The 71,491-nt window shown below is 44.6% G+C and overlaps 5 protein-coding genes across 6 annotated transcripts in view; 3 read left to right on the top strand and 2 right to left on the bottom strand.

Annotated features, from left to right (window-relative positions):
* The window catches only part of LOC103189740 (neurogenic locus notch homolog protein 3-like), a 35,159-nt gene extending 28,163 nt beyond the window's left edge, over positions 1–6,996 (bottom strand). Inside the window, exons 1-2 of the mRNA XM_042344777.1 lie at positions 6,926–6,996; positions 803–884 (exon numbers count right to left, since the gene is read on the bottom strand). Of these exons, the coding sequence (XP_042200711.1) occupies positions 803–884; positions 6,926–6,983 (140 nt within the window). The 5' untranslated portion in view covers positions 6,984–6,996. The remainder of the gene's footprint in view (positions 1–802; positions 885–6,925) is intronic.
* An 18,344-nt stretch (positions 6,997–25,340) lies between these two features.
* LOC103189731 lies at positions 25,341–30,461 on the top strand. The gene is made up of 5 exons (XM_007910234.1): positions 25,341–25,439; positions 26,198–26,539; positions 27,018–27,147; positions 28,566–28,639; positions 30,039–30,461. Exons 2-5 carry the CDS (start codon positions 26,209–26,211, stop codon positions 30,287–30,289), a joined length of 786 nt encoding a protein of 261 aa, XP_007908425.1. The 5' UTR covers positions 25,341–25,439; positions 26,198–26,208; the 3' UTR covers positions 30,290–30,461.
* Positions 30,462–33,856: 3,395 nt separating this feature from the next.
* Positions 33,857–36,175, top strand: LOC103189732. The gene is made up of 2 exons (XM_007910235.2): positions 33,857–34,359; positions 35,807–36,175. The coding sequence occupies exons 1-2, from the start codon at positions 33,873–33,875 to the stop codon at positions 36,022–36,024; spliced, it is 705 nt and encodes a 234-aa protein (XP_007908426.2). The 5' UTR covers positions 33,857–33,872; the 3' UTR covers positions 36,025–36,175.
* Positions 36,176–41,963: 5,788 nt separating this feature from the next.
* On the bottom strand, positions 41,964–43,271 carry LOC103172281. Its single transcript, XM_007885073.2, has 2 exons — positions 42,754–43,271; positions 41,964–42,181 (listed from the first exon to the last, which is right to left on the bottom strand). Exons 1-2 carry the CDS (start codon positions 43,193–43,195, stop codon positions 41,964–41,966), a joined length of 660 nt encoding a protein of 219 aa, XP_007883264.1. The 5' UTR covers positions 43,196–43,271.
* Positions 43,272–46,135: 2,864 nt separating this feature from the next.
* Positions 46,136–52,778, top strand: LOC103172280 (verrucotoxin subunit beta-like). 2 transcript variants are annotated; one of them, XM_007885072.2, is made up of 3 exons: positions 46,136–46,321; positions 49,125–49,249; positions 50,113–52,778. In XM_007885072.2, the coding sequence occupies exons 1-3, from the start codon at positions 46,209–46,211 to the stop codon at positions 52,776–52,778; spliced, it is 2,904 nt and encodes a 967-aa protein (XP_007883263.2). In that variant the 5' UTR covers positions 46,136–46,208. The 2 variants fall into 2 exon arrangements, with proteins under 2 accessions (XP_007883263.2, XP_042200736.1); XM_042344802.1 differs by having other exon boundaries at positions 46,254–46,295.
* The last annotated feature ends 18,713 nt before the right edge of the window (positions 52,779–71,491 follow it).

The following is a 71,491-nucleotide window of genomic DNA, read 5'->3' as shown; positions in this document are numbered from 1 at the left end:
TTTGTGAGACGCTGCTGTGCGCAATCGCTGCTGTGTTTCGCCCACAAAATATACAGTCAATTCACTTTACAGTATAATCTGTGAAGCGCTTTGCGACTTCTCAACGGCGTGATAAAGGCTACGTCAAACACAAGGATTATTATTGTTATTATTATTATTGAACCAGAGGGTTGTGAGTCCAAGTTCCTGGCTCAGCGACTCTGAGCTCACAGTCTGGGCTGATGCTCCGATGCAGCGCTGGGGGGAGACAGCGTTGCATTGCTGGAGACACCGTTCTTCGGATGATCCTTTAAACCTTGCTCCCCGCCTGTGTGCCCCTGTTCAGCTGCAAGTTAAAGGTCTCCTGCGGTGCTTCTTGAAAATTCTCGAAAGAGAAGCTTCCTACTCTCTCCCCTGGTATCCTGGCCAACATTCCCTCAGATAAAATTGGTCACTCAGTCAACCGACGTCGCTGTTTGTGGGACATCGCAGCGCAAATTGGCTGTCGCAAACCCACAGTCGCATCACTTTTGCAGTGAATCTCGTGAAGCACTTTGAAACACAAAAGCTGTTGTATCGAATGTGAGTATTATTGTTTAATATCTTTTCTTTAACCATTGCTGTGGCTGACCTGGGAGTGGATGTACAGTGTAGAGGGAGCTTTACTGTGTCTCTAATCCTGACGTGTTAGTGTGGACGCTCAATGTAGAGGGAGCTTTACTGTGTCTCTAATCCTGACTTGGGAGTGTGGATGGACAATGTATGTGACCTGTCTGACAGGACGTGTGATGGGGGGGTGAGAGAGGGACAAACTGTTACTTACACACACAATCCAGTACCATTGGTCTGTGACGTGCAGTTTCCACCGTTAACACACGGATCCACATCATTTAAACACTGAAGCCCTGGGGTAGATGGGGAAGAGCAACAGTGCTATGTTAACGGGAGGTTTTAACACACACAAATATCACAGACATGGCTTATTAATCTACACTCTGAACCCTATCTCTGTGACCTCCTCAAAAACCTTACTGACCCAGCCTCTCCCTCTGCTCAGCAGGCTCTGGTCTGCTTCATATCCCAACTTCCATTCTCAGCCTATCTGCCCCTCATCTCTGGATCCATCCCTCCCAACTCTCCTTCCTGCCTCCCTCCCAACTCTCCTTCCTCCCTTCCTGCATCCTATAGCTCAGTGGTTAGAGCACCTATCTCAAAGGTGAGAGACCTGGGTTTAACTCCCAACAGGGTGAAACATTGGGGAACTTTCCTTACTCCACACGCCTCTGCTTACCCAGCAGTAAATAGGAACCCGGCTGTTAGTCGATTGGTGGATCGTTTTTCCGGGGGTAATAATCCCTTAAAAAAAATAATAATAATCTGGTCACTCAATCTACGACGGTTTGTGAGACGCTGCTGTGCACAATTCGCTGCCGTGTTTCGTTCACAAAATATACAGTCAATTCACTTTACAGTTTATTCCATCAAGCACTTTGAGACGTCCAGAAGACATGATGGGGGGGGGAGGGAGGGAGGGAGGGAGGGAGTCTGACTCTCACTCAAAAAGTTGTTGGTTCAAGATTCGTCTCGGGAACTTTGAGTTCACAGTCCAGGCCTACGCAGTTCAGAGCACAATCCAGGCCTTCCTCCCGCAAAGTAAACAGTCACTACACTTTACAATATATCCCGTGAAGCACTTTCATGATAAGGCGCTATATTAAATACAAGGATTATTAGTAATAGTATTATACACAGCCCTGTTATTAGTATTAATATACAGGGCCCTCTATTAATACTGTATTATTAATATAGGGCCATGTATATGATAACTCAAACTCTTGATAACTCAAACCTTAACTTGTCACTACCACTTAAGTCATCGTCCTGTCAATATCCAGCCTTCATGTATTTATTTATACCTACTCCAAACTCGCTGCTCCTGATAACTCGTCACTGAGTCCTTTCCCCTTGCAGTGACTAGTTATCAGGAGTTTGGGTTGACAGCCCTGTTACTGAGCTGGTCTGAGCCGGGGTGGGGCGGAAGGGGTGTGTGTCTGTGGCATATGGGCTCACAGAGCAACTTGAGCTGGATCTTACCACAGCCTGGCCCGAGCCAGACTGCTCCCAGTCAGACATACCTCCTCCGCATTCCACAAGCTTCCCTCCCCCCTCTCACCTTCGGCCTCTCTTGCCCCCTATCTCCTTCCCGTTTTTTTCTCAATCTCTCTATCCCAATCTCTGTCTCTGTCTCTCTCGCTCGGACCCTCAATCCCCCCTTGCTCTCTCTCAATCCCTTTATTCGGCTCTCTCTCTCAGTGCCTCTGTCTCATTCTGTCTCTCATACTCTTTCTCTTTCAATCTCAGTTCCCCCTCTCTCAGTCCTATCTCGGTCTCTCCCTCAGCCCCCACAGCCCCTCTCTCTCTCTCTCTCTCTCTCTCCCACTGTCTCTCTCCCACCCTCTCTTTCTCTGTTGCCGGATCTCCGATTCTCTCTCATTCTCTCTCTGTCCCCATCCCCCCGTCTCTCTCTTACTTTGTTTCGCCCACGAAATATGCAGTCAATTCACTTTACAGGTATATTCTGTGAAGCGCTTTGAGACGTGATAAGGCGCAATATCAAATGCAAGGATTATTATCATTATTATTTCTCTCTCCCAAGAGAGTGCGGCACATCACCCCTTAACTAAACCCTCCTTAACTGTAACTTAAAGTTAACTGCCGTTCCCCCCCACCCACTCCCTTCCCCACTTGATCCCGACCCCCAGCTCGGGCGCAAAACCCCTTCACTGTCCAGCGCCTCGGGACGTCCTCCCGATGACGCGAGAGGCGCTGTGCGAGTGTAAGACTGTTGTCGCTGCTGCTGTTGAGCAGCTGTTACGCAGTGAATTGCCTCCACGCGCACAGCGAGCATCAGCTCAATCTCCTGGTCACTCCAGAACAAAAGGGCAGGAAACCCGCCGCATCCTGTCCCCTTTCCCAAAACAAAAACTCCCAGCCTCTGAAAGAATAGGTTATTATTGTAGGTCTGTGAGACTGTGGAAGCTCTTGACTTGGAGGCAGAGCACTAGCTGTGGGCCAGCAATCCAGGCTGTGTCACCTGCGGCTGTGGAAGCTCTTGACTTGGAGGCAGAGCACTCGTGCTCTGCCTCCAAGTCAAGAGCTTCCACAGTCAGTTCGCTCTCCACGTTGGGGATTCTGAGCTCACAGACCAGCGCAGCGCTGGGGGGGGCAGGAGAGAGAGAGAGAGAGAGAGAGAGAGAGAGGGGGGGTGGGGAGCACCACATCGTCGGAGGAGCGAGTTGTTCCGCCGAGCTCGTCGACCGTACCGGTCGGGGGGGGGGGCCGCGGTGGGGGGGTGGAGGGAGACATTCAAGAACCCGGGGCATTTTTCGAAAATGAGAAGCTTCTCTCTCTCTCTCTCTCTCTCTACGTCCTGGCCGACATTCCCCCAGAATACGCCCACCAAATTCACAGTCACCGCACTTCCTACTGTGAAGCGCTTCGAGATGTCTCGACAACGTGCTAAGGCGCCATATTGAACGCAAGGATGATTGGGATTATGTGTAAAATAAGTCGTTCATTTCAAGGCTGTTAGTGGGACGTCTCTGTTTGCCCACAAAACACACCGTCACTGCTGTTTACAGCATATCGTGCTCTTCCCAGTGATGAAGCACTGTAGCAAATACTAGGATTATTAATAATAATTATTAATTAATAATAAAAAAAATATTAATTAATAATAACAATTTTTATTAACTAATAATTAATAATTTTGACACAGCTCCTTATCGTGGCTTCCAGACATCTCAAAGCGCTTCACAGGATACATTGTAAGGCGAATTGTCTGTATATTTTGAGGGTGAAACACAGCAGCCAATTGCGCACAGCAGCGTCCCACACACCGTCGTGGATTCAGTGGCCAAATTATTATTATTAATTTTTTTTAAAGGGATTATTATTAATGGTGCCAGGGTTTAGAAAGACTCGATCACGGAGGGAAGCAGTTTACTCCCCAAATAAGCTTCTACCCTCACAACTCACATGGGGCTCGCAACAGCAACAGCAACAACTTGCATTTACGCAGACCTGCCTTTCATTACAAATCTCTGGACAAACAAAGCTTTGCACCCAAGTTGGGGGTTGGGATCAGGAAGGGTGGAGGCCAGGGAGGGTGAGGGTGGGAGGGAGGCCGTGAGCTCGGTCCATGTGGAAGGAATTGAGACGTGCCTCGAAGGAGACAAGGGAGGAGCTGAGGCGAAGGGACCACGGGATGGAGTTCCATGGGGTGGGGGCAGAGAGGCTGAAGGCTTTCTAAACCCACCGATGGTGGGACAGGCCAGGAGGGGGACGTGTAAGCACAGGCAGGAGCCCGCCGAGCAGGGAGATTGGACAAGTTGCTTAAGGATACGATAAGGGATTATTTTAACAATCGTTGCCTTGTTGTAAGGGAGGACGTCTCAAAGCGCTTTGCAGGACAGACACACTGAGTCTTTTTGTGTGTTTTGTGGGCGATTTGTGCAAAGGAACGTCCCTGTAAACGACTGGTTTCATCCGGGAGGACTGTCGGGGGAGAGAGAGAGAGAGAGAAAGAGAAAAGCTCCCTTCTCTTTTTTGTGAGCAGGGCCGTGGGAGATCTTTAATGGCTGCTGGTTTAGACGGCGTCTCCTCCGACCACACAGCCCCCACCTCCCCTTCCCCTCCCTCCCCCCCCCCCAGCACTGACCTTGAGCATCAGCTTCGAACTTGTGAGGTCAGAGACTTTGAACCTTGCGACTGGGAGGTGAGACGTCAGTGAGCCAGGCTGACACCTGCCATCCCAGCGCTCAGCTCCTCTCCCTCTCCCTCACGCGCTCTCCTTCTCTCTCACACACTCTCTCTCTGTCTTCCTCGGTCTCTACCTCTCCCTCACTGACTCTCCTCCTCTCTGTCTCACTCTCCTCCTCTCTGTCACTCTCCTCGCTCTCAGACATCTCGAAGACGCAATAAAGCGCTATATCAAATGCAAGGATTATTATTATTATTATTATTATCATCTTTCCATCACACTCTCACTCTGTACTGCTCTCACACTGTCTCTCAAACGCTCACTCACACTCTCTTACTCCATTTCTCTCTGACACACACTCTCTCTCATATTCCCTCACACACTCTCTCTCCTCCTCTCTCCCACACGTAACTCTCACACACACTGTCATGTTCTCTCGCACACTCACTCCATTTCCCTCTGACACACACACTCTCTCACACACACTATCTCTCTATCACACTCTTCCACACACTTGCACACTCTTTCACACACACTCTCTCACACACACCCTCTCATTCTCAAACACACTCACTGATTCTCTCACACTCCCTCATTCTCACTCACACATACACACTCTCACACTCACACATACACACTCACACACGCACACTCTTGCACTCTCACATGCCACTCTATCTCGCTCTCTCACACTCAGTCTCATACACACTCTCATGCACACACTCTCTCTAATACACACACACATTCATATTCTCCACACACTCACTCCATCGCTCTCTAACACACACCCTCTCACACAGTGTCTCACACACACTCTCTCTAACACACATTCTCTCACACACAGTCTCTCATATGCTCTCTCTCACACACTCTCACTCCAACCTCTCTGACACACACTCTCTCACGCACATTATCTCTCCATCACGCACACTCACTCACTCTCACACACACTCTCATTCTCACACATACTCACTGATTCTCTCACACACTCACTCATTCTCACACACACACTCACACATACATACTCTCTCACATACACTCTATCTGTGTCTCACATTCTGTGTCTCTCACTGTCTGTGTCTCACACGCACTCTCACACTGTCATAATCTCATACACTCTCTTGCTCTCTGACACACTCTCTCACATATTATCTTTCACATACTTTCTCACACACTTTCTCAAACACACACTCTCACACACACAGTCTCTCATATTCTCTCTCAAAAACTCTCACTCCAACTCTCTGACCTATACTCTCTCTCACGCTCTCTCACACACTATCTCTCTATCACACACACTGTCACACACACTGTCTCAAACCCATTCACAGACACTCTCTCACACACTCTCTCATACATACATACACTCACATTTTCACACAAATTCACCGATTCACACACTCTCACTCACATTCCATCTCTCACATTCGTCTCTCATACACACTCTCTCACACACACACTCTCTGTCACACTCCGTCACTCTCTCACACACTCTCACACCACATACACACTCTCTCACACACTCTCACACACGCACTTACACTCTCTCACACACACCTCTCACACGCACTCTCTGTCACACGCCGTCACTCTCACACACTCTCACGCACACACTCTCATACACACACTGTCACACACACACTTTCATACACTCTTTTCTCACACGCACACACTCACATACTCCCTCACACTCTCTCTCACACACACTCACACATACTCTCTCACACACACACACACTGTCTCACACACACACTCATACATTCTCACACTCACACTGACACACTCTCACACACACTCCCTCACACTCACTCTCACACACTCACACACTCATACACACTCTCTCACACACACACTGTCTCACACACACACTCACGCTCTCACTCACGCACACGCTCTCACATACTGTCTCACACACACACACTCACACACTCCCTCACACTCACTCTCTCACACAGTCTCACACACACACTCACTCTCTCACACTCACACTGTCTCACACACACTCCCTCACACTCACTCTCTCACACACACAGTCTCACACACACACTCACACACTCTCTCACACTCACATTGTCTCACACACACACACTCTCTCACACTCACACTGTCTCACACACACTCACTCTCTCACACTCACACACACACACACACACACAACCTCTAACAAACTCTCTCAGTCCCCACCTTGAGTGCCGGGTCCCAGTAACAGCAGAGTGACCAGGAGGTGTTGGATTGCTCTCATCCCCTCACACCCCCTCACACACACTCCCTCTTACACACCCTCACACTCACTCACACTCACTCACACACTCCAGTCCCAGCCCAGGCACAGGCACAGTCACACACAGCAGTCACTGCTCCTCACTGTCGGCGTCTTATTGAGGGACTGGATGTGAGTGTGAGAGAGTCAGTGTGTGAGTGAGTGTGTGTCGGGGAGGATGTGATGATGGTGTGTGGGGAGGAGAGAGAGAGTGCCATTGTGAGAACGAGACAGTGTGTGGTGTGTGTGTGAGAGAGAGAGAGTGTGTGAGAGACACTACAGAATGGGAGAGAGTGTGTGCGTGAGAGTGTGAGAGAGTGTGTGTGTGTGTGTGTTTGAGTGTGTTGTGTGTTTGAGAGTGTGTGTGTGTTTGAGAGTGAGTGTGGGTTTGAGAGTGAGTGTGTGTTTGAGAGTGAGTGTGTGAGAGTGAGTGGGTTTGAGAGTGTGTGAGAGACAGTGTTTGAGAGTGTGTGAGAGACAGTGTTTGAGAGTGAGTGTGGGTTTGAGAGTGAGTGTGTGTTTGAGAGTGAGTGTGTGTTTGAGAGTGAGTGTGGGTTTGAGAGTGAGTGTGGGTTTGAGAGTGAGTGTGGGTTTGAGAGTGAGTGTGGGTTTGAGTGCGTGTGAGAGACAGTGTTTGAGAGTGTGTGTGGGTTTGAGAGTGTGTGTGTTTGAGAGTGAGTGTGGGTTTGAGAGTGAGTGTGTGTTTGAGAGTGAGTGTGTGTGGGTTTGAGAGTGTGTGAGAGACGGTGTTTGAGAGTGTGTGAGAGACTGTTTGAGAGTGTGTGTGTGTTTGAGAGTGAGTGTGGGTTTGAGAGTGTGTGAGAGACAGTGTTTGTTTGAGAGTGAGTGTGGGTTTGAGAGTGAGTGTGGGTTTGAGAGTGTGTGAGAGACAGTGTTTGTTTGAGAGTGTGTGTGGGTTTGAGAGTGTGTGTGGGTTTGAGAGTGAGTGTGGGTTTGAGAGTGAGTGTGGGTTTGAGAGTGAGTGTGGGTTTGAGAGTGTGTGAGAGACAGTGTTTGTTTGAGAGTGTGTGTGGGTTTGAGAGTGAGTGTGGGTTTGAGAGTGAGTGTGGGTTTGAGAGTGTGTGAGAGACAGTGTTTGTTTGAGAGTGTGTGTGGGTTTGAGAGTGAGTGTGGGTTTGAGAGTGTGTGTGGGTTTGAGAGTGAGTGTGTGTTTGAGAGTGAGTGTGTGTTTGAGAGTGAGTGTGTTTGAGAGTGTGTGTGTGTTTGAGTGTGAAAGAGGGAGAGTGACAGAATGAGAGAATCAGCAGTCTGAGGACTGAGGGGATGTGATGATGGGTTAGAGGGGCAGAGAGTGACCGGTGTGAGAAAGGGACACAGTGTGTAAGAGATTGTGTGAGAGAGTGAGTGTGTGAGAGTGTGTGTGGAAGAAAGAAAGATACAGTGTGAGAGTGTACGAGAAATGTGTGGAGAACTTATGTGATGGACGCACAGTGGTACAGAGAGAGTGAGAGTGTGTGAGAGAGAGAACATGAAAGAGCGTAGAGATGGAGTCTGTGAGAGATTTCCTGACTAATGGCTGACATGGGCACTAGAGACTGTGTAACAACACACTGCCCACTCCCAGTATTAGGCACACCCCAGCTCAGGTTGGCTCTGAAGTTGGGCCTGGGGTTGAGGATGGGTTTGGCATTGGAGTTGAGGCTGAGGTTGGGGCTGGTGCTGGGGTTGGGATTAGGGTTAGGGTTCGGGTGGAGTTTTGGGTTGAGGCTAGGTTTGGGGGTTGGGTTGGGATCGGATTGGGGCTGGGTTGGGGTTGGGTCTGGAGCTGGGTTGGGGTTGGGTTGGTATTGGATTAGGGCTGGGGCTGGGGTTGGGGTTGGGCTGGGGTTGAGTTTGGGGCTGAGGTTGGGCCATGGGCTGAGTTTGGGGCTGAGGCTTGTGTTGGGGTTGGGGCTGGGGTTGGGCCAGGGGCTGGGGCTAGTGTTGGGGCTGGGGTTCAGATTGGTGTTGGGGTTGGTTTTGGGGCTGGGACTGTGTTTGGGGCTGGGGTTGGGTCAGGGATGAGGATGGGGCTGGGGTTGTGGTTGGGGCAGGGGTTGAGATTTGGGGCAGGGGTTGGGGTTGGGCTGGGGTTGAGTTTGGGGTTGTAGTTGTGGTTGGGGCAGGGGTTGAGTTTGGGGCTGGGGTTGGGGTTGGGCTGGGGTTGAGTTTGGGGTTGTAGTTGGGGTTGGGGTTAGGGTTGAGTCTATGCAGATCTGACTGAGTTATTGCCACTATACCCTGGGGGCAGCCCAGCCTCACCTTGTGCTGAGCTCCAGGGTTGAGGGAAGAGAACCTGTGAAAGGCAGGACCACCTGGCACTGCAGTGTCCCAACCCAGCCCTCTCCCCTGCCCCCACCCTCTCCCCTGCCCCCACCCTCTCCCCTGCCCCCTCCCTCTCCCCTGCCCCCACCCTCTCCCCTGCCCCCTCCCTCTCCCCTGCCCCCTCCCTCTCCCCTGCCCCCACCCTCTCCTGGCAAAGAAGGTCACATTCTCTTCACCACTTCTTTACTGCCTGACTTCAAACATCTCATTACCTGAGTACCCGGAATCCTGTGGTGTAGTGGTTAGAGCTCTCGCCTTGCAAGCGAGAGGACCGGGTTCGATTCCTGGCCGGGCGAAACCTAAAGCAAATTTCCTTACTGGACACACGTGCCTCTGTTTACAGAGCAGTAAGTAGGAACCCAGTGAATAGTTGATAGGTAGATCGCTTTCCGGGGCTAATAATTCCTTAAATTTTTTTAAAATAGTGATAATAATTTGGTTACTCAATACACGACTGTTTGTGGGACGCTGCTGTGCGCAAATGGCTGCCGCGTTCCTCCCACAAAATGCACAGTCAATTCACTTTACAATATATTCTGCGAAGCGGTTTGAGATGTCTCAAAGATGCGATAATATATATTAATCCTTGCACTTGATATAGTGCTTTTCATGTCTTCTAGACGTCTCAAAGTGCTTCACAGTGTATACTGTAAAGTGAATTGACTGTATGTTTGTGGGCGAAACACACCAGCCATTTGCGCACAGCAGTGTCCCAGGTGCTATATGAAACGCAAGGATGATTCATTATTTATTAAATTAAAGGCAAGCAGACTCATGAAAGTGCTTCTCAGGATTTCACTACAAAGTGTAGTGACCATATATTGTGTACTTTGTAGGTAAATGTGGGAGTCCACCCGCCCACAGCCATGTCCCAGAATCAAGCGTGAATTATCATCTGGGACAATGTTGACTTGGTTACTGGGGGAGAGAAATTCCATTCACTCCTATGACCTGACGAGGGGCTCGAACCCATAAACGGTGATTCAGAAGCGAGAGCACTGCCGACTGAGCCAGGCTGAGACCCAGGGAAAATCATCCTTGCAAACACCATCCATTGTTATTGTCGTCGTTCAGATTTACGGGAAAACAGCACAATATCCGGAAGTAAACATTCCCAGCATCGGGCAGCGATGGGAAGTGTAAACAATGGAGGAGCAGCAACAGGAAAATCAAATAGGAACAAAGAAAATCAGGAGTAGGAGGCAATTCAGCCCAACCAGCCGGTTCCACCAGTTTAATAGACTTTAGCAGATCATTTAATCCCAACGCTGGTATCAGACAATATACAGATGTGAGGGGTCACATTATATAGAGTTGTCATTGTTACTATCCGAACTTATAGAGGTGTCACTGATAATATCCTGTGGACTGTGAGTCCAGTAGCTCAGTGGTCAGAGCAGTCACCTCGCAAGTGAGAGACCTGGGTTCGATTGCCCGGCAGGGCGAAATGTTGGGCAAATTTCCTTACTCCTTACATCATCTCTGATTACCCAGTAGTGAGTAGGAACCCGGTTGTTAGTCGATTGGCAGATTGCTTTTCCAGGGGTAATAATTCCTTCAAAAAAAATGATAGTGGTTACTCAATCCATGGCTGTTTGTGGCACACCGTTGTGTGCAATTGGCTGCTGTCAATTAGCTTTACAGTATACTCTGTGAACCACTTTGACATGTCTCAAGCAAAAAGGCGCTATATCAAGTGCAAGGATTATTATTATTATATCAGACTAGATAGAGGTGTCACTGTTAATATCCTGTGGACTGTCCAGTCCTGTAGCTCAGTGGTTAGAGCAGTTGCCTCCAAGCTAGAGACCTCAATTTGATTCCCAGCAGATCAAAAAGTTGAGCAGGTTTCCTTACTCCACACGCCTCTGCTTACCCGGTTTAGGGATGCTCACTGTTTATATCAGACCTATATAGAGGTGTAACTTATTCGACACTCAACTGTCCATATAGAGGTTAATATCAGATTCTATACGTAGCCTGAAAAGGTAGTGGAAGCAGATTCAATAACAACTTCCATAAAGCGAATTGGATATATACATCAAAAGGAAAAAAATGCAAGTCTATGGGAAAAAATTTGGATAAGTTTCCTTATTCCACACACACACGCCTCTGTTTTCCTAGCAGTATGTAAGAACCTGGTTGTTAGTCGGTTGGCGGATCGCTTTTCCAGGGGTAATAATCCCTTCAAGTTAAAAAAAAGTAATAATGATTTGGTCACCTTTTTGTGACTCTTTGTGGGGGTAGAAAGGCTGGAGGCCCACCGCCGATGGTGGGGTGGGCTGGGCCGGGAACATGAATCAGGCAGGAGCCGAAGGAGCAGACACCTCTATATGGAGGGCTTTGAAGGTAAGATTTAGTTTTTTTTGAGGATGTAACTAGCAAGTTAGATAGGGGGGAACCAGTATACGTAGTATATTTAGATTTTCAGAAGGTGTTCGACAAGGTGCCACATAAAAGGCTGCTACACAAGATTAGAGCACATGGAATTAAAGCCAATAAATTAGCATTGATCGAAGAGTGGCTAACAGGAAGAAAACAGAGAGTAGGAATAAACGGGACCTTCTCAGATTGGCAAGATGTGCTAGTAGAGTGCCACTTGGTAAGACCGCACCAAGAATATGGTGCGCAGTTTTGGTCTCCTTATTTAAGAAAGGACGTACTCGCCTTAGGGCGGGTGCAGCATTGATTCACTAGGTTAGTTCCTGGGATGAGACGGTTGACCTATGAGGATAGGTTGAGTAAACTAGGCCTATATTCTCCAGAATATAGAAGAATTAGGGGTGATCTTATAGAAACATATAAGATTCTCACTGGGCTTGACAGATTAGACAGTGTGAGACTTTCCCCTGGTAGTAGAATCTAAACTAGGGGTCATAGTCTTAAGATTAAGGCACAGCCCTTTCGAACAGAGTTGAGGAAACACCTCTTCACTCAGTGAGTAGTGAATTTATGGAATTATCTACCCCAGAAGGCTGAACATATTCAAGACTGAGATTGATAGGTTTCTGAAGGATAGAGGGATTAAGGGATATGGGGATAAGGCTGACAGATGGAGTTAGATTAGAAGATTTGCCATGATCTTATTGAATGATGGGGCAGACTCAAAGGGGCGAATGGCTTACTCCTGCTCCTAACTCCTGAGGACCACGAGGTTGAACTGTATCCTCTGAGTGATGAGAAGCCAGAGAAGCTGTGCGAGGATAGGTTCACAGAGCCTGGTGTGGGAAAGAACATGAGCTGCAGAGGTCTGGATGATCTGCAGCTTATGGAGGGAGAAGTTGGGGAGGCCGATAAGTAGGGAGTTTGCATTGTCAAGCCTGGGTTTTATAATTGCGTGTATGAGAGTTTTGGAAGCCTGGGGTGATAGACAGTGGCGGAGCTGGGCAATGTTGCGGAGGTGGAAAAGGCGGAGAGGGTCATGGCACGGATTTGGGGAATTGGATAGTTGAGGGTCAGCTAAGACTCCAAGGTTCCTACAGTAAGTCACAAAGGTAGAGAGAAGCAACGCTGTGAAGGGATTGTACCGAGGATGCTTCAAAGCACTTCACAGGACACACTGTAAAGTGTAGTTACCGGCAGAAGATTTGGAGTCCTGTAGCATAATAGTTAGTGTACATCACTGGCCACATCCTCACCCACACTCAACCCCACACCCCTGGCGCCACCGGCTCCCTGTCACAGAGCGGATCAACTTCAAATTACTGTGCTCAATTGGCTGCAGCGTTTCATGGAAACCCCGTATCACCTTGATCAACACCTTATTACATCGCTGAGATGTTTCGAAGCGCTTCACAGAATATGTTGTAAAGTATATATTTTGTGGGCAAAACGCAGAAGATAATTGTGACAGCAGTGTCCCACAAACACGTGTGGATTGAGTGACCAATTTTTTAAAATGTGTTTCGATCACATACGATATATAATTTTTTAAACTCCGGAATTTACACTTTATCACAGACAGGGAAACAGATTCACCTTTTCCTTGTTTCCCCTGATGGATGTTGTGGTGTAATTTGAGGAATAGAATAATTTGCTGAAAATTAATGTGGATTAAAATGACAGTGAGGCCACATATAGTGTTAAGTATAAACCTGCTTTACTGCCGGCAGATGGTGGTGTTGCACTGGGAAACTTCACCCCATTGATCACAGTAAAACAACAATAATAATTCTTCCATTTGAAAAGCGCCTTTCATGTCTGGAGAACATCTCAAAGTGCTTCATAGGATTCACTGTAAAGTGTGTTTTGTGAGTGAATACAGAATGTTCACAGTGCACAGTGATGTTCAACAAACAGTCATGGAGTGAATAACAAATTTTATCTGCGGGATTGTTGGCCAGGAGACCGAGTGAAATGCCCCGAATAGCAACAACAAAAACAAATTACCATTGTCAATATCAGACTAGACATAGAGGTGCTCACTGTTAATATCAGACTATATAGAGGTGCCACTGTTAATATCAGATGATGTAGAGGTGTGTTTGTTAATATCAGAATATGTAGAGGTGTCACAGTTAATATCAGTCTACATTGAGGTGTCACTGTTAATATCAGATTATATAGAGGTGTCACTGTTAATATCAGACTATATAGAGATGTCACTGTTAATATCAGAGATTATATAGCTGTCACTGTTAATATCAGCTATATAGAGGTGTCAGTATTAATATCAAACTACATAGAGTGATCATTGTCAATATCAGACTATATAGAGGTGCTCACTGTTAATATCAGACTCCATTGATGTGTCACTGTTAATATCAGACCATACATAGAGGTGTAATTGTCAATATCAGAACATATAGATGTGTCACTATTAATATCAGACCACATAGAGATTTCATTTTCATCATCAGACTATTTAGACACCCAACTGTACCTCATCAGACTATTTAGAGGTGTCACTATTAATATCAGACTATATACTGATATCACTGTTAATATCAGACGATATATAGAGGTGTTACTGTCAATATCAGAATATATAGATGTGTCACTGTTAATATCAGATTATCTAGAGATGTTATTTTCAATATTAGACTATATAGATGTGTGATTATTAATATATAGAGGTGTCACTGTTAATATCAAACTACATTGATCAGATCAGTTCAGATCGTACCTCTCACACTACCTGCACTTCATCTCCTCAAACGGCTTCTTCTCGAGCCCTCGGACTGTCTTGTACAGTATTCCTCACGGCTCTGTCCTTGGTTCCCTCCTCTTCAATATCTAAATGCTCCCCCTTGGTGACATCATCCGCAGATATGGGGTCATCTTTCACATGTATATGGATGACACCCATACCTCTTTGCCTCCACCCTTGACTCCAGGACCACTGCTGTGCTGACAGAATGTCTGCGGAAGTCAAGTCCTGGATGAGAGCTAACTTCCTTCAGTTGAACACCAGTAAGACCAAGGCTCTCCTGATTGGCTCCCGTCAGTACTTCCTCACCTCAGGCATCGACAACATCACCATCCATTGATGCACACTCCACCTTGCTAAGCCAGTCCAGAATCTTGGGATCTTGTTTGACCCACAACTATCCTTTCTACTCCCCATCTGCCCCATGACCCGCGATGCCCTCCCTCACCCCCACACCATCACCCGGTTCTGGCATTGTCTCACACTGCAGGCCACTGAAACCCGTATATGCGCATTCATTACATCGAGGCTTCACTACGCAAACCCACTGCTTGCTGGCCTCCCCAACTCCTCCATCCTCAGGCTTCAGATCATCCAGAACTCTGCAGCCCATATCTTCTCCCGCACTAGGCTCTGGGACCCTATCACTCCCATCCTTGCCCAACTCCACTGGCTTCCCATCACATAGAGGATACAGTTCAAGATCCTGGTCCTCAACTTCAAAGCCCTCCATCGTCTTGCTGCCCCCTACCTACCTCTGTGATCTCCTAACCCCCTACCATCCTGCTCGCTCCCTCCACTCAGCGGGCTCTGGCCTGCTTCACGTCCGACACTTTGTTCACCCGACTATTTGTGGGCGGGCCTTCCGCCATTCTGCACCCAACGTCTGAAACTCTATCCCACAGTCCCTCCACCTTCAAGACTCACCTCAAGACCCTCCTCTTCAACCATGCTTTCAATCTCCCTGCTTCCCTCCATGTCCTCCCCCAACTAGCCCATATCCTCAGCTCGGATCCATAACTCTGTCAGTCCAGTGCCTTGGGATATGCTTGTTTTCATGTGAAAGACGCTATACAAATGTAATTTTGTAGTTGAGGTATCACTGTCAATATCAGACTACAGAGTGGTGGCACAATTAATATCAGACTATATATGGTGTCACTGTTAATATCAGACCATTTGATTTTCAATATCAGACTATTTCAATATCAGACTATTTTTCATTATTAATTAATATCAGACTCTACAGAGATGTCGTTGGCAGTATCAGACTATATAGAGTTGTCACTATTAATACCACACTATATAGAGGTGTCATTGTCAATATCAGACTATATAGAGGTGTCACCATTAATATCAGACTATATAGAGGTATCATTGTTAATATCAGACTGAGATGTGTCACTGTTAATATCAGAGAATCTAGAGGTGTCACTGTTAGTATCAGACTATATAGATGTGTCACTGTTAATATCAGACTATATACTGGTGTCACTGTTAATATCAGATCATTTGTAGAGGCGTCATTGTCAATATCAGACGATATAGAGGTGTCAATATTAATATCAGACTATATTGAGGTGTCATTGTCAATATCAGACTGTATAGAAGTGTCACTGTTAACATCAGACCATACAGAGATTTCATTTTCAATATCAGACTACATAGAGGTTCCCATTGTTAATATCAATCTATATAGAGTTTACCACTGTTAATATCAGACTATATAGATGTTTCCACTGTTAAAATCAGACTATATAGAGGTTCCCACTGTTAATATCAGACTATATAGAGGAGCCTCTGTTAATATCAGACAAAATAGAGGTGTCACTGTTAATATTAGACTATATAGAGGTTCCCACTGTTAATATCAGACTGTATAGAGGTTCCCACTGTTAATATTAGACTATATAGAGGTTCTAACTGTTAATATCAGACTATATACAACAACAACAACAACAAGATTCCATTTATAAAGCGCCTTTCACGTCAGGAGGACGTCCCAAGGCGCTGCACAGTTGGGTCATGACCCGAGCAGGGGGGAAATGGTCAGGGTGAGGGGAGGGAAGGGAGGGAGCGAGGAGGGGGAAATGGTCAGGGTAAGGGGAGGGAAGGGAGGTAGCGAGGGGGGGGAAGAGAGTCGAGAGGGGAGCTGAAGGCTCGGTCAAAGAGAAAGATTTTGAGACCGGCCTTGAAGGAGGAAAGGGAGGAAGCGGCGAAGGCACTGGGGGATGGAGTTCCAGAGCCTGGGGGCTGAGAGGCTGAAGGCCCGACCACCGATGGTGGGGCGGTTGGGGCGGGGGACGTGGAGCAGACCGGAGCCAGAGGAACGGAGGGTACGGGCAGGTAGGTAGGGGGATAGTAGGTCGGAGAGGTAGGAGGGAGCGAGGCCGTGAATGGCCTTGTAGGTGAGGATGAGGATCTTGAAATCAATCCTCTGTGGGATGGGGAGCCAGTGGAGGCGAGCGAGGGTGGGAGTGATGTGGTCCCGAAGCCTGGTGCGGGACAGTACACGAGCTGCAGAGTTCTGAATGACATAGAGGAGTCACTGTTAATATCAGACTATATAGAGGTTCCCACTGTTAATATCAGACTACATAGAGGTGTCACTGTTAATATCAGACTATATAAAGGTGTCACTGTTAATATCAGAGTATATAGAGGTGTCACTGTTAATATCAGACAAAATAGAGGTGTCACTTAATATCATCAATAACAACAACGTTTATACAGCGTAGTCCACACCGAGCGACGTCTCAGAGCGTTTATATCAGACTACATAGACTACATATGTGCCACTGTTGTTAATAAGAATCATTGCATTTGAAATGCTGTGCACATCAGTGTTCTGCTAGATTGGGTGATCCAATTACTATTTTTTTACAATTTTTGAAGGGATTGGTACCCCCAGAAAGTGATCCACTAATTGAATGACAACCAAAGTCCGATTTCCTGCTTTGTAAACAGAGGTTGTGGAGTTAAGGAAACTTGCTGTCCTTTTCGCCGGAAATCGAACCCTGGCCTCTCGCTTGCAAACCAAGTGTTGAATACAGACTATCATGAGGTGTTCATTTCAAACTATAACGAGACATCAAGTTTAATATGGAACTTTCCAAATCCAACTTTATTCATTGACGCCTGTTCATCCAAGGTGGGCGTGTGCAAGACAAATGGCACTTGTAAGAAAAACCATCCCTGTTCTTCACTTCAAAGCTTCCTTCGACCTGTAAATAGGGACACAGGACAATGGCATGAGAAAACGCGAGCCGTCAACAGCTCATTAACAGCACACCTCTAGACAGCCCCCCCTCCCACCCACCCTCCACCATACACACCTTTCACACTACCAGTAACTCTATCCTGCAATCCCTTCACTTTACCCCCTCTCTTGCCTCTTTCAATTTGCATCTAAAGATATTCCTATTCAACCAAGCCTTTGGCCACCCTCCCACCCCCACCCCCTTATCCTCCACCTCTCCTGACCCCAACTCCCAGCTTGGGTCCAAAAACCCCTGACTGCCCAGCACCCTGGGATGTCATTCCAACATGAAGGGTGATATACAAGTGCAATTTGTTGTTGTTGATCTGTCTATCATATCAAGCCTTTGCTCAACTGGCTCCGGTCTCCTGCATCCCCCTTGTTCACCTCTATACTTTCACCACCACACTCCAAGACTCTGACCCTCCTGCCTCAATCCCTTCTCCTCGCCCCTGTCTTTCAGATCGCACCTTTCTCTTCAACCTCATTTGGTCACCTTCCCCCCTCTTCTTGGCTTGGCTTCAAGCTCTGTTCACTGATCCAAGACACTACTATGAGTGATGAGCAAGTTGTTTTTGCTGGGTTACCTGCAGAGATTTAGACCAATATTGAATGTCGCAGATTGGATATACACTCAACGCTCTCAAATATTGCTCAATTTGTTGTATGCAGCTGCCACAATTGCGGAGTGTAACTTCTGGACATCTGTTGGGGAACCACGGTTTTGCCTCGAACTTCAGTGAACCCGGTTCTCTCCTTTCACATACACATCTGAGGGGGAAAAAATGTACATTTAAAATATCATCACATCTAGGCTTGACTCTGCCAACTCCCTGCTTGTCAGCCTTCACAACTCCTACCTCCACAGGCCACAGATCATCCAGAACTCTGCAGCTCGTGTCCTCTCCCGCACCAGACTCTGTGACCCCATCACACCCAGTCTCACCCAGCTCTACAGGCTCCCCATTCCCCCATAGGATAAAGTTCGAAATCCTCATGCTTGCCTTCAAAGCCCTCCACGGTCTTTCTCCTCCTTATTTCTGTGATCTGATAACACGGCCTGCTCCATGTCCCCCACCTGGCCCACCCCACCCACACTGGAAATTTCTCCATATCTGGAATGGAATTTGCACATTGTCTCTGTCTCTCTCTACCTGGAGGGATGCACCTTGCATACCTAATTCCGAAGAGTATTACAATAAGAATAATACTAATCTTGCGTTCAATATAGTGCCTTATCACGTCTTTGAGATGTCTCAAAGCGCTTCACAGAATATACTGTAAAGTAAATTGACTGTATATTTTGTGGATGAAACGCAAGTCGTTAGTGCATGTTGGCATTAGCCATAGCTCGGTGGGGGTTGAGGGGAGGGGGAGGGGGAGTATTCTAGCGGTGGGGTGGGGTGAGGAACATCTGGATTTTAAGCAGCTAAAACCACAAATTGGCTGCCGCTTTGGCCTAGGCAATACACAGTGGATGCATTTTACAGTGAATCCTGCAAAGTGCTTTCAGACATCCTCTCGAGGTGAAGGTGCTATTGTGTTGAGGGTATTGCGCTGTATACCTATATTCCACATCGTCACTGTTTGCCAGAATTAGATCTGAGCCGAGAACCAAGATCAGCGAAGTGAGCAGTGTTTCTGAGAGGGAAAAATAGGAACAAAAACATAGTAAAAGCCTGATAACTCATCCCTGGCTCAACTTGTCACCACCCCTTATTTTATTCTACTGTCAATGTGCCAGCCTTCAGAGGAGATGATCATCCGAAGTCTCATTTGCCTGTTCAGGTGGACGTTAAAGATCCTGCGTTATGTTTGAAAAGGAAGTTTCTTTCTCCCGGTGTCTTGGCTGACAATCCCCCAGATAAAATAGTTTGTGGGAGAGAGGGCCTCATTGTCGGAGGCAGCGCCCATCAGATGAGGTATTATCCCAAACCCACCCTCCCCCTTTCCATTTACGTCTCTTTCAGATGGACATTAAAGATCCATGTTCCAGTCGGCAAAAGGGAAGGAGTTCTTGCCCCCCCACCCAACCTGTCTACGGTAGACACTCACTTCCTCCCCACCCCAGCCCTTCCTCCCCTCAGCTACTGCGCTTACTGAGAAATATACAATAACCACTGATTGTAGTCAACTTACTCCAAATGAAGCCCATCTGCCTCAGAAGGGAATCTGGTCTTTCTCTCAACTACAAAGGGGGGAAAGGTTGCAGAGCGATTTATAATGTGAATATCATCACAATAACAGTTATCGTAGGAAACAAGAAAGAGGACATTCAGCCCACCCAGCCTGTTCCACCACTACGCCACGAAGCCCTGGAACTCTCTCTCAATACCTTTGCCTTGTCCCTTCAATCCCTAATTTCAATACCCACCTAAAGACCTTCCTTTTTGATTGTGCCTATGATCACCTCCCCACTCCCTCTCTGCCTGGCTCCACCACTGTCAAGCCCTCCAGGATGCTACCCTGTGATAATGACGCTATATAAATGCAAGTTGGCGTTTATTAGATTGTCAGACCCGAAGGAGATCAGAGAATCTCTTCACCACCCCTCTGTTTCTTTTGGCAACTATTTTGAATCTGTGCCCTTTGGTTACTGATCCAACGTGCCAGTGGAAACAGTGGAGATCTGACAAATGGAAAGACCCTTGGAGTTGAACTTAACTGGCTTTAAAGCAACATGTTTGGCGACGGTTGACAGAATTTGGCCCACAAACCATGGTGGTCTCTATTCTGGTTCCTGAGACAGGCAAGTTCTGTTACCCTCCTCTGACATAGCTCAGCCTAGATATTGTAACAATCGAGGATAACGTAGATTACCGAGATATCATAACACTCAAGGAAACAAATTATTTGTAAACTTACTGCTACTTTGGTAACTGGCAGCTGTCAATATCCGTGGCCAAGACAATCTGTTCCTCTTTACAGAGGGCTCAGACTGAGCTGTGATCTGGCCTTTCGTGTCAATATGTGATTGGCTGTAGTCAGTAATAAAACCTGAGGACACGGAGAGATGATTAACTCTACAGCTCAGCTGTTTCACCAGCCAGGGGTCTGATTCACATGGAAACCCATCACCATGATCATCCGGGTGGCTGTCACATATAGAAACCTATCACTATGATTTGCCGGGTGTCTGACACACATAGATACCTCTCACTGTGATCAGCGGGGTGTGTGATATGCATGGAAACCCGTCACTGTGATCAGCAGACTAGGAGTTCTACATATATTCGACAATTACACATGGAAATCTACCCATGTCTGGATGTGTATTATTTTTCCCAGAAGGATGTACTGCTTACCTAATTCCAGAGAGTATTGGGCAAGAGCCAAGTTTTAGTGATCCTAGAGTGGGCATTGAGGTACCAGCTAGAGTCTAACCAGCCAAAACCATATAGCTTGCCCATTGAGATCACTGCCTGGCAAGCTTTCCCGTTGCTTGTGCACCTAAACAGCAACTTGGATACAACAACAATAACGAAATGACATTGATAGAGCGCCTTTCACGTCAGAAGTATGTCCCAAGGCGTCAGGATAGTCAGGCTTCAGGACCCGAGCATGGGGGAGGGGTGGGGTAGGGGTGAGGGAAGACAGAGAGGTGGGAGAGTAACTGAAGGCACGATCGAAGAGGAGATCAAAGATATAGCGCCCTTAGTGCAGGCTAGAGTCCAAGAGTGCATTATAACCGCATAAGCTGTTAGGGCTTTGCCTTGAAGGGTTAACAGGATCTGCTGTTTCACTCTGTAGGTCTGTTTCAATCACTCACTAATGGCCGTTAACTGTCAGACATTAAGTTGTGGAATTAAAAGCTGAGCTGGCAAAGTGAGCTCTGGATTCAATATTTTTTAGGCACCCAAGTGTGTGATGCCTGCAGAAAAGTGTGATCAGCCAGGTCACACACTAAGAGCTCCAATAATAATAATAATAATACTTACATTTGAAATGGTGCCTTATCACATCTTCTGGATGTCTCAAAGCGCTTCACAGAATATAATGTTAATTGAATTGACTAAATTTTGTGGATGAAACGTGGCAGCCAAGTGTGCACAGAAATGTTCCATAAACAGTCAAACCAAATTATTCATATTTTAAAAAAAATTCTTTAAGGCATTATTTGTGGAGTCCTGTGGCTCAGTGGTTGAGCATTCGCTTTGCAAGTGAGAGACCTGAGTTCAATTCCAGGCAGAGGGCGAAACCTTGGGCAAGTTTCCTTACTCCACACAGAGCCGAATAATAATCCCTCCAAAACCAATAATAAATTGGTCATTTTCAATCCACGACTGTTTGTGGGACAATTGGCTGCCGCGTTCGCCCACAAATGTACAGTCAATTCACTTTACAGTGTGTTCTGTGAAGCGCTTTGGGACGTCCGCCCGACGTGAAAAGTGCTACATCAAATGCAAGGATTATTATTATTATTTTATTATTATTATCCCCAGAAATGTGATCCACCAACTGACTAACAACCCAGTACCTACTTACTGCTAGGCAAACAGAGGCATGTGGAGTAAGGAGGCTTGCCCAGCATTTTGCCTGCCGGGAAATGAACCCAGGTCTCTCACTTGCGAGACGAGTGCTCTAGCCACTGAGCTACAGGACTCCACAAGTTATGGATCTTTAGACTTCAGCTCATGAAAGTACTCCTTTTTAAATTGGATTTAAATTTTTTTTTAGATTTTAAAATTTTTTAAATTGGATTTAAATTTTTTAAATTTTTAAATTTTAAATTGGATCATGACCCAACTGTGCAGCGCCTTGGGACGTCCTCCTGACGTGAAAGGCGCTTTATAAATGGAATCTTGTTGTTGTGGTTGTTGTTGTTGTTGGATTGAAAGATTCAACCCAGATCAATATATTCAGATGCAATCAGACAGTAGAACAGGAGAGCATGGGTTAAGAATTGGAAACAGCAATTTCAGGACAGACACCAGGTTAGGATTTGAAATTGCAGAGGGAGGCATCAAGGAAGAGGGATTATGAGACAGAGCTCCAGAGCTTCGGGGTGTAGTGGGTGGGTGGATGAGATGGAAGCACATCGGAACCTTACATCTCATCCACCCATTTCTGTACCTCTACCTAAATTGTTAAGTCCTATTGACCTGCCTCTTTCTCCCTCTCCCACACAAAAAGAACAACAAATTATATTTGAATTAAACCTTTCATGTCAGGAGTTTATCCCAATGCGGTGACACCCACAGAACTAAAGAAATTTGCAGCACAGAAGAAGGCCATTTAGCCCATTGTGTCTGTACCTGATCCCTCAAAACCAATACTTTCAGTCCCATTTATCTGATGTTTCTCCATACCCACATATATTCCTTTGACCCTAGTTTTCACGTCCAGGCTTGGCTACACCAAGTACCTGCTCGCTGGACTTCCCAAATCTGGCCCCCAAAAGTAGCAGATTATTCAGAAGTCTGCAGCTCCTATTCTCTACTGCACCAAGATCTGTGATTCATTCAACCCACCTCCGCCCAGCTTTACTGGCTCCTCATCCCCCAGAGCATTGAGTTAAGGTCCTTGTCCTCACATTTCAAGCTGTCTATGGTCTTGCCCCACCCAAAGCCTGCAAATTTCTTAAACCTGCCAACCTGCCTGCTTGGTGGACACTGCTCTGCTTCACATTCCCTACGCTGACCATCCCACCAACGTGAAAAGTGCCATGTAAGTGCAAATTGTTGCTTTTTAAGCTTTTTGGCTGGTTCCTTCTTGAAAGCCAACATGAATTCTGCATCAACCACCACTCCCAGCAGAACATTCAGTATTCCAACAGTTCTGTGCGAAAACAAATTTTCCTAATCTCAGAATCCTGTTTGAGGAAATATCTTCCGGAAATACCACAACACTTGGCTTTGAGCATAAAGACTTTGTAACAGATCCCAAAAATCAGATCCCTTTAATCCCCCCTTTCCCCATCTCTCATGATCATGAGTTGGGACACCAAGGCTCAAGTGACAGAGGGGATACCACAGAGCGTGACAGAGAGGGTAACAGATGGTGACAGAGAGAGGGTGACACAGATGTTAATAGAGACAATAATAAAGATGGTAACAAGCACACTGTCAAAGTCTGACTGACATCTCTGAACAGGAAACTGTTGTTTTCACAACAAACAACACAGAATATTTCAATGTGAAGTTAATGATTGACTCGTGAGCCAATGTGTACCAGCCAAGCATCACTGGTTCAGTCTCTCTCCCCTGCATCAAGAGGTTGTGGGTTCAAGCCCCAGGTCAGGACTTTGAGCTCACAGTCCAGGCTGATATTCCAGTACTGTCAGTGTGTATCAGCTGGCGCAGGGGTAGCGGGTTATGGGTTCAAACTCCACATTGGGACACGGAATCACATAGTCTATGCTGACACTCCAGTGTAGCACTGGGGGTGTTTGCATTGTTAGAGACACCATCGTTCGGATAAGACGTTCAGTCGAGGTCCCATCTGCCTGTTCAGTTGGTCAGTAAAGATGCCAAGACATTATTCGAAAAGAGACGGGAGTTTCTGACTCTTGATTTCTTGGCCAACAATCCCCCAAAGAAAATTGATCGCTCACTCCACGTCTGTTTGTAGTACATTACTGTGTGTAATTGACTGCCAATTGTGAAGTAATTTGAGATATTGCGTGATCAAATGCAAGTTTGTTTTAATTGTTGTTGTCATATTATTAATAACTAAATGTCAAAACTAAAAGAGATCGGGGTTTGTGTTGAGCTTTTCCGCTCTCTCCTGGCAGTTGCTGTCACTGCACCGAGAGACCATCTGAACAACATCAGGGTCAGATTAGGCCGCATCTATGGAGAGAGGAAAATGAGTTAATGTGTCAGGTCTATGACCTTTCTTCAGAATTGGGGAATGTTGGAAGAATCGTAATAATCTGTTCTTAATCATTTCTTTCAATAATCTTCTTTCAATTATCTGCTGCTAAAAATCTGCTCTTAATAATGTACTCGTTATAATCTCCAACATTCCCCAGGTCTGACAATAGGTGATAGACCTGAAACGTTAACTCATTTTCCTCTCTCCATAGTTGCCACCTGACCTTGTGGGTTTTCCCAGCAACTTCTGTTTTTATTTCAGATTTGCAGCAACCAAAGTATTTTGCTTTTTGACCAGGGTTAGACCACGAGCTGCAGTTATCACTTGTCACCAAGAGATGGTGGTAAGGCTCCAAAGTGAATTTACTGTATATTTTGTAGGTGAAACTCGGCAGCCAATTGCCAGAGGTAATAAATAATTCCTTCAAAAAAAATAATAGGAATGATTTGGTCACTCAATCCACGAGACTGTTTGTGGGAATCTGCTGTGAGTTCCCAGAGACTTCTGTTGTTATTTCGATGTTCGATTTCATGATGTTTGAACCACTGAGCTACAGCTTCGAAGGAATTTCCAAATTCCTGAGATTAAAACCTTGATAAACTATGAGTGAGGAAATGTGTCTGGTTGGATCAATTTCACAACCAAAGTGGGGAGAAAGGAAGGATTGGGCAATTAATCTGTGAACTTTCATTGGGTGGAATAGCCTCTGGCCACACCTTCTTATTTTGTCATCATGTGTCCAAACTTTGGGGTATAAAGGAACCAAACAAATGTTAAGAGCTTCGATACAGTGAGGGATCGCGAGCTGAGCAATTAGTCAAAGGATTGTTTGTGTTGGTGTCCTCAGGGAAGGTCGAGATCAGCTTGACCTGAATCATCTTCTGCAGTTGTAAGCATGAAACTTATCACTGTTTAATAACCGTCTTGTTGATTAATAAATTAACCCTTTGATTTTTCCATTATCTCAAATTGGCCTTTCAATCCACGACTGTTTGTGGGACACTGCTGGCTGCCGAGTTTCGCCGAAAATATGTAGTTAATTTATTTTACAGTATATTCCGTGAAGCGTTTTGCGATATCTCGAAGATGTGATAAGGTGCTGTATCAAATGCAAGATCATCTCTCTCTACCATCTTTCCTCAGGGTCAACCACATTATTAAAACCCTACAAATATTAATAATATTAATCTTTATTCTGATCCAGCGCCGGTTACGTCCATATGTCTCACAGCTGGTCATAGATTACACAGCACAGAAGGAGGCCATTCTGTGTGTCTATGCTGGCCCTTTAAGAAGAGCTATCCAATTCAATTCCACTCCCCCTCTCTCCCCATAAGCCCTGCAAACTTGTCCTCCCAAGGCATGTAACAGAGGCAGTTACATGTTGTCTATCCATTTGACTGTGTGTCAGTGAGTCTCACGATCTCAACTCTGAATCACAAGGTTGTGGGCACAAGGCCCATATTATCTGCTGTATTTTATCACTTTCGAGTTTATTGTCATTTAAAGATCATTGGATCAGTGGTTGGTGAGTGCTGAATGGTTGTTTGATCTGAAGGTTTTTTTTCCATTGCGTAACCTATCACACACCTACCGAAACAAAACCAACAAACATCCCTTCTGCTCTCTGTTTTATGCACTTCACAGCTGAGAGAAGGATGGATGCGAGAAAGATTGCAGATCTCAGGAAGGAAGTGTTAGAGTATGATCCCAACAAAAATCTAAGTATTGAGGGATATATTCCCAAAAAGATCAGCATTCGCGTATTTGGAAAATTGGGACACGGCAAATCTACATTTATTAACAACTGCCTCTGCGTCGTGAAAGACAGCGATTATGAAAACTTTACAGGAGAAGGTCCTGCAACAGGTGGAGCTGTCAATAATCGGCTTGAAGTCCATGACCTCACCAGCAAAGTGGAAATTGTCGACAATCGAGGTTTGAGGAATCTGAATCCAAGAGAAATACATGAATGTAACATGCAACTGGGTAAATATCAAGAATATCTGTACAATTTATTACTTTTTGCATTTACTCTAGCTGTTGCCTCTGAGCTAGAATGGGAAGTTTTCCTGATGTGAAATGCGCTACAGAAATGTAATTTGCTGTTGTGGTTGTGGGTCCAAACGCAATGTCAGGACTTGGAATAACATTGTCTATGTTGAACCTCCAATGCAGTGCTGGTTGTGATTTGCATTGTTGGAGGTACCATCCTTTGGATGAGATGTTAATTTCTTTTCAGGTGGAAATTAAAGATCGTGTGAGCTATTGGAGAAAAAAAGCAATCCGTGACTGTTTGTGGAATATTACTGTGGGCAATTGGCTGCCATTATTCGCCCACAAAATACAGAAACAAGACACTTCACAAAATATTCTGTGAAGCTCTTTGAGACGTCTCAATGACGTGATAAAGCATTATATCAAAGAGAAGAACTATTATGTATTATAATTCTGTTGGATTTAATAGATGGAGTTCGGAAAACCCAGACACAGGTGTGCACCACAGGCTGGGCTTCCTGGGCTTGGTTTCTGGATATATGGAAGAACCGACAAGAGGAATGGGCCGAGACAATACATGTTCCGATTTTCATTTACAAGTAAATAGCAACAACTACAACAACTTGCACTCATATAGCACCCTCCATGCAGGGTAGTATCTCAGGGCGCTTAACAATGGCGGAGCCTGACTCCGAGCCGGAGTGGGGGGGAGGTGGGGAGGTAGTCGTAAGCACAGTTGAAGAGGAAGTTTTCAGGCGGAAAAAAAGGGATCAAGGTGGAGGAATTGAGGGAGAACGTTCCAGAGTTTCGGGGCATAGTGGCATAGTGGCTGGAGGGGCAGAGGGTGTGAGGGATGGCAGGAGGCAGATGCCAGTTGAGTGGAGGCACTGGGTGGCGGATTAGGGAGTGAGGAGGTTGGACAGGTAGGGCAAAGAGCGAAGGTATTTGAACACGAATGTTAGGATCTTGAAATCAATCCTTTTAGCGATGAAGAGTCAGTGGAGCTTGGCCAGAACTGGTGAGATGTTAGTACGGAGTTTTGTCCGGGTCAGGTTGCGGGCAGCAGTGTTCTGAATGAGCTGGATCTTTTGAATAGTGGAGCTGGGGAGACCGGCGAGAAGTGCATTGGAATAATCCAGGTGGGAGGTGAAAACGCACACACGAGGGTTTTGGATGCATTTCAGATAAGGTACAGTCGGACACGGGCAATGTGGCAGAGGTGGAAAAAGGCGGTCCTGGTCAGTGACTGTATGTGGAGGAGTTCGGAAAGTTGGGGGTTGAACCGAATGCCTAGATAGTGCACTGGTTTGGTTAGTCTGAGGGAATGCCCAGGGAGGTTGAGGGGTTCAGATCGACAGCCATGGGGCATGTCTTCCATCTTGTTCACATTCAGCTGCAGGAAGTTTACATTCATCCAGGCCTTGATGTTTGCCAGACAAGCTAATAGAACATCGGTGATCTGGAGTTGGTAGTGAAGGATGCAAAGTAGATAAAACTCCCTTGCCCCCACAACCCCTATACCACATGTGGTCTGCTGGCCACCAGTTAGACCACACCTGGCATGAGTGGGTGGAGGGGAGACCAAAGCTGATTAAACAATTTATAGATCAGATTTATGTGAGTTTACCTGTAGCTCAGTGGTTAGAGCACTTGCATCGCAAGCGAGAGACCTGGGTTTGATTCACCGGTGGTGCGAAATGTTGAGCAAGTTTCCCTACTCTACATGCCTCTGTTTACCTAGCAGTGAGTAGAGACATGGTTGTTAGTTAATTGGTGGATCACTTTTTCGGGGGTAATAATTCCTTCAAAAAAAATTATAAGAATAAATTGGTCAATTCAATCCATGTTTGTGGGACGCTGCTGTACGCATTGGCTGCCGTGTTTTGCCTATAAAATATGCAGTCAATTCACTTTACAGTGTATTCTGTGAAGCACGTTGAGATGACTCGAAGCATCATAACATCAAATGCAAGGATTATTATTATTCTAACATCTGAAATCTGATTCCATAATGCAGAGCGGATATGCCCAGGATTACGTCTGAAATTGACCAACTTCGTCAGTTTATAGACAATGCCTATTACTACACTGGTAAGAAAAAACTTATAAGAGAGATCTTTTATCCACATGAGGTTCAACACAACACGAACACTGATGCAAGGTTTCGACAGGCGAGATAGGGAAAACCTGTTTCCACTGGTAGCTGTGTCTGTGACTCGTGGTCACAGTCTTAAGATATCTACCAAAAGAAGCAGAGGAGAGGTTAGAAGAAATGTTTTCACTCAGTGAGTTGTTCGAATTTGGAATGATCTGCCCGAAAGGGCAGTGAAGTCCGATTCGATAACAGGTTTTAAGACAGAACTGGGTAGGTATCTGGGGAAGACGGGTTTGCAGAGTTATGGGGAGAAAGCTGGTGAGTGGGTTTAATAAAAGTCAGTTGCTCTGTCAAAGAGCCGCAGAGACTCGATGGGCCGAATGGCCTCCTTCTGTGCCGTAACTTTCTATGATTCTATGATTCTATAAGTACTTGCCATGCTTCCTTCTGAAGAAAGTGTGGCAAAATGTTTAATTTTTCTTTCAAAAGTTGGCATTGAATTTGATTAAAAAAAAGTTTGCGAAAGATCAGCCACCAATGGTGGAGCGGAGGGCATGGAGGATGTGTAGGAGGTCGGAATCAGCTGACCAAAAGGGGCGGATAAAAGAACGAGTAGAAACAGCAGCCAACGTCCCTGAAACAACAGTGAAAAGAATGACTAATTTTATCTGGGAGTTATCGCCAGGATACTGGGAGAGAGAGAAACTCAGTCTCGGCCTGTGAATCCAAGTCCTACAACTTTCTGACTCAGAGACAAATACTTGAGCAACTGACCCAGAAAGACACCAAATCTATCTGAAGGAATAAATGTTGAATATCAAGATTTCTCTTGAATATCTTGTCCTCTCCCACACTAAACTCTGTGATCCCATCTCCCCCATTCTCACCCGACTCCATTGGCTCCCTATCCTGCAGAGAATCCAGTTCAAAATCTTGGTCCTTACTTACAAAGCTCTCAATGGTCTCGCCCCACCCTATCTCTGTGACCTCCTAACAACCTACCAACCCGCCCGCTCCCTCTGCTCAGCCGGCTCTGGCCTGCTCCACATCCCCCGACCCACCCGCCCCACCATTGGCGGGAGAGCCTTCAGCCACTCTGCCTCCAACTTCTGGAATTCCATCAATTTATCATCCCCCAATCACTCTGTCTCGCCCCCTCCTTAGCCTCTTTCAAGTCCCACCTCAAAACCCTCCTCTTCGACCATGCCATTGGTTACCCCTCATTCCCCTGCCTTTCCTTCTCCCCCGACCCCAACTCAGGTCGGAAATGCTGCACACTTTCCAACACCTTGGGATGTCCTACCAACATGAAAGGCGCTATACAAATGTAATCTTGTTGTTAATGTTGTTGTTGTTTCTTGCCTGAAAAACAAGTCTCTTTCTCTCACTTTACAGGGATCTATCCTATAATTGTTCTGATGTTTGCTGAGAAGATGGCAGTGAGCCTTGATACATTCAGGGGCTTTTTTGGAAACTTCCACTGCACTGACACATTTCCAGTAAACAATTATCATGAGAAAGAAACAAATAGGAACACGGAAACAGACACAGCAATTCTGGAAATCATTCGAAAGTGTCTGTCCCGTGCTGATGGTGTCATCAAAAGAATTCGTCCTGAAAAAGTGAAACCAACTTCATTTGATTGAGCAGCTGGAGTCCAGACACAACAGTGTGGGCACAAAAAAACTGCACTCAGAAATAGTTTACTCCAGCAAGAGCATTTTATATACTATTCTATGTCTAATGGGACTGATTATAATGCAATATATAAGCATTGACTGATATATTTAGCGTAAATTAAATGATTGTTTCACATCCAAATTGTACACATTTGATTCTCCAGCCAGTAGAGTTTCCTTACAGTGTGAATATTAATGTGAGAGCCTCTGATCTGTGTGGGAAAAATTATCTTTTTCTGATTGAGCTTCCTGATTATCCGGAGCAGGAATCTTAAACTCGATTCGCTAAGGAATGGGATGTTAGTGGAGCCGGGTTGAGTGAGGTGTTAGGCTCATGCAGCGGCGGACTGGACTGGCTCCCCAAAAGGGCTTGGGATTGTCAGGTAAAATGGTTGCGCCAATTTGGCGGTTCACTTTTGGCAGCCAAGCGCTACCGTGAATTTATCCCAATGCTTATCACCCATTGCAGCATGTATATATATAGATATATATATATAGAGTCATTCACGGGGTCTCTCAGGAACCACTCGTGTGAGAGGAGCAGAGGAGTCTTGGGAAATTACCTGATTTCTCATGTAACCGTCATTCCTGGGCTAATGGAGCCTGTGAGGGACATGGTTGGGAAGAGAGTGTGAGAGCAAAGAGAGAGGAACAAGTCAGAGAGTGAATAAAGTAAGAGAAATGGAGAGTTAAAGGACAGACCAAGCAAAGTGGTTCAGATGAAGAATGATGTTGGCCTTATCCCACCCCACAAAAGGAGTCCTGAAGCTCAGTGGTTGGAGTACTTGCCTCACCCGCAAGAGACCTGGGTTTGATTCCCCTCAGGGCAAGTTTCCATACTCCATACTGGTTACCCAGCAGTAAGTAGGAACCTGGTTGTTCGTCAATTGACGGATCGTTTTCCAGGGTTAATAATTCCTTAAAAAATAATAATAATAAATTGGTCACTTCAATCTATGATTGTGTGTAGGACAATGCTGTGGCTGCTGTGTTTTGCCCACAAAATACACAGTCCATTCACTTTCCAGTATATCCTGAAATGCTTTGAGACATCTCAAAGATGCACCTGGCTTAAACTGAATTAACTGTTCATCGTTAGATCTGTATGGACCTCATCAAGTCTTACCGCTCCCCCCTCGCCTTCACTGAATCATTGTTCTACAATCTTGGGGGTCAAGGACAACCGCAGGGTCCTCCTCATCACCAACTAGCTCCATCGCACACCCTCTCATGCCTCTCCCATCCTCATCTCCAATGCCAACTGCGAGGTGATGCTGGATGTCCTCGAGGGGATCTGCTCAGCTGCCTCTGCCCTTCTATCAACTATCCCCTCTACATCTCCCCTCTCACCCCAGCTCCAACCCATCCCTCCCTCCACACCTTCTAACCTGTCTCTCACTTCTCTTACACCACCACTATAACCCACATGAAACTGACAACCTGCACCCTCGACCCCATCTCTACCCCTCTCCTACTTCCCAGATCCATCTCCTTGCCCATCTAACTCACAATCACCATAAACTTCTCCCTTTCCATTGGTACCCTTCCCACCCCTTTAAAAACCACCATTATCAGTCCTATCCTTAAAAAAACCTCCCTTGACTCATTCCTACTCTCAAACTACTGACCAATCTCCAACCTCCCTTTCCTCTCCAAGACCCTGGGATGAGTTGTTGCTTCCCAGCTTCACAACGTCCTTCCTGCCATTCCGTTTACAAACCCCTCCAATCAGACTTTGCATGCTGTCCGCAGCACAGAAACAGCGCTGGTCAAAGTGACAAATGACATTCTGTCCAGCTGCAGCCAGAGCTCCATCTGTCTGCTCGTCCTCCTTAACCTCTCTGCTGAATTTGACAATGTTGATCACTCTATCCTCATCCACTGCCTATCCTCTCACCTCAAACTTCATGGCCGTGACCTTGACAGAATGTCTGTCAGACATCAAGTCCTGGATGAGGGCTAACTTTCTTCAGTTGAACATCAACAAGACTGAGGCTCTCCTGATTGGCTTCCCCTCCACCCATCATTGCCTCCACTCCTCAGGCGCTGACAGCATCACCATGCATGGATGCACACTCACCTTATTAAGCCAGTCTGGAACCTTGACATCTTGTTTGACCCTCAAATTTCCTTTCTATCTCACATTCATGCCATGACCTGCATAACCTGCTCTGTCTTCCCCTACCTCTGCAACATTGCCCAACTTCACCACTGTGTCACACCACAAGCATACACCCTCATACGCACATTCATAACATCGAGGTTTGACCATGCAAACTCCTTGCTTGTTAGCCTCCCAAACTCCTCCCTCCATAGGCTGCTGATCATCTAGAAATCTGCAGCCTTGTCCTCTCCCACACCTGGCTCCGTGATCCTATCACCTCCATCCTCACCTGACTCCATTGGGCTCCCATCACACAGAGGATATAGTTCAAGAACCTGGTCCTCATCTTCAAAGTCATCTATGGTCTTTCCCCCGCCTACCTCTGCAAACTTCTAACCCCTTACTATCCTGCCGGCTCCGCTCAACAGGCTCCAGCCTACTTTACATCCCCCGCATCCCCTGCCCCACAATTGGTGGGGCCCTCTGCCAATCTGACCACATCCTCTGGATCTCCATCCTGCAGTCCCTCCGCCTGTCCCCTCCCTTTCCTCCTTCAAGACCCATCTCAAGATCCTCCTCTTCGATTATGATTTTGATCACCCTGCTTCCCACCCTGCCTGCCACTGTCCCCAATCCCGATCCCCAGCTCGGTTCTGAAACTGAGACTGTCCAGCGCCTCGGGACATCCTCCTGACGTGAAAGGCACTATACAAATGTCATTTTATTGTTGTTGTCATTGTTTTTGTTGTTGATAAGGCGCTATATCATTTGCAAGTATTATTATAATTATTATCCAATCTCATCCCTCCAGAACATAATGTTGGGCTTCATCCCCCAACTCAAAGGTGAGAGCACTCCTGACTGAGTCAGATTGACACCTATTTTTCACTGTCGACCACCACTATGGAAACACAACTATCAAGAGATAGGTTTGGATGAAGAAGGTTCTTTGACCAATCTGATCTCAGCATTCTAGAAACACCATGTGGGAAAAGAAAAACTTCTTGGTATCTTGTTTTATCCTCTATATGGAATAATATTTCTTGCATTTGATATAGCGCCTTGTCACATCTTTGAGATGTCTCAAAGCATTTCACAGACTATACTGCAAAGTGAACTGACTGTATATTTTGTGAAAAAGCAGCAGAAAATCACATAAAGCAGTGTCCCACCAACAGTCGTAGGAGGATAGGAACACAGGAACAGGCCATTCAACCCTTCCAGCCTGTTCTGTACCTAAACAAATCCTTTCAATTCCAATTATTTTTTAAATTAGCACCAAATAAGGAACCGATTTACATAAACCTACCTTCTCTCCTGTGACAGCCTATAATTTAGCTGCTCACATTGTAACCACACCCACACAGGGAGATTATCATGTAACCCAAACTCTCCACACTTCACAACAGACAAGAAGCTGAACACAGACAGATAGTGAGGAGGAGAATGGACTATAGAGGTTTAGATGAACCTCTCCTCCCAATGCCTTCCTTGGTAATTGTCAGGTCCCTGTGCTCTCAACAGGACCTTACACGTGTTCGCGATCAACTGAACCCGATCAATCATGTGGAGGTGAAATACTCAGAACTCAGTTCAGCTGAATTAGAGCCGTGGTGTTTGTTGCAGTGCTGGATGTGGTGTTGGTGTTTGCTGGTGTGCAGCGTGCGGTGCGTCTGGTGGTGTGTGAGGTTCATGGGGCAATGTCTATGCCTCAGATTCCACTGGCTGTTCAGCCGCTATTGCGGGTTTAGATACATTGATCTTAACAGCTGGATGAAACAAGAAGCTCGGAAGTGTAGCTCATTCCTGGGCAGTTTGTGGCAAAAGAAACTGTATGTGTTCCACCACTCAGCTCTGCAAGGAAGAATGAATATCACAGATGTCTACGATTCTTTGTACGACTATATTCTAAGATACATGTCATGGAGAGTCGGTAAGTGCAATGTCAATCTGAGGGGGTCCTCACTCAAAGCTCTATTTCCGTAAACAATTTCTGCTGTATATCGGCCACAAGATATATAGTCAATTCACTTTACAGTATTCTTTATGAAGTGCTTTGAGACATCTCGAAGACGTGATAAGGCGCTATATCAAATGCAAGGATTATTATTGTTATTATGACAGCAAAAACTTTGATTTACACAGCACTCTTTCATCTGGGTAACATATTGGAGCACTTAACAGTGACAATGTCTCACACTGAGCTGAGGAGAAGGAAGTGAGGGGGGGAAGGGGTGACTGTAGGCTCGATCGAAGAAGAAAGCCTTCAGGTGGGATTTCAAGATGAGCAAGAAGGAGTGTGGGGGAGGAGGGATTGATAAAGTTAAGGGGTGAGAGATTTTGGGGTATAGTAGCTGAGAGCACAGACACTGATGGTGGAGGGACTGAGGACAAGCAGGAGACCGGAGCGAGGTGAGTAAAAGGAGCAGTTAGAGGAGTGGGGTGTGAACAGATTAGAGAGGTGCCATGGCCTGATGTGATCTGTATTTGAGTGCACTGGTCTTCAAATCAATTACAATAGCAACTGGGAGTCAGTGCAGTCTGGCGAGCAATGGAGCAACTGAGGTGTAGGGTTTTGTACGGACGAAGATAGAGGAGGTAGAGTTTTGAATTAGTTGTATTTTATTAATCTGTGTTAGAATCTGCTGGTACGATTCTCGTTTATGTTGTCGGTCTGGCTCAGTGCGACAGCACTCTCCTCTAAGTCAGAAGGTTGGGGGTTCTAACCTGATGCTATTCCAAAAGAGCTGGGAGTTTTTCTATCCCAGTCTCCCAACGGAGAATCAGGGAAATAAGATCAGTCCCTCACTTCACAGCTGTTTGTTAGATATTGTTGAGAAAAATTGGCTGCCAACTTTGTCTACAAAACAAACAGTCACTTCTCTTTATAGTAAATTCTGTGAAGTGCATCGGGATGTCCTTCTGATATGAAAGGTACCAATGTAAGGATTACTATTACGATATTATTATAGTTTAAACAATTCTATAGAGGTAGTTTTTAGAGGCTTTCAGTGATGGGTCAGCCAAACCTCTATGGAATAAAATAACTAGTTTCTGTAGGAGGCTGATATTTTTCTCCCCAAGTACTGTGTTAAGCCATTTCTGAATAACAGTCCCAGTTTCACCTTTGATTATACAAACTATGTTTGTCTTATATTGCCACATTCATCAATTGTAGATTGATATGTTTCCTAATCTTCTAGTTCTTTATTTGTTATGTTGCAATCACTCGAGATAGCCAAATCTATAATACTACATCTACAGCCTACTGTATTTTACAATAATCAAGATTACTGTTCTATATCTATGTACTTGTGAAACCCAGATTAGTGTGATTTTATTTTTCAATGTCACTTTTATTATTTATTATTATTTTACAGGTCGGAAATCTATCATTTTCATTGTGGATAATGTACAGGACGGCAAAACTGCACAGAACAACATCAAAGTTGAACAGCCAACCTTAAGCCAATGTTGCAATAACATTTTCATCTTCCAGAACACTGAGGAGAATGGATGGAACCAACTCGAAGATCACAGATTAAAGAAATATCTCCAAGCATACTTCAACACCATTGAAGTAGCCAACGTGGAGTGAAGGCCAAATGGAGCTCTCAATGTTTGGCCTGCGACAGTCAGTGAACACCAGAAGCAATCTTATTCTGGTTTCAGTTTCTCTGCTATGAGCTTTGTTTTCCAATGTCTTTTATTATCAGAATACCAGTAGTGCCATAGCTCTGAGATGCCGTCAGGAGTGGTGGACACTATATAAATCCAACTTGTTGTTGATGTTGTTGTAGCTGTGACTGATTTCCATTGCTATTCTGGATGAACAATCAGCTCAAATAGCTGCTTTTTACTGTAGAAAGATTCTCCTGTCCATGATTAATCTGTGAGGGCCAAAGGTAATAAAATTTCTGTATTTTTCTACAAACACAGTCACAACACTTTATAATAAAATTCTATGCAACACTTTTATGATGTTTGTGCAGTGAGATGAAGCCCTGATCCTAACAAGGTGATAGGGTGACAACTATGACAAAGTGATGCTATTACAGTGGAATTAAACTGGCTCCTCGGCCCACTTTACACTCGGATCAATGGCCTCCATTGCTAAGTCTGTGGTTTTGTACCTGATGTACTATAATAATAATAATAATAATAATCCTTGCATTTGATATAGTGCTTTTCACGTCGAGAGGACGTCCCAAAGCGCTTCACAGAACACACTGTAAAGTGAATTGACTGTATATTTGTGGGCGAACGCGGCAGCCAATGGCGCACAGCAATGTCCCACAAACAGTCGTAGATTGAAAATGACCAATTTATTATTGTTTTTGGTTTTGGAGGGATTATTATTAGGTGTGTGGAGTAAGGAAACTTGCCCAAGGTTTCTAAATGTACAGATAATAAACCTCTTTAATAATAATAATAATAATAATAATCCTTGCATTTGATATAGCGCTTTTCACGTCGGGAGGACGTCCCAAAGCCCTTCACAGAACACACTGTAAAGTGAATTAATGTGGAGCCCAGTCTTAATGATGCCTTTTCTATTCACCACCTCTCCGTCCTCCTAATTTATCTTTGTCCACCACCACCCTCTCTGGCTCTTGGTCCAACAAAGCATGAGCTCACAGTCTTCTCTCCCTCCTGGGCCCTCTCACGGCCTCCCTCTGCTCCAGCCTGGGCATCTTCTGCCAAGATGTCCAACTGCCACCATGACTGCCCCAACCTCCATTTTCACAAACCAGCCCCAGCCCCTGGAAGTGAAGCTCTCCTCTCTTCATTCACGTTCCCATCCTTCCTGTCAATCTTCTCCTCCTCCCCACACACCACTTTGCATCCTGCAAACTCCTCTGTTTTCTGTCCACTCTGCATCATCTGTCGAAATGACAACCCTACCCAAGTAAGGCCTTGCTGTCCACCAATTCATTGTTGATGAATAATTCACAATTACTGTCTCTACCATTCCGTCCGCTACCCCCTCCCCATCTTCCCCACCCACCTCGGCTCCTACCCATCCTCCCTCCATACTTTTGAACCTATCTCCCACTCCTCTATCGATAATATCACCACTATAACACACATGAAACCAACCAACTGCTCTCTTGATCTCTTGCCTACACCTCTCTTTACCTCCCAGCTCACCTCTTGCCCCTCTACTCGCCAACATCATTAACCTCTCCCTGTCCACTGGTACTGTTCCCACCCCATTAAAAGCCACCATCATCACTTCTGACCTTTAAAAACCATCCTTGGACCCATCTCTACTCCCTAACTACTGCCCCATCTCCAACCTCCCTTTCCTCTCCAAGGTCCTGGAATGAGTTGTTGCTTCCTAGTCTCACTCCTACCACTCTCGCTATTCCCTTCACAAACGCCTCCAATCAGGTTTCCTTGCCACCCACAGCACAGAAACAGCTCTGGTCAAAGTGACAAATGACATTATGGCCAGGGCTCCCTCTGCCTCCTCATCCTCCTTGACCTCTCTGCTGCCTTCGACACCGTCGACCACTCTATCCTCATCCTCCGCCTCTCCTCTCACCTCAACCTCCACGGCTCTGTCCTTGACTGGTTCCAATGGTACCTCTCACACCACCTCCACTTCATCTCCTCAACACCTTCTGCTCTAGCGTCTGGAACATCTCTGTGCGGCATTCCTCAGGGCTCTGTCCTTGATCCCCTCCTCTTCAATATCTATATGCTCCCTCTTAGTGACATCATCTATATATTTAATTATTTGTGGTTGGATGTTTGAAATGGTAAAGTTCACACTAGCTGTAATGTGAGTGTGGTAGCAGCCGATTGCATCTCTACTTCAAATTTACTGTTAAAATAAAAAGATCTGATTTTCCATACTAAAGAAAGAGCTGCTCCATCGGGACCCTTTTTAAGGGACCCTAGAGATACATTCGCTTTCATGTTCTTCTTGTATATTTCTCTCTAGTTTGCAAAAAGAAAGGTTTAGTCATTGGTTGTTTATTAATAATAATAGCAGGTAAACTGGCTGGGAAGGTACAGCAAATGGACCACTGACTTTGTTAGCACTTACTGTCTCTATATAAAAATTCAAAAGAAATTCAGAAAGTCCTGTGGAGTCCTGTAGCTCAGTGGTTAGAGCTCTCGCTTTGCAAGCGAGAGATCTGAGTTCAATTCCAGGCAGAGGGCGAAACCTTGGGCAAGTTTCCTTACTCCACACAGAGCCTAATAATAATCCCTCCAAAACAAAAAACAATAATAAATTGGTCATTTTCAATCTACGACTGTTTGTGGGACATTGCTGTGCGCAATTGGCTGCCGCGTTCACCCACAAATATACAGTCAATTCACTTTACAGTCTATTCTGTGAAGCGCTTTGGGACGTCCTCCTGACGTGAAAAGCGCTATATCAAATGCAAGGATTATTATTATTATTATTATCTGCAGACATGGTGTCAACTTCCACATGTATGTGGATGACACCAAACTCTACTTCTCTGCCTCTACTTTGACTCCGGGACCACTGCTTTCCTGACAGAATGTCTTTTGGACATCGAGTCCTGGATGAGAGCTAATCTTAAAATTAGAAGCCATTTGAAGTGAAATTAGGAGGCAGTTTTTCACCCAAAATGGTAAAGGAAATTTGGAAGTCTCTCCCACAAAACAACAACAAAATGACATTTGTAAAGTGCCTTCCATGTCTGTAGAACGTCCCAGGGTGCTAAGTAGTCAGGGAAAAGGCAATGGATGCTGGATCCATTCACAACTTAAAAACGGAGGTGTATAGATATTAGATCAGATTATTAAATGATACAGGGCAAGGGCAGCAAACTGGATTTGAGGTATGGATCAGCCATGTTCTTATAGAATGGCAGAATAGGCTTGAGGGACTGTATGGCCTATTCCTGTTTCTATATTTCTATGTTTCTAAATTACTGCAAATGTCATTACGTTTTCAGAGGGTGTCCAGCCGTGGATGAAGTTACATGGACCCAGTAGACAATGAGTTTGTTGTCGGATTCTCATTTGTATCTGACTAGGATCAGACAAATCCCAATCTGTATCAATGGGTATAATTCCAAGATGGAGGATTATTTCTGGGTTGAAGAGGTTCCCAGTGGCTCCAGAATCACTGGTCTCTTCCATCGTCTAACACACTCCAGGGTCACAGGATCCAGGCTGGTATTATACTCCTGTACCACTCCTCCATATAAGCTGCTCACCCTCTCTGGCTCAGCCTAGCTCAGGCTGCACTGCTCAGACCCCCACTCTAAACAGATAATTCTCCTTCTGCCTATGTACCTGGGACCACTTGCTTCCCCTTTGCTGTCTCAGGGTAGGAAGACCTCCCTATTCTGCCACCCACTGTTTCCTCGTCCTCGTCCTCATGGCCTTCCATGGCCTCGCCCTTCTCTGTCTCTTTGACCTGCTGATCCAACATCAATCTGTCCATTCATTCCACTCAACAAGCTGTAGCCTTCGCCACATTGCCCCCCCCCCCCCCCCCCCCCGGCCCATTCCACCATTAGCAGTCAGGCCTACAGCCTCTCTACCCCCATCCTTTCAAACTCCATCATCCAGTCACCTTGCCTCATCCATCCCTTGCATCCTTGAAGGTGCGTCTCTTTTTGGAATGAGCCATTGGCCACCCTCCTACCCTCCCTGCACTCCACCTTCTGTAATCCTGAACACCAAATTCCTGACTGTCCAGTACCATAGGATATCCTCCCAATATGAAAGGCGCTGTACAAATGTAATTTTGTGTTGTATTGTATTATTTGGTCAGGTTCCCATCCCTTCTGCAGGCAAAGCCCACCCTAGCTTTCTTTCACTTTCACACTCCCAGAGTATCAGAGACTCAACTTTCCATTGAGTGCACAAGAAATGGAGAATTGCCAAGGAAGATATTAATAGGAGAGGTCCACCCTGTAGTCCATTCTCCTGCTCACTGCCTGTCTACCTGTGTTCAGTTCTTGTCTGTTAATAATAATAATCCTTGCATTTGATATAGCGCTTTTCACGTCTTCCAGACATCCCAAAGCGCTTCACAGAATATACTGTAAAGTGAATTGACTGCATATTTTTGGGCGAACGCGGCAGCCAATTGCGCACAGCAATGTCCCACAATCAGTCGTAGATTGAAAATGACCAATTTATTATTGTTTTTTTTGGGAGGGATTATCATTAGGTGTGTGGAGTAAGGAAACTTGCCCAAGGTTTCGCCCTCTGTCTGGAATTGAACTCAGGCCTCTCACTTGCAAAGCGAGTGCTCTAACCACTGAGCTACAGGACTCCACAGTTGTGAAGTGTGCGAGCTTTTGGGTTACACAATATCTCACTGCTGTGTGGCTTTGATTACAATGTGAGCGGGAAGCACTTGGCTTGTCACAGCAAGAGAAAAATTGGGAGAAACTGTGGGTCAGTAACCAGGGGATATATATTTAATACAATTGTCAAAATGACCAGAGGGGAGATGAGGAGAATTTTTTGTACCCTGAGTTGTTATGATCTGGAATGCACTGCCCGAAAGGTTGGTGGAAGCAGATTTAATTGTGACTTTCAGAAGGTAATTGGATAGGTATTTGAAAAAGAAAAAATTGCAGATCAATGAGAGGTACTAGCTGGATAGCTTTTTCATAGATCTGTCAAAGGCACGATGGGCCGACTCTTCTCCTTCTGTCCAGGAAGATTCTATGATTGATGAAGGTGGCCAGCAATTTACAATTTTCCGAGAAGGATAAGGAAAATAAGTAGACATCAGTGAGACCGTGTTTTCATGTTAAAGAGGTTTATTATCTATACATTTAAAAATGACATCATGTACAAAACCTCCATGTACAAACCCTAACAAAACGTCTCAATTAGCAATGGAAGCCATTGATCTGAGTATAAAGTGAGAGGAGAGCCAGATTAACTCCACTGGAATATCCTCACTTTACCATCCTTGTTTCAGCACCAGCACCTTTTCACATTGCGCATATCTATCTCAAATTAGTTCACAGGATTTTATAATGTAGTGACTGTGCATTTGCTGGAAAATAAAGAAATGTTATTGTATAATAAGAGTATTCCTTGCATTTGATTTAGTGCCTTATCCTGTTTTCAAGGCATCTCAAAGTGTTTCACAGAATATACTGTAAAGTGAATTAACTGTATATTTTGTTGTCGAAACACGGGAGCCAATTGCATACAGCAGTGTCCCATAAACAGTCGTGGATTGAATTGACCAATTCATTATTATTAGTTTTGAAGGAAATATTACCACATTACCAATTGACTAACAATTGGGTTCCTACTCACTCTTAGGTAAACAGAGGCATCTGGAGTAAGGAAACTTGTCCAACATTTTGCCCTGCCGGGAATCAAACCCAAGTGTCTTGCTTGTGAGTCCTCTAACCACTGAGCTACAAGATTCCACAAATTCTCTTTATTTGCCTATAAATACCCTGTCACTGCTATTCTGATAATCAAATAAATTGTGAAACACAGGTCATGCTTAGAGAAATGAAACTAGAATAGGCCAACTAGGAGCACACTGAAATATCATTTTAGCTTTTATTCCACACTGGTCAATTCACCAGTATTGAAGTATGTTTGGAGAAATATCTTTAATTTGTGATTTTCCTGTTGGTTCCATCTATTCTCCTCAGTTTTCTGGAAGACAAAAACACTTTCGCAACATTGGCTTAAAGTTGGCTGTTCAACTTTGATGTTGTTCTGTGCAGTTTTGCCGTCCTGCACGTCGTCCACAATGAAAATGATAGATTCCTTTCCTGTAAATAATAATAATAATCTTCAATTTATAACAAATTATGTCAGGTGGACATGCAAAATTCCTTCACAGCGTTTACTGTGAAGTATAGAATTGTGTATTTCATTGGTCAATGCAGTGTGAAGTGAGTGACTGGCTTTATTTGGAATCTCTTGGCCGAGGCAAAGGAAGGAGAAATTCCCTTTGATTTTTGTATAGCGGCTGTGGATTGTTCATGACCTCCTGAACAGCACAGACGGGACCTTGTTTTCATGTCTCGTCTGAAGGATGGCACCTTTGGCAATCGAACATCCACCCCCAGCGCTGCATTGGGGCATCAGTTTACACTATGCAATTCCACGTCCAGACACAAGACTTGAACCCACAACCTTCTGACTCGGAGGCGAGAGCGCTACCACTGAGCCAGGCTAACAACATAAAGCAGAACCCTATGGTCAGATACTAACACAACTAACACTGTTAAACACTCCAAGACACTACCCCGATTGACAGGTTTTGAGTAAAGGCAAACTATTGCTATTAATTGATATGGAGCAGTGAGGACACACACACATAGATTTGTTTTGCACCTACCGGCTTTGTGTGACATGTACTTTAGGATATTGTTGTAAAGGGAATCATAGACATTTGTCAAATTCATTCTTCCTTGCAGAACTGAATGGTGGAACACATACAGAGTCTTGTACCTTTTGAAGCCCAGGAAGTTTTGAACTTCTCGGATCACTGGTTTCTCAAGAAGCAGGTACGTAAGTCCACAACAGCCTGCATACAGCCAGTGGAACCCCAGGTCTGTGAGTCCAAGCCATAAGATCCCGAAGCAGATATATCGCCGCACAAATTTCAAATATCGCCATCCAGTCCACATCCAGCATTTCCTCAAAAAGGACGGCTCTAACTCAGCTGAACTAAGTTCGGAATATTTCACTGCCACATGATCGATCAGATTCAGTTGATCGAAAACACGTGTAAGTTCCCGTTGAGAACACAGGGATCTGACAACTGCCAAGAAAAGCATTGGGAGGAGAGGTTAACGAAAACCTCTGTAGTCTATTTTTCTCACTGCCTGCCTGCCTGCCTGTACTCAGCTTCTTGTCTGCTGTGAAATGCACCAGCATTTGGATTACAAGGAATCTCCCTGCTTGTGTGGGTGTGGTTACAATGTGAGCAGGCAGGATATGGCTTAGCACAGCGAGGTTTATGGCAGTTGTTTCCTTATTTGGTGCTAACAGTCAAGTCCTTGAGCCAGGCAGGTCCACAGTATTCCAGGGCACTGCTGATTGACAGCACTGCCCAGCCGGGCTCATCAGCCAGATGTGGAAGGGCACACCAGTCACTGGGGGCAGGAGATCATCCCACTCAGCTCCTGTAAACCTGCAAGCCAAAGCCCTAATGGGTAGGGCTTGCCAGACAGTGGTAACAGTGACAAGCTTTGCGGTTTTAGCTGGTTAAACTGCAGGGATTACCACATTCTGGGATACCCAAGCCTTGGCTCTTGCTGACTTGCAACTAATTTTTACTGGAATTAGGTAAGTAGGATGCATCACTCCAGGAAAAGAGAAACTTCTTGTAAATCAATGTGAATATTTTATGTCAATATAACTAATAGTGGAGGTCTGTCACAGTGTAACTGAGGGAGACTTACATGTATTGGGTAAGTGAATTTCTCTGTTGATTTGACCGTAAAAGTAAATGACTGTAAATATCCTTATCAGAGGGTAGTTTTCCAGACCGTTTCTTATATTTCAGAACATCTCCAACCTCACCCCTCCACCACTGAAACCTTTTCTTACCTGTAGAATCCAATTCTCAACTATGTTCCTCTAGTTTCTCCTGCTCCACCCTCCATAAGTTCCAGCCCTGCAGGCCATTTCCTCAATCACACCAGGTTCTGTTGAAATACCTGGATTTTAATTTAATTCCGTTTTCTATTTTGCTCATCGCATTATCTGACAAGAGTCTATGGTGTTGGATTTTTAAGCCTCAGCAGTTAACACTTACAATGGGGACATCACTGCTTATCCTTTGTGAAGGATGCAATATAAATGCAACTCATTGCCTTTCTACTTAAGAAATTTTATTTCATCTCGGCAAATGGTTTCTCCTCCCGCACTGACCCGGTCACCTCCTGGCTACCCCACAGCTCCATTCTTGGACCTCTTCTTTACCTTATCTAGTATGCTCCCTCTGGGAGAAGTAATCTGAAGACACATTGTAAACTTCCACAACAACAACAACAACAAGATTACATAGATTACATAGCACCTTTCAAGTCGGGAGGACGTCCCAAGGCACTGGACAGAGTACAGCATTTCAGACCCGAACTGGGGTCAGGGGAGGGAAAAGGGGGTGGGGGGAAAGGGGGTGGCCGATGGCATGGTCGAAGAGGAGGGTCTTGAGGCTGGACTTGAAGGAGGCCAATGAGTGGGCGAGGCGGAGTGACTGGAGGATTGAATTCCAGTGGTTGGGGTCAGAGTGACTGAAAGCTCTCCCACCAATGAGGCGGGTGGGTCGGGGGACGTGGAGCAGGCCAGAGACAGCTGAGCGGAGGGAACGGGTGGATTAGTAGGGGTTTAGGAGGTCGCAGAGGTAGGGTGGGGCAAGGCCATGGAGGACTTTGTAGGTGAGGACCAGGATCTTGAACTGGATCCTCTGAAGGATAGGGAGTCAGTGGAGTCAGGCGAGAATAGGGGAGATGGGGTCATGGAGTTTGGTGTGGGAGAGGACACGGGTTGCCGAGTTCTGGATTATCTGCAGCCTGTGGCGGGAGGAGTTGGGAAGGTCGTTAAGCAGGGCATTTGCATAGTCGAGCCTGGAGGCGATGAAAGCATGAACAAGAGTTTCAGCGGCCTGAGGGGTGAGGTAGTGGTGGAGGCGGGCGATGTTACGGAGATAAGTGAAGGCAGAGCAGGTCATGGCTTGGATGTGGGGGAGAAAAGACAGTTGAACAAACAACTAGGTTCCTGACTGGCTTGGTGAGTTGTAGTGTGCAACCATGGAGGTTGATATTGCCAGAACCTGAGGTGCTGAGGCGCTGGTGTGAGCTAATCAGGAGGGCCTCGGTCTTGTTCACATTTTACTGCAGGAAATTTGCCTCATCCAGGACTTGATGTCCAACCGTCAGTCTGTCAGGACAGCAGTGATCCTGGAGTTGAGGGTGGAGGCAGAAAGATAGAGTTGGGTGTCATTCGCATACATATAGAAGTTGACCCCATGTCTTGGATGATGTCACCAAGGGGAAACATGTAGCTATTAAAGAGGAGAGGGCCAAGGACAGAGTCCTGGGGGACGCCAGATGTGACAGTGCGGGGCTGGAGGAGAAACCATTAGAGGCAACAAAGTGGAGACTGTGAGAGAGATAGGAATCGAACCAGGCAAGGGCAGGTCCGCGAAGATTGAGTAAAGCGGAGAGGCAGTGTATGAGGATGGAGTGGTGGACAATGTCGAAGGCAGCAGAGAAGTCGAGGAAGACAAGGAGGCAGAGGGAGCCCTGATCACAGATGTTCAGAAGGTCATTAGTGACTTTGAACAGGGCTGTTTCCATGCTGTGGCAATGCAGAAGCCGGATTGGAGGGTTTCAAAGAGAGAATGGCGAGAGAGAAAGGAGTGGAGCTGGGAACGCAACGACTCATTCCAGGACCTTGGAGAGGAATGGGAGGTTAGAGATGGGGTGGTAGCTGGAGAGGAGGGATGGATCCAGGGAAGGTTTTTCCAAGATGGGGGTGATGACATTCCGCAGATGACACATAAATCTACTTTGCTTCCTACAGTACCAATCCATGTCCGCCGATGTTCTATCAGCTTCTGTGCCCTGAAACTCTGGAACACTCTCCCTCTGCCTTGACCCCTCTCTCCCCTTTGTCAAATCCCACCTAAAATGGGAGGACACTATGTAAGTGCAAGTTGTTTGTGACTTATGTAACCCCCAAACTTCCTGTTTGACTTAGTTATTGCAATGATTGAAGAGTAACAGCAACAGAAATTTGGCAAACCCATTAAACATTGTAGTCCAATTACATTCTGTTGTATAAATGATATTTAAAGTGAGGGCAGAAGAGAAACTCAGCAACAGCCTGGAAGTTGATTGCAGCACTGAGAACATCAGAGACAGATACATCGTGAGTACTGCCTTTTCTTTACCAAGGTAGGAAACATTGATTTTGGAATCTCTACGGTGCTTATATTATATGGGACCCTGAAGCCATAACCTTTTGATTCAGAAGGATGAGTGTTGCAGATAACTGATATTTATCCAGCGCATTTGATGTGAAATTAAGCAAAGCAAAGTTCCTTACAGGATACAATTGAATTGAAGTTAAAGTGAAGGTTGTTACAATAATCCTTGGATTTCATAAAATAATAATAATAATAATAATAATAATCCTTGCATTTGAAATACGCTTTTCACGTCGGGAGGACGTCCCAAAGCTATATAGTGCCTAATATAGTGCCTAATCACAACGTTGAGACATCTCAGAGCTTTGCAGGATTGCTTGTGTGTTTTGTAGATGAAGCTCAGCTGAGCACAACAATATACCACAAACAGCCGTGGAGTGGGGTGATCATTTTTGTTTATTTTGGAGGATGTGTTGGCCAGCCAATGGTGTGTTCCAAAATCTTAAGATATCCTGCTGATGTGAAAGAGGCTATACAAATGTAATTTGTTGTTGTGTCAGCTTAGCTCAGTGGGTAGCACTCTAAATCAGAAAGTTGTGGGTTCAAGTCCCACATCGGGACGTGGAACTCACATTGTTTAAGAGGATGGTCCAATACAGCGCAATACAATGTTAGAGTTGCTGTCTTTCGGATGAGAAGGACAGCAATTGGGACGTCCTCCCGACGTGAAAGGCGCTCAATAAATGGAATCTTGTTGTTGTTGTTGTTGTTGAGATATTAAACTGCTCGTTCAAGTGGACCTAAAGAGATTAAAGATTCGAAAAGGGTAATAAGTTTCTCTCTCCTGGCGTCCTCGTCGACAAGCCTCCAATAAAATTGTTTACTCACACGATTGCTGTTTGTGGGTTGTTACTACTCTCTTTACCTAAATAACAGTTACTACACTTACACTATATCCCGTGAAGCACTGTAGGATAACCTTCAGGTGTGAAAGGTGTTAATAATTCTTGTATTTGATATAGTGCCTTATTGGATCTTCGAAATGTCTCAAAGTCCTTCACAAAATATACTGTAAACTGAGTTGACTATATATTTTGTGGGCAAAAACAAATGTTCATAGATTCATAAAATGTTACGGCACAGAAGGAGGCCATTTGGCCCATCGAGTCTGTGCGGCTGTTTGACAGAGCGTCACTTTCACTAACCCCAATCACCAGCTTTCTCCCCATAACCCTGCAAACCTGCCTTCCCCAGATACCTATCCAGTTCTCTCTTAAAAGCTGTTATGGAATCGGACTTCACTGCCCTTTCAGGCAGATCATTCCAAATTCGAACAAGTCGCTGAGTAAAAACATTTCTTCTAACCTCTCCTCTGCTTCTTTTGGTAGATATCTTAAGACTGTGACCACAGGAAACCTACCAGCGGAAACAGCTTTTCCCTATCTCGCCTGTCAAAACCTTTCATGATCTTGAAGATGTCTATCAGGTCCCCGCGTAACCTTCGCTGCTCTAATGGGAAAGGTCCTAACTTCTCCAGCCTGTCCGCATAGCTAAGGTTCCCCATTCCTGGTATCATTCTCGTGAATCTCCTCTGCACCCTTTCCAGTGCCTTAATGTCCTTCGTGAAGTAAGGTGCACAGAACAGGACGCAGTACTCCAGCTGAGGCCTAACCAGTGTTTTGTACAGATTAACCATAACCCCTACTCTTATACTCTATGCCCTACTAGTAAAGCTCAGTACACCAAATGCCTTTTTTACTGCCTTATCTACCTGCCCCGCTACCTTTAATGATTCGCTTACTACAACGCCCAGATCTCTCTGTACGTTCACCCCGCTTAAGATTGAGCTACCAAGTCTATATTGCCTCCTATCATTTTTCCTACCTAAGTGTATCACCTCACACTTACCCACATTGAAATCCATCTGCCACATGTCAGCCCATTCCACCATGTTCTACTAAGTGGTCAGATTGTTATTATTAACAATTGATCTGTTGCATTATACAGTTCCAGTTCAGTAATCATGACCCATTCTGGGTGATTAATGCTAAATTGTTTGTTTAAAATAAGAGACAGATTGTTTTTTTGGTCAATCAGGTATCTGACAAACATGGAAACCATGCTTAAGAGTCACCAAAACAGAGTTCCACATATCACCTACATATGGAAAATTCCTTGTTTATGGAATGGAGTGAACTCTCTCTATCTTTCCCACAATCAGTCCTACTTTCCATATCCTTGCAAATTTATTCCGTTTCCAGTACCTATCCAATTCTCCTTTGAAAGTTGTTGTAGAATTTATTTCCATCATCCTTTCAGAAAGTGTATTCCAGACCGTAACAACACTCCTGTTCTGACCGTAACAAAGTGAGATGTATTGGGGTGATATAAAGATAGGGACAGACTGAGATGCATAGTGACTGTGAGCCATCTGGCTCAGGAACCTGATTAGTGAGACCATCACAGATGTCGGGCTTGATTCTGACATTCCCTTGTCAAACATGTTCCTCTCAATTAAGATTCAATTACCCTTTCCTCCCTCCCTCACCAAGGAGGACAGTTACCAGTTGATCATTTGACATACAGCAAGATGTATGAGTCCTCACTAGATGGATGATAGTTACTAGGATCTATCTGCAAACTCCTCAATGGGCAGCACAGCTTAGCATGAAATGTGTGAGAGCATTGCCACCATCTTCCTGCCCACAGTTAGGCCATGCATCTCTGTGCGTTGTGCAACTATTCCACATTTGACAGTAATTATCAATAAACTAGTGAGATATTTCAATGAAATGATCTGTAAAATGTAAGTTATTTTTCTATGTCTGCAGGTCTGAGTTACAGCCCATTGTGACGATGGCCAGTGGAGGGAGTAGGACTATGGAGCTGGCATGTTTGGGCCGTCCATTCCAGTTGGGGATGTTGTATGACTGTCGCTCAGACTCTTTGATCCCAGGTAATGTCATCCCTTCCCAATTTGTGCTCTGCCTAATACAGTGCTCTTGATTTAGACACTTCCAAATACTTACCTGGAAGTGGAAACAGATTGTGTCAGGAGACTAGTGTGAACACATTGTAATAATCCTTCCATTTGATATAGCGCCTTATCACGTCTTGAGACATCTCAAAGTGCTTCACAGAATATACTGTAAAGTGAATTAACTATATATATTGTGAGTGAAACATAGGATCCCCTTCTCTGCATTACCAACCATCAGTCACTACACCCCTAGCATCTGGAGCTCCTTCTCTCTACCAATCCTTATCGAGCCCTCTGTTTCTGTTCTAAAGTGTCGCCTCAAATATTTGAACTATGCCCACCTTCCTCCTGCTGCCCCCTCCCTTACTCAATGTCTAACCGCTCCTTGTGAAGAACCCAGAGACGTTAACCAAAATAACAATATAAATGCAAGTGGTTGTCCCAAAGTGGTAGATGACCAAAACCAAACAAATATCTAACTGTAATCTAACTGACAATTTATACAGCTTAGTTTTCCTTGGTCAGCTTAAAACCAATCGTCATGCTTTAGAGTTTTCAAATCAGACTGGGATTCCACATTTGTATACCTCATACACATGGAAATTTCCTGTGTCCGAATGGAATGCGATATCTCTGCGTGTGGAAGAATGCATCATAATTACCTTCACTGTGAAATCCTATATTGTAACTAGACTTAGTTTAAACCCATTTTCCTGTAAACACTATATTTAAGTTTACATAGACGGCATCTGGTGTGAAGGGCGCTATATAAATCCAAGTCGTTGTTGTGTATATTTACCAGACCCTGTGATAATATTAGTAGTGATCTTATTCTGCAGGGGTCACACTGTGGGACTTGGACACATTGAATAATAACCTGTATGAGCATTCTAAGCACAACACAGAGTTTCACATCATTGCGTCAGACTGCATTGAGGACAAAGCCAAGGCCTTGAAGGTGATGGGGACATTGAAGGCAAGCTTGCTGAGTGGATTGGTTCAGGTGGATGGTTCTGCAAAGTTCCTTACCGACACAAAGAAATCTAAGGAACAGGCTCGAGTGACCCTCCAGTATTCCACAACAACAAAGTATAAGCAGTTGACAATGAACCACTTGGGGCGAGGGAATGTGTCATACCCCTACGTGTTTGATCAGGGCACAGCAACCCATGTGGTCACAGCAGTGCTGTACGGAGCTCAGGCATTCTTTGTGTTTGATAGACAAGTCACTTCCTCAGAGAGCCTAACAGATATTCAGGGCATTATGAATGGAGTCATTGAGGCCATCAAGAATGTTGGAATCGCGGGTGAAGGTTCCCTGAAGTTGACAGAAAATTCAAATACCCAGAAATTGACCTGCACATTTTATGGCGATTTTGCTCTTCCGAAGAATCCCACTACATTCCAAGATGCAATGAATGTTTACTCAACTCTGCCAAAACTGTTGGGGGAGGATGGAAAGCATGCGGTGCCTGTCAAAGTCTGGCTATACCCACTCAACCAGTTGGACTCAACGGCAGCTAAGCTTGTATGTGATATCAGTATAAATCTGCTCAATCGCTCACAGGCCATACTGGAGCAAATCAATGAGGTTGAGATGAAGTGCAATGATATGATGAAAGATCATGTCAGTGTTCAATTTCCAGAGATCAAACAAAAGATCCTGAGGTTCAGATCAATGTGCGAGGAGTACAAACTGGGTTTCCAGAAGGCCTTGGCCAGAGTGGTACCATCTATTCGGGGAGGTGGGGAGGAGGAAGGGAAACTGGTTGATATTCTGAAGACCATGGAACAATCACCATTCAGAAGCCAATCACTCACTCAATGGCTGGACGACAAGAACAAGGAAATGTCTGTGGTCAGTGGTTATCTCAAAAAAATGAGTAACATAAAAATGGTGAAATCATGCAATGAGTTGGTCTCGGAGACACAGGATCAGGACACAGAGTATGTGGTCTGCTTCATATTCACATCGCTGCACCAGGAAGATTTAAATCTGTTAGAAATGGCCAACCACCTTCAATGTGAAAACAATGGGCAAACCCAGCTTCAAACATCAGATCAGAAGCAATGGTTTAATTCAGGGACCGTGTCCCGTGAGATGAGGGAGCGAGCACAATTATTTCTACGATTTTATACAGCCAACAAATTGGACAAAAACATGAAGTTCATCGTTGCATCTGAGCCAGACGAGGAGCATGTTGGAGCTTCCATTTACCTGTATGAAGGAGGAGTTTTGGTGAGCCGCTGCTTCAAGCCTGCAGTTCCCTTTGTTTGTGGAATGACACATGACAGCATAACTCTGCGGTTACAGGCACCAGACCCTGGCAATTGCAAGACTGTACAGTACTGGGTGGAATACCGCAGCGCCCAGGAGGAGGAATGGAAATCTCAAAACACAGAGGTGGGATCAGACTTTTGCACCATAACTGGTTTATCTCCTTACCAGGAGTATCAGTTCCAATACAGAGCAGCATGCAGCCCACCCAGTGATAGTGTGCGTGTGACTACACTGCCCACAAGTGCCCCTGAGAATGTTTCAATGTGCCAGTTAGAGGGGTTTGATGTGGAAGTCTCCTGGGACAGTCCTGCTCAGATTGGACATGGGGTCACTATCGATCACTACAAGTTGGAGTATAGAGAAACGAGGAGCAGCATCTCCAGCCCTGAGCCAGACACATGGGAAAAGCTCAGCACAAAAGGCAGTAAAGGCAGTGAAGCTCTTTACAGGTTGAAGGGGCTGAAACCCAGCACATCCTACACACTGAGGGTGTCTGCTGTGTGTGGACAGGTGGAGAGTGCACCCAGTTACCTGGCCTCAATAACAACAGACAACAAACCAAAGCCACAGGCTCAAGGGCCTCTCATAGAAAGTACATTAATTACCGGAAGCCAAACTATTTACAAGCTCCCGTTAGGAATACAGAAGTTTGGCAAGAATAGAGAGATCATAAAATACAGCTTTGGAAGCCACTCACCCACACACAGTGTGAAGACCATCTTGCTCCTTGGAGAAAGGGAATCTGGAAAAACCAGCCTCATCGATGCCATGATCAACTACATCCTTGGTGTGGAATGGGAGGACACATTCCGTTACAAACTGACCGAGGAAGAAACAAATAGCTCCGAGGCTGAATCACCTTTAGTCATTGTCTATGAACTCAATTACCAAGAGGGATTCAAGATTCCTTTCTCAGTAACTATTGTAGATACACCGAGATTTGAGGACATAGCACAAAATAAACACATCCCTGAATACATCAGATGTTATAAGTTCTCTCATCAGATCACAGATCTCCTTTCTTCCCCAAAGGGTGTAACACAGATCGATGCCTTGTGCCTTGTTGTCCAAGCCTCCATAGTGCAATTAACATCTGAACAGGAATGTCAATTTAGTTCATTTCTTGATACATTTGGCAAAGATATTACTGAGAATGTCCGTGTGCTGGTGACCTTCGCAGATGAACAGCTTCCTCCTTGTTCTCGAGGCCATCACCCAATCTGAGTTACCGTGTCCCAAAGATGTCAATGGGCAGCCAGTTCATTTCAAATTCAACACCTCAGCCATGTTCACCCAGAGTGTAACCTCTGGAGATTCCGCGAATGGTAGCACAGGTGATGGGGAGGATGACAACTTACATAAAATGCTCTGGAAAATGGGATCTAACAGCATGAAAAGGTTATTTGTGGAGCTGAGAGAGATGACAACAAAGAATATTGAGGCGATTCTTCAGAGAGGTATGTGGAGGAGAGAAGGGTATATATGTTGTGGTGAGTGTGGTCGATGATGATCTAGGATGATCTAAGATGGGGGTGTCATTGCAGGGGTGAGGGTAGTCAATGATGTGCTCGGCTGGTCAATGTTGATGGTGGTTAATCATTTTAGTGAGTGTTGTCCGTAATCAGGTGAGGATAATGAAGGTGAAGATGGTCAGTGATCTCATCAGTGTGACTTATTTGGTATAACTGTTGCCTCTGAGTCAAGGAATTGTTTGTTCAAACCCAAAGTTTGGTGTTTCAACTCTCACAGTTGAAGCTGACACATCAATAAAGTACTGGACGTGTATGGCATTGTTGGAGGTGCCGTCGTTCAGATAAAGATGTTAAACCAAGCTCATGTTTGCCAAACCAACATTAAAGAAATGTTAAAGGGAAGGGAGGCCCTGCCGGTGTTCAGGCCAAATGAAGTTGGTTATCAATTTCATTGCTATTTGGGAGACTTTAATGAGCACAAACTGGATGTCTTGAAATACACAGTCCTGTATTTTACAGAAAATCCTGTGAAGTGATTTGAGACATCCTCACAATGTGAAAGGCGTGATATCAAAATCAAAGATTTTTATTTAAAAATTTGTCTGTGTTGCTGAGAATATTAAATACAATTATTGGGAGCTCAGTCCGGTGAGCATGGTCAAGCCCCGAGACATAAACATTCAGTAACCTGGAGTCTTGTGGCTCAGTGGTTCGTGCACACATCTCGCAAACGAGAGACCTGCATTTGATTCCCAGCAAAGCAAGACAATGAGCAAGTTTCCTTACTCCACTCACCTCTGTTTACTGAGCAGTAAGTAGGAACCTGGATGTTAGGCAATTGGCAAATCACTTTTCCAGGGGTATTGATTCCTTCAAAAAAAATAATAATTTGGCCAATCAATCCACGACTGTTTGTGGGACAATGCTGCACAATTGGTTGTCCCATTTTGCCCACAAAGTATACAGTCAAATTATGTTAGAGTGTATTCTGTGAAGTGTTTCAGACGTCTCAAAGACATGATAAGGCAAGGATAATTATTATTATTATTATTTACTCATTATCTGCATATAACCTGAGACACACAGAGCAGAAATTGAAACCTCACTGAATGAACCAATGAGATATAATGTGAACCTTTATTACACAACATGTCAACATTCATTCTCTGTTTCATCTGCAGCTTCTCTGACTCTGGATCCTAACACAGCCCATCCCTGCCTCATCCTGTCTGAGGACCGGACCCAAGTGAGATTCGCTGACAAAGAGCAGCAGGTTCCTGACACCCCAGAGAGGTTCAATCAATTGTACAGTGTCCTAGGATTTGTGGGTTTCACATCAGGGAAACATTACTGGGAGGTGGGGGTGGGGGTGGGGAACAACACATACTGGATTGTGGGGGTGGCCCGAGAGTCTGTGTCCAGGAAGAGTTTATTCACACCAGGACCTAAGACTGGAGTTGGGGTGTGGAGCTGTACAAAGGGAAGTATGAAGCTCTAACCACACCTCATACCCCACTCTCCTTGAAAACAATACCCCAGACACTGGGCGTGTACCTGGACTATCCGGGTGGTCAGTTATCGCTGTACGATGCTGACCACATGATCCATCTCCACACATTCACCCACAAGTTCATTGAGTCTCTCTATCCTTACTTCTGCACCGACTGTAAAACCGAGTCACTCACATTGATTCGCTAACAGTCTGAGGAGTGCTGACAGATGACGGACGCGAGTCCAAAATAGTTCGCTCAAAAGCAATGCTCTGAGACACCATAACTCTGAACACTGTACCCCCATCACTCCAGTTCTAGCCAGGCTCCACTGACTCCTTACTGCCGATCTGATCAATTTCAAGATTCTCATTTTGCCATCCTGCTTCATAACAGTAATTGTGAATATACATTAACGCATGTAATCAAATTAATTATTTTAATGCTATGAAATGCTTAAGATGATTAGACACCATTTGATTAATAGTTAAAAATGATGATGTAATGAGAAAAATGTCAAGATGACTTGTTTATGATTGTTGAAGATATTTTACCACAACAAATTCATCTTTTAATTAGTGTTATGTTAACGATGAGATAGTTGAAAGACTTTTGCTTGCTGTTTGTGACTTTTATCAACTGACTCCATCAAAGAATCAAGATTTGTATGATTTATAGACTTTTATAATTTTATTTACTTTGATATAGAGATTTGTCTATGCTATTGAGTTGTCTGTTGTATTGTGATATTTGAACCAACAAACTTTGTATTTCATGTTAAGTAAAGACATTTTCAAAACATAAATTGCTGAGTGTCTTTGGTTCGTCTTTTCTCGAGTCCTTTATAAAAAGTCGGCTGAATAGAATAAGTGGGTTTTATTCTTTCCGTTTTCCTGAACCCAACACTCACACTTATTTTCAAATCCCTTCATGCCCTGGCACCTCCCTACCTCTCCAACCTGCTTTGTGGAGTCCTGTAGCTCAGTGGTTTCAGCACTCGCTTTGCAAGCGAGAGACCTGAGTTCAATTCCAGGCAGAGGGTGAAACCTTGGGCAAGTTTCCTTACTCCACACAGAGCCTATAATAATCCCTCCAAAACCAAAAACAATAATAAATTGGTCATTTTCAATCTACGACTGTTTGTGGGACGCTCCTGTGCACCGTTGGCTGCTGGGTTCGCCCACAAATATACAGTCAATTCACTTTACAGTGTGTTCTGTGAAGCGCTTTGGGACGTCCTCCCGACGTGAAAAGCGCTATATCAAATGCAAGGATTATTATTATTATTATTATTATTATCCGCCACAGGCCTTTGCCTTGCGCAACTGGCTCCAGCCTTCTCTTCAACCATGCCTTCACCTCCCCTCTCGACTCTCTACCCCCTCCTCGCTCCCTCCCTTCCCTCCCCTCACCCTGACCATTTCCCCCCTGCTCGGGTCCCGACCCAACTGTCCAGCGCCTTAGGACGTCTTCCTGACGTGAAAGGCGCTCTATAAATGAAATCTTGTTGTTGTTGTTCTTGTTGTTATGCACGTCACTCGTGCCTCTGTTCCACCGTTGATGGCCGCACTTTCATATCATTGGGCCCCAAAACTCAGGAACACTCTTTGTCTGCCCCTCCACCTGGTCCCTTCCTTCCTCATCTTCCAGTCGTGCCTGAAGACCTTCCTATTCGACCGTACCTACAATCCACTCCCAGTTCAGCATTCTACTCCACCACTGTCAAGCGTCGGGACGCTATAAAAATGCGAGTTGGTGTTGATGAAAGTGGTCAATGATTGGGATTGAGAGTTGCCAATAATTGAGGCTGGGGATAGTCAATGATTTGGGGTTGAGGGTGGTCAATGATTTGGGGGATGGATGTCGGGTTAAAAAGGCAGTTGATGGTTGAACAAGAATCGAGATTCTACTGTCTTGCAGAGATGTAGAGTGTATTCGTGAATAATGACGCTATCAGAGGAGGTGAGTAGGTGCTGATAGGAGCCAAGCAGGAGAACCACGTTCTTGTCAACATTCAAGTGTGGGAATCTCTAATCCAAGACTTCATGTTGATGTCTGACCTGTGCCTTGGATGTCATCCTGCCATGAAAGGCACTATACAAATGTCATTTTTCTTGTTGTTGACAGACAATTCACCAGGATAGTGGTTCTGGATTGGAACAAAATAAAATGGCCGCTGAGCATTGCCACAAATCACTAAGTTACTTCACATTCTGGCTCCTTCCTTCTTCTCCAACCTGCTTACACCCCACTTCACTACCCAACCCTTCAGTTTGCTGGCTCCAGCCTCCTGCAGGTCCACTGTTCCCTTCCTGCCTCAATCCCTCCAATTTAGCTCTCATTCCCCATCTTCAGATCACAACCGAAGACCTTTCTCTTAGACTGTGCCTATGGTCACATCCCCCTCCTCCATTTTCCCAACTTGGTATCAATTTCCGCCATTCTTAAGTACTCCAAGTTGCCTACCCACATGAAGAGTGCTGTGTAAATGCAAGTTGTTTTGTTATTAGCATTGTGTATCTTCTCGGTTCAAGCCTTGCACGGACATTGATTGATATGAATGACAAAAGTAAACCCAGGTTAATACATTAGAATGCATCATGACATGAGAAGAAGAGGACACACCACAAAGCTGTTCATTAACCTGAGAATGACTAATGATTGGAGTAGGTTACTGTCAGATGTATCGACACTGCAACAGTTAACCACAGTAGGCACAGAGAAAGGCTATGCGGAATAAATCATCCATTTGTTGATCATAACATTCAAACAAGGCACCTAGAGGATTATGTGAATTTATGGAGGCTCAGTGAGAAAGATAAATAAGTCCTTGGCAAAAAGCTGACACTGATAACTTGCCACCTCATAGGAATCAGATCAGGAGGTTCTCAGGGATCTGTAAAAAAGAAGTTTAGGATAGTTTTAGTATACAAGGAAGATTTTCCAGTAATCGTTTGGAGAAAGCAAAGAGCAGAGCTGTCAAGAGGGAGGTCTGAATGGAGCAGAACAGTCAGAGAATCCTCATGCTATCCTTACATTTGTGTGTTATAGAATCATAGAAGTATACAAAACAGAAGGAAGCAATTTGGCCCTCATGTTTGTGTTACCTCTTTGAAAGAGATGTCAAAATTAATCCCACTTTGCCACTCTTTCCCCATAGTCCTACAAATTTGTCCTCCCCCAGATATCAATCTACTTTTCTCTTGAAAGTTTTCATTGAAACAGCTTCCACCACTCTTTAAGGCAATGCATTCCAGATCCCAACAAATCGCTGTGTAAAATGCGTGTTGCCTAATCATGTAACTTGTAATAGACCCTGATTACAACACATTATGCATCGAGTACATCTGTTGTTCAGGATCGAACATGTAAGCTCTTGGGAAAGAAGAGGATGAAGTGACAGCTATCAGGATGATGATCTTGTGCGTTCATTCTCCTAGATTTTATTTGTGGATTTCACCCTCTTACATAGGCGAGGGTTGGCGACGGCAAGAGAGGTCCCATCTCAGTCCCCCACTCCAAATCTCTGCACAGAAGGGAAAACCCTGATCCCTGGGGAGGACCAAAGCCAGTCCTAGGAGCACCCACATGCCTCTCTTGCCCCTACCAACTTACCGTCGTTGCCTGTCCACTTGACTCTAATTGGCTGAAGGATCTGCAATGCATAAGCATTTGCATTTAATATACCGTAGCTGCATCTATCCCTCCAAGTTCTCAGTCCTTCCTTTGGAACAATCATTTGTTACCTCTGGTATCTCTATGGTGACAAATTTCACTTTACAGAAGTGAAATCCAACCCCATGACAGAATCCTGAGCTTCTCTCATCAAACTGAACAGTTCTCCATTTTCTTCCTGCCCACTGCTGACAAAATGTTGGCACTGCTGAGGATTTTGAACTCTATCCCCTGGGCAGTGGGGACTATTGGAGTTGCACAAGTGTGGAGGTGATAGGGTCATGGAGCCTGATGAGGGAGAGGACATGAGTTTCAGAGATATGTAAGATCTACAGCTGTGGAGGGAAGAGTTGGGATGGCTGACAAGCAGGGAATTGAACCTAGTGGTAACATCAATAACAGCAACTTGGATATATATCAGAGCACTAAATAGAGGTGAAGGCTGACTGGGGGAGGGGGTGAGGGGGTGCAGAAAAGAAGGAAGGTTTTCAGGTGGGATTTGGAAAAGGGGAGAGAGGGGACAATGCTGAGGGATTTAGGTTGAGTTTTCTGCATAAAGGCTGAATGCACAAATGCCAATGGTGAAGCGTAGGGTGCGAGGAACAAGTAGAAGGCGGGTGCCAGTTGAGCGGAGGTGCTGGGTGGTGGATTGTGGATTGAGGAGGGTGAACAGGTACGGGGGTGTCAGCGAATGAATACAATAGTAAATGCATGTCTGCATGTCAGCACACTGGTGAGCATGGTGAGCAATGCTGGGCATTGCACACACAAACAGAGATGGAGACACAGGGGCATTCTTACAGAGGAGGAACCTCAGTTGCCCCAAAAGCAGCATACCAGACTCGCTATCTCTGTACAGTCTCGGTGGAGTGCATGCACCTGACTTGCCAGTCAGCAAACACAAGCTTTCACTCTAACCTTTGCCCTGTTCTCTGCACTCTACCATCTCACATGGCCTAGGCCTCTTTGTTCCCTGGCCCAGCTGCTTTCTGTCAAAGACGACTGAGCTCCCAGACCTCTCTCACTCTCTATGAGAGCTCAGTCCTTTTTGACATGGAACAAATTGCCTCACACCCTGTCTCTCTCTTTCTTCTGGTACAACCCATGGCCCTCCAAAGCAGCCAGCCTGCATTCCCCCTCCCTCCTACTCTGTTCTCAAATACACAGTCATTTGTAACAGTCATTTTCAACTTCAACTTCCCTTCTCAGGATTGAAAACTGTGCTCATCACATAACAGATTCCTGTAGCTTCTCCCACTGGGTTGAACAGTTCTCCATTTACCACCTGCTCCCTGCTGACAGCGCCTCTCAATCACCAGTGAAACAAGACAGAATGTATTTTTATTTACAAAAAAAGATGTGAAATTACAACAATCAGAAATCTGTGAATGTCTGTACTTTTCAGAAGGAGCTCATCCTGAGAATATCTGACAGCCAGTATCTCACGCTCTCACTGAAAATGGGTACAAATCGGAAGATAATGTGATGAAATAGGTTCATGGTCTGATCTTCCAAACATCAGAACATTAGAAACATCAACATCAACTTTAGGATCTGACTCACTTGAGCTTGGGTTGGCGTAAATGATTCCCTGCTTTCAGTCTCCTGGATTACCCTCAATCTAGCAACATAAATTAACATTAACACTTGTGGGTATCTAGAATATATCTGTTAGCAACAACAACTGCTTGCTTAATGTACCGTTCGTCACTTAGGATGAAGTCAGAGAAAGTGAGGGAAAAAGAGTAGGTAATTTTAGGCACAGTCAACAAGAGAGGGAGAGATAATAATACATTCCAGATCAATTAATAATAATAACAATAATATTTGGATTTGATATAGCACCTTATCACATCTTTGAGACATCTTAACACGCTTCATAGAATATATTGTAAAGTGAATTGACTGTATATTTTGTCTACGAAAAGCGACAACCAACTGTGCACAGCAGTGGCCCACAAACAGTCATGGATTGAAGTGACCGATGTGTTATTATTTTTAAGGAACTATTACACCTGGACATGTGCAAGACGGAAGCAATGGTTCCTACTAACATCTTCTCACTGATGGTTCTGAACTCCTTACACTTCCCTGCCTCCCTCAGAATCACTGAACCTTTACCCAGGTTTAATCTGCAGTTATCCTTTTCCACCCCACATAGAGCCTTGCTCCACCATCAATAAAAATAATTAAAAATAATTAACAAAACAATGGTGCCAGTCAAGCGAAGGCACTGGGAGGTGGATTCCGGAGTGAAAAGGTCGTAGCGATAGGGAGGAATGAAGGGATTTGAATACGAGTGTGAGGATCTTGAAGTCGATATGTTCGGTGATGGGGAGCCATGGAGCATGACCAGAACTGGTGAGATCGGGGTAGGGAGTTTGGTCCGGATAAGTATACGGGTAGCAGAGTTGAATGAGCTGCATTTTTTGAATAGTGGAGCTGGGGAGACTGGCGAGGGCCCTGTTAGTATATAGGAGTCCTGTAGCTCAGTGGTTAGATCACTTGCCTTGCAAGCGAGTGACCTGATTCCTGGCAGTGCAAAACCCTGGGCAAGTTCCTTACTCCACACAACTGATAATAATCCCCAAGAAAAAAATAATAAGTTGGTCGATGCAATCCATGACTGTTTTTGATATACTGCTGTGTGGAATTGGCTGTCACGTTTCATTCATAAATATACAGTCATTTAACATTGCAGTATATTCTGTGAAGCGCTTTGAGATGTCTCGAGGACATGAAAAGCACTATATCAAATGCAAGAATAATATTTAATCACCACAATGCCCACCTCCACCCCATTTTACTTTAAATGTTGATGAAATCCTCATTCATGGTTTTAACTACCTCCTTCCGCAATTCTTCCAGTGATAAACAGGGAACAATGATAAAAACTCTGCAAGCCATGTCCTCATCCATACCAGACTCCACACCCACATCACACACCCTCATCGTTGCCTTGTTCCACTGGTTCCCTATTGCAGAAAGGATGAATTTCATGATCCTCACTCACACTTTCAAATCAATACGCCCATGAAACTTCCCTACCTCTCCAATCTCCTCACAACCTATTCCACTCCACAACCACCGCCTTCATTTACCTAGCTCAGTTCTTCAGAGTTAAAACTATTCAGAGGCTGTGGCAAAATGCTATTGATGTTAACATTCTGTTAAAAAAGGTTTGGATTGAACAATTGCTGGAAGAAAGATATCTATTACATGTAATGTTTTTATTTTGCCAAACTACCGATGATTCTATTCAGTCAGCATTTTAATGTGAGTGCAAGGATAACAAATAACTTGGTATATTGTGGAGGAAAATATCTTCCAGGTTACCATCACAATGCTTGTGGTAATGCCAATGTTGCATTCAACAAGAATAAGAAATATTTCAAATATCGTATTTAGATTGTCCAATTACAGTGAATTTAGCCTTGCATTTATAGCTGCTGTTTGTGGCACACTGCTGTGCACAGTTGGCTGCCAGGTTTTGCTCATAATATATACCATCAGTTCACTTTATAATATATTCTGTGAAGCTCTTTGAGACATCTCGAAAATATAAAATGGCCCTGTATCAAATGCAAGGATTATAATTATTGTGATAATCTCCTCTGCTCCACCATTATTGGGGCAGCATCTCAAAGTAGCTTAACAGAGGCTGAGCTTGACTCCAAGCCAGAGGAAGTGAGGACTGTAAGCACAGTCGAGGTGTAAGGGCTTCAGGTGTGATCTGAAAAAGGCGAGCGAGGGGGCAAAATGGAAAGATTGAGGGAGAGGGTTCCAAAGTTTGGTGGCATAGTGGATCAAACCAGGCTTTCATGGTGGATTGGAGCAGATGAGGGACAAGCAGAAGGTCCGAACCAGCCGAGGAGAGGCAGCGGATCTTGGAGTGAGGTGTATGTAACTTGGAGAGCTAAGGAGGTACCAGGCATGAAGGGATTTCTTGACTTGTGTGAGAATCTTCAAGTTGACCTATTCTGTGATAAAGAGCCAGTGCAGCAAGCACTCTCTCAGCGATGTCACTCATAGACTCAGGGTCAATTTCCACACATATGAGGATGAAAACTAAATCTACTTCTCCTCCAGCTATGACTCGCAGTCCACTGATGACTTGTAAGATTTTTGACACGCATCAAGGACTGAATGAGTGTAAACTTCCTGCATCTGAATGTTTTCAAGACAGATGCCATAAATGTTGGCTCCTAACAACGTAAACACGGTACGAGGGGTTTATAGCCTGGGTCCACATGTTCGCACTGCATTAAGCCAACTCAGAATTAACAGTCTTTTTATTTATTTTACAGTAGGGAGGGGAGGTGCAAACATATTTCTGCCCTCCGCCACAAACATTTTGATTCAGGGGGTAGTGGTATAGCCTCACCCCTGATTCCGTTACCAATGATTATTAGCATCAATGATAATAATCCTTGCATTTCATGTAACGCCTTCTTCAAGATATTTCAAAGTACTTCATAGGATACACTCTAAAGTGTAGTGACTGAATAATTTGTGGGTGAAACTGTGAAGCCAGTGCACACAGCTGTGTCCCAAAATGAATCGTGAATAGAGTGACAAAATTGTAATCAATTATTATTATTCTATACATATGCATATTAATGCATGCAAACATTAAAACATACCAAAAGCAAGTCGTCTCCACAGTGCAGCGCTACCCCAATACTGTGCTGGAGTGTCAGCCTAGACTGTGAGTTCAAAATCCTGATTTCGAAATTCACATTTTAGTCAATTCGTGGATAATTTTTCTGGGGCTATTAATCCCTTCAAAAAAAGTGAATAATAGGTTGTTTTCTTCAATACATGACTCTTTGTGGGACAATAATGTGTGCAATTAGCTGCCGTGTTTCACCCACCAAACATATAGTCAATTCACTTGACAGTTTATTCTGTACAGTGCTTTGAGATATGTTGAATACATGATAAGGCACTATATCAAATCAATAATGATTAATATTATTTTCATTAATAAGAGATTTACATGAAAGATTTCTATAGCTTCTCCCAATGGGCTGAACAATTCTCCATTGGCTTCCTGTCCACTGTTGACAAAATGCTACTCTATGCTCAAGGGAATGGGGGGGCCAGTGGAGCCGGGCAAGTTATGGGGGTACTGTGGCGGTGAGATCTGGATGATCTATAGCTTTTGGAGGGAAGAGTTGGAAATGCCGACAGGTGGGGAATTGGCATATTTGAGTGTAAATGTACAAACAAAAACAACTTGCACTTATGTAGCACGCTCAACACAGTGCAGTATCTCAGAACACTTAACAACAGCATTAACAAAATGAAATTTGACAACAGCCGTTTATGTTGGGAGGACATCCTAAGTCACTGAATTGTTTTAGCCTGACTTCAAATTGGAGGGTAACTGGGTGGGAAGGTGACCATAAGCATGGTCAAAAACAAAGCTTTTCAGGTGGGAATTGAAAAAGTGGAGAGAGGGGCAATGTGGATGTATTGGAGTAGAATATTCCAGAGTTTCACAGTGTAGTGGCTGAATGCACACCCTCCAAAAGAGGAGCGGAGGGTGCAAGGGACGAGCAGGTCACCAGGGCTATTCGAGCAGAGACATTGGATGATGGACTGGGGAGTGAGGAGATCGGAGAGATAGCGGGTTGTCAGGGAGAAGGGATTTGAATGCGATAATAAATGAGTATCAGGACACTGGTGATCTTGGCAAGCAATGCTGGTGTTCAATGGATCACCAGACCGCCCAAACTATAGTAGCTCTGGGCCCCATCAAGCTTAATTGGCATTGCACGCACAATCACAGAGATGGAGACACAGGGGCATTCTTACTAAGGGAGATTCTAAACAGCCCGAAAAGCAACACACCACACAAGCTTTCTCTATACACTCTCGGTGGAGTGCATGCACCTGACTTCCAGTCAGAAACCATATAAGCTTTCACTATAACCTTTCCCTGTTTTCTACACTCTACCATCCCACATGGCCTAGGGCTCAGGCCTCTTTGTTCCCTGGTCTGACTGCTTCCTGAATCTCTATAGAGAGTGAGAGAGATCCGGGGACTCTGTCCCCTTTCATCCTTTCTTCTAAATGAAAAAAAAATTGTGTCTTGTTTCACTGGGGATGGAGAATTGCTCAGCAGGGAGCAGTTGGTAAATGGAGAACTGTTCAGCCCAGTGGGAGAAGCTACATGTGATGAGCTGTTATGTGATGAGCAGTCTTCAATCCTGAGAAGGGAAGTTGTCACCACAGAGATATTACAGGGAACAAATGACTGTGCAAAGGTCTTTGAGACCAAGGAGGGAGAGAGGGAGACAGTCGCCTATGGAGGGCCCTGGTTTGTACCAGAGAGAGGGCACAGAAGGCCGAATCTGTACCATTTAGTCATTTGTTCCCTGTGGTTTAAATGGTACAGATTCGGCCTTCTGTGCCCTCTCTCTGGTACAAACCAAGGCCCTCCATAGGCGACTGTCTCCCTCTCTCCCTCCTTGGTCTCAAAGACCTTTGCACAGTCATTTGTTCCCTGTGATATCTCTGTGGTGACAACTTCCCTTCTCAGGATTGAAGACTGTACTCATCACATAACAGCTCATCATATGTAGCTTCTCCCACTGGGCTGAACAGTTCTCCATTTACCACCTGCTCGCTGCTGAGCAATTCTCAATCCCCAGTGAAACAAGACACAATTTTTTTTTCATTTACAAGAAAGGATGTAAAGTTACAATAATCAGCAATCTGTGAATGACTGTACTTTTCAGAGGGACTAATCATGAGAATATCTGACAGCCAGGCTCTCACTCTCTCTCACTGAAAAGGGGTGCTTATTGGAAGATAACGTGACAAAATGTTTTTTTGGTCTCATCTTCCAAACATTAGAAAATTAGAAACAACAATATCCAGTCTTTAAGATCTGACTCACTTAAGCTTGGGTTCCGGTGAATGATTCCCTGCTTTCAGTCTCCTGGTTTATCCTCAATCTGGGAACATAATATAACATTTTTTGACATCCAGTAGGATATCAGTTAACAGCAACAACTACTTGCTCTTCACATAGGATGAAGTCGGAGAAAGTGAAGAGAAAAGAGTAGGTTGTTTTATGCACTGTCAATGAGAGAGGGAAAGATAATAATAATAATAATAATAATAATAATAATTGTTGCATTTGATATAGCATCTTATAACAACGTCGAGATATTTCAAAACGCTTCCTGGAAGTTCTGTTCCGAGTTATCCTTCCAATCCCACATCCTGCCTTCCTCCATCTCTGGCACATCACGCACCCATCACATTGTGGTAAGAAAGATATCAATTGTAGGTATGTGTTTTGTTTTGCCAATCTACCTATGATTCTCTTCAGTCAGTGTTTTAATGTGTGTGCAATTATAACAAATAACTGGGTATCTTTTAAAGAAAAATATCTGGCGTCACAATGCTTGTGGTCATAAAAATGGTGCATTCTACAAGGATTAGAAATATTCAGAATATCATATTCAGATTGTCCAATTATGGTGAAATCAGCCTTGTATTTATAGCTGCTGTCTGTGGCTCACTGCTGTGCAGAATTGGCTGCCAGGATTTGATCACAATATATACCATAACTGTAATAATGTTAATTTACTTTACATTATATTCTGTGAAGCGCTTTGAGACATCTTGAAGATGTAAAATGGCACTGTATCAAATGCCAGGTTTATAATTATTGTTATAATCTCCTCTGCTCCACAATTATTGGGGCACCATCTCGCAGTAGCTCAAGAGAGGCAGAGTGTGACTCCGAGCCAGAGTCCACTGGTGTCCTGTCAGCTTGTTTGTCAGACATCAAGTCCTGAATGAGTACAAACTTCCTGTATCTGAACGTTGTCAAGACAGAAGCCATTCTTTTTGGCTCCATTCAACCTGAACACGGAATGAGGCATTTATAACCTGGCTACACCTACTCACACCTAACAAGCCGACTCAGAGATAGCCCACTCTTGACGCTGAACCAATTTGGAAGCTATTTACTTTGCAGGAGAAAGTGGAGACACAATCATACTTCTGCATTCCCCATGAACATTTTTGTTGAGGGGTTTGTGTGTATACTCCCACCAATGGTTCCGCCACCAATGATTATTAACAACAACAATAATAATACTCCTTGCATTTGATATAACGCCTAATCACTGTAAGGTGTATTCATTGAATCTCTTTGAGATGTCGCGAAGACGTGATTAGATGTTTCATCAAATGCAAGGATTTTTATTTTTACTATTATTATCTGTTAGGGTAATCACTATTTGCTGTGTAGAATTTCAGTTTGCAGACTTCCTGTTTATGGTAAAAATTGTTCACCACACATCCATCTGCTGTTGCTTTTAATTGAATACAGGAAAATGGCTCACTCTGAAACTGAAAGCTCTTTGCGCAGCAAGGCATGGGATAAAGGCATATGTGACATTCCACATGTGAGTCTGGCCTTATATGAATGACATGCTCCAATGCCTATCAAACAAAATCTTTACAATTATTTCTAGAATAGTGAGCCGAGTCTAACAGGCCACAATATCTAACAGAATTCCACAATAAGGAAGTAAATTGCTCCAACTCACAAGAGCTCTGCTCCGACAGAATTAACCTGTTGCCAGAAGGAAAGTGCTCTTGCCTGAAGATCGCTGCAAAGTCCTGTAGCTCATTGGTTAGAGAGACCTGGCTTTAACTCCCGGCAGGGTGAATATTTAGGCAAGTTTCCTCACTACAAACACCTCTGTTTACCTTGCAGCAAGCAGGAATCTGGTTGTTAGTCGGTAGTTAAAAAGGTTTTTCCAGTAACAATTAACAATTCTTGAAAAACAATAATAATAATAAACATATAAATTAGTCACTCAATCCACAACAGTAGGACACTGCTGTATGCAATTGACCACAATATATACATACATATATATATACAGTCAAATCACTTTAGAGTATGTTCAGTGAAGCGTTTTGGCACAGACTAAGATGTGATATGGCACTGTATAAAATGCAAGCATTACTATGTGGCCGCCTTGATAGTATAATGGAGAGAACTGCAGTGTACGCTACCTTAGCTCACTGGTTCGAATCGTCTTCCGTGTATGTTTGCTGCTCTCTTCTAAGGCTGCCCGGGATGCCTGAATTTACCAAAGTCAAGGAGGGGGAAATTAGCCAATGGTTCCTACTTCTTGGCCTACGATTTGAATAGTGCCATGGGCTCTCTAACGTCCACCTGAACAAGTCCGCGGTTTATCATCTCCTCTGAAGGACAGTACAGTAAATCCTGTGAAGATCTCTGAGATCTCCTAACACTCTGAAAGTTTTGTGATGATGTCAAACTATTATTGATTGTCACACTAAGTTCAAATGAAGCAGTTATTTGTGTGCAGTGTAATCCAACACTAATACAACAATAATAATAATCCTTACATTTGACATAGCGTGATATCACATCTTCGAGACATCTCAATGCATTTCACATCTTAAAGTTAAGCAGAAAGTGAAGTGAAAGGGAAACTAACTAGATTTTAGTTAGAGATCAGCTGTGATGTTATAAAATGGCAGAACAGGCTGGAGGGTTCACACACATACGTATATCTGTCCATCAATAACAGAATAACCGATTGACTTACATACTTCATTTACACTTTTACATTTACACACTTCATCAATTTTTTCCTCATCAGAAAGGTCTTGCAAAGGAGTGTGTCAAGGACATATTTTTGGGTTGGTATAAAAATAATCCTTGCAATTCATATAGCGCTTTTCACATCTTCTCGATGTCTCAAAACGCTTCACAGAATATTCTGTAAAGTGAATTGACCGTGTATTTGTGGGCAAAACGTGGCATGAAAATGACCTCCCTTTATTATTATTTTTATTTTCTTTTGGAGGGATTTTTTATTAGGCTTGTGGAGTTCCTCAACTATATTAATAACAATAAAATATTTGTCTGTGTGTCCACCAATAACACAATAACCGATTGAGGTAGAGACATGATTTATTTCATATCGGAAAGTTCTTGAATGAGGGAGTGTTATGGGTTTGGGGGGATCTACTTTTGTTGTTGAGATATGACATAGGATATATGACGTGGAGTCCTGTAGCTCAGTGGTTAGAGCACTCACTTTGCAAGTGAGAGACCTGAGTTCAATTCCAGGCAGAGGGTGAAACCTCGGGCAAGTTTCCTTACTCCACACAGAGCCTAATAATAATCCCTCCAAAACCAAAAACATTAATAAATTGGTCATTTTCAATCCACGACTGTTTGTGGGACGCTCCTGTGCACCGTTGGCTGCAGGGTTCGCCCACAAATATACAGTCAATTCACTTTACAGTGTGTTCTGTGAAGCGCTCTGGGACATCCTCCCGACGTGAAAAGCGCTATATCAAATGCAAGGATTATTATTATTATAAACAAGCTCATCACATATGTATTGCAGTTTTGCTCAAGGTGTACACAAAGTGTTCATGGCATGTTAAAAGGTTTGTGAGTGGAACCACGGACATCTATATTGCACATTGGATCATTTGTTTGCAAGGGTAGCTGCAACTGGTACAGCTGGTAAGAAATAAAAGTAAATATAACAGTAGCATCTGCTGTTTGTGTGGAGTCTTACTGCCATCCATTGGTGACAAACGATAACTGCTACTGATGATCTGACGCTGATGTTGTTCTGACTGCCTCTCAGTGCATTGACAGCTCCTGCCAGGAGAAGCAGTAATGCTCCACACAAACATCAATCTATTTTAGCTCTGTCATTTAGTTATTAATAATGACAACAACAACAGAAACAAATTCATTTTATAAAGCAGCTTTTATGTCAGGAGGACAGGTGCTGAATGGTAAATATTAATAACAATAATGGTGAATACCACTAGCAATAATGCCATTCAGTGCATGCAGTGGATTACTGTAAAGTGTACTGTCTGTATTTTATAGGCAAACACGTCAGCTAATTTGCAAACAGCAATTGCCCACAAACAACCAGGAAGTGAATAATCAATGTTATGTGGGGGACAGTCAAACTGGAAGGTCTTGAGATACATCTTGAAGGAGGCGAGGGAAATATCAAGGCAAAGTGACTCCAGTATGGAGCTCCGGAGAGTGTGGGAGTGTGGGACTCAAAAAAAATTTGAGTATGGAGGTCGGATAAAATAATAATTGTTGATGTTCCTCATAAGATCAGTTCACACAAAGAATTTCTGCCCTTTTCAATCTCATCGTTCCAGGACCCCTGTCCCCATGGCCAACAATCACAGCATCAAGCTGCATTTTAATAACTCCTAATGTCCTGGCCTCAACCTAACTTCCTGGTAACCTGTTCCATTCATTAGTTACCCTCTCATTAAGGAACCTGATGTCTGTCCTGAAATTTCCGTTTCCAATTCTTAACCCATGTTCTCTTGTTCCACTGTCTCATTGCATCTGAATATATTGATCTGGGTTGACTTTTATCTAGCATCCTTCACAAGAGGGAGTATCCCGGAGCACTTGACTGTGGTGGATTCTGACCCTGAGCCAAGGGGCGAGGGAGTGGGAGATGAACGTAAGCATAATCATAAAGTTGTTGTTGTTGCCCTGCTTCATGTACCTTACCCTGATCATCCCACCATCGACTGTCGGGCCTAGAAAAGTAGCATTTTTACCCCACTCTCTGGTACTCCATCCTGGAGTCTCTCTGTCTCGCCATGTCCCTCATCTCCTTCAAGATCTATCTCAAGACCTTCCTGTTTAACTGCACCTTCTTTCATCTTCCCCCCATCACTGCCCCAGCCATCCCAAAGCCCCAACCCCTTGCCCTCCACTCCTCTTGATTCCAACCCCCAGCTCAGGTCAATCCCTCAAATGTCCAGCACCTTGGGATATCCTCACAACATGAAAGGTGCCATATAAATCCAAATTGTTGCTTTTTAAGCGTTTTGTCTAGTTCCCTCTTGAAGGCCAACGTGGATTCTGCCTGAACCACTGCTCCCAGCAGAGCATTCAGTATTCCAACAGCTCTGTGCTTGAAAACAAATTTTCCTAATCTCAGAATCCTGTTTGAGGTAATATCTTCCGGAAATACCACAACTCTTGGCTTTGAGTGTAAAGATCTGAACCTTGTAACAGATTCCACAAACCAGATCCTTCAAATTCCCTCCATTCCCCGTCTCTCATGATCATGAGTTGGGACACCAAGGCTCAAGTGACAGAGGGGATACCACAGAGCGTGACAGAGAGGGTAACAGATGGTGACAGAGAGAGGGTGACACAGATGTTAATAGAGACAATAACAAAGATGGTAACAGGCACACTGTCAAAGTCTGACTGACATCTCTGAACAGGAAACTGTTGTTTTCACAACAAACAACACAGAATGTTTCAATGTGAAGTTAATGATTGACTCGTGAACCAATGTGTACCAGCCAAGCATCACTGGTTCAGTCTCTCTCCCCTGCATCAAGAGGTTGTGGGTTCAAGCCCCAGGTCAGGACTTTGAGCTCACAGTCCAGGCTGATATTCCAGTACTGTCAGTGTGTATCAGCTGGCGCAGGGGTAGCGGGTTATGGGTTCAAACCCCACATTGGGACGCGGAATCACATAGTCTATGCTGACACTCCAGTGTAGCACTGGGGGTGTTTGCATTGTCAGAGACACCATCGTTCAGATAAGACGTTCAGTCGAGGTCCCATCTGCCTGTTCAGTTGGTCAGTAAAGATGCCAAGACATTATTCGAAAAGAGACGGGAGTTTCTGACTCTCAATTTCTTGGCCAACAATCCTCCAAAGAAAATTGGTCGCTCACTCCACGTCTGTTTATAGTACATTACTGTGTGTAACTGGCTGCCATGGTCCACTTACAAAATATACAGTCAATTTGCTTTACAGTATATTCTGCGAAGCGCTTTGAGGCTTATCGAAGATGTGATAAGGCGCAATATCAAATACAAGGACTATTATTATTATAACTTGTGAAGTAATTTGAGATATTGCGTGATCAAATGTAAGGATTATTATTATAACTTGTGAAGTAATTTGAGACATCTCGACAGTGTGATCAAATACAAGGATTATCAGTTGCAGTACAATGCTGGAGGGAGAACTGGATTGTCAGAAACACCATTCTTCAGATTAGGCTGTCTGCGCCTATTTAGTTGGATATTGAAGAACACATGGTGCTATTCGTAAAGAGGAGAGAAGTTTTCTGTCTCTCCCCATGTCCTGGTTGACAATCCGCAAGATAAAATTGATCATTCACTTCCTGGCTGTTTGTGGGCAAATGATGGGTGCAAATTAGCTGCCGTTTTTGCCTATAAAATATGGTCATTACATTTTA

The sequence above is a fragment of the Callorhinchus milii genome, unplaced genomic scaffold (genome assembly GCF_018977255.1).
Source record: "Callorhinchus milii isolate IMCB2004 unplaced genomic scaffold, IMCB_Cmil_1.0 Scaffold30, whole genome shotgun sequence".
In the NCBI taxonomy this organism is placed as follows: Eukaryota; Metazoa; Chordata; class Chondrichthyes; order Chimaeriformes; family Callorhinchidae; genus Callorhinchus; species Callorhinchus milii.
The sequence above is the reverse complement of the archived record's forward strand: the minus strand, read 5'-3'. Positions and strand labels throughout refer to the sequence as shown.

What these genes read in the sequence shown, in the direction of transcription:
- LOC103189731 (XM_007910234.1), top strand. Translation starts at nt 26,209, where the DNA reads ATGGATGCGAGAAAGATTGCAGATCTCAGGAAGGAAGTGTTAGAGTAT. An exon ending in TGAATGTAACATGCAACTGG is followed by an intron (nt 26,540 to 27,017) that starts GTAAATATCAAG and finishes TGGATTTAATAG; the next exon opens with ATGGAGTTCGGAAAACCCAG. An exon ending in GTTCCGATTTTCATTTACAA is followed by an intron (nt 27,148 to 28,565) that starts GTAAATAGCAAC and finishes TCCATAATGCAG; the next exon opens with AGCGGATATGCCCAGGATTA.
- LOC103189732 (XM_007910235.2), top strand. Translation starts at nt 33,873, where the DNA reads ATGGACTATAGAGGTTTAGATGAACCTCTCCTCCCAATGCCTTCCTTG. An exon ending in ATACATGTCATGGAGAGTCG is followed by an intron (nt 34,360 to 35,806) that starts GTAAGTGCAATG and finishes ATTATTTTACAG; the next exon opens with GTCGGAAATCTATCATTTTC.
- LOC103172281 (XM_007885073.2), bottom strand. Translation starts at nt 43,195, where the DNA reads ATGCTTTTCTTGGCAGTTGTCAGATCCCTGTGTTCTCAACGGGAACTT. An exon ending in GTACATGTCACACAAAGCCG is followed by an intron (nt 42,182 to 42,753) that starts GTAGGTGCAAAA and finishes TATTATTTACAG; the next exon opens with GAAAGGAATCTATCATTTTC.
- LOC103172280 (XM_007885072.2), top strand. Translation starts at nt 46,209, where the DNA reads ATGATATTTAAAGTGAGGGCAGAAGAGAAACTCAGCAACAGCCTGGAA. An exon ending in ACTGCCTTTTCTTTACCAAG is followed by an intron (nt 46,322 to 49,124) that starts GTAGGAAACATT and finishes CTATGTCTGCAG; the next exon opens with GTCTGAGTTACAGCCCATTG. An exon ending in CTCAGACTCTTTGATCCCAG is followed by an intron (nt 49,250 to 50,112) that starts GTAATGTCATCC and finishes CTTATTCTGCAG; the next exon opens with GGGTCACACTGTGGGACTTG.